The following is a 72089-nucleotide window of genomic DNA, read 5'->3' as shown; positions in this document are numbered from 1 at the left end:
TTCATCTAAAAATGAGGAAACCTACTAGGGTTGTTGTAAAAATCAAATGAGAAAGCTGTAAAACACCTTTGAACCTTAAAGGGTTATATAAGTGCCACCTATTATTAGCTATTATTTACTCTAAATGGTTACCTAACCAAAGCAGAGTACAGTGGAGCCATCACATTTCTTGATCCAGACAAGGATGCCTCTCTTGATGCAGCCTATCTTCTTGGCTTCCATATTACACTGTTGATTCATCAAATTTTCCATCCACTAAAACCCCTACGCCTTTTTCATGAGAACTATAATCTAATCATGGCCCCTTCACCCTATATTTGTGAAGCTGAATGAAGCCTCCTCCACCTACCCACCTTCAAAGCTTGAAAAACTATTCTTATACCAATAGAAGCTATGGCTTCTCAGATAAAGAAGTGTTTTCAGAGACAGAACAGTCTGGGTTCAAGTCTCACCTCTGACACATACTGTTTGTGTGAACTTGGACAAGTGTCTTAACCTTGAAGGGACTCCTTCTAGGACTATAAAATTCAGAAAAGTGTTTCATGGGTAGATTTTTTTATTGCAGAGTAAGTTGTTAAACAATTGCTATTATACTCTTATATCAGGATTCATTAGAAAAAATTTGGGAATGTTTTCAGGCAATGTTAGGGAGAAAATACAGGGACTCCCAAGACAGGCATAGGAATCATTGTAAAAGACAGAGCTGATGGCCAGTCTGAGCTAATAGGACAATTCTTATAGTCTTCCTTGATAGGTTCCTCCCTAAAGTAGAGGTAAAGAAATTATGACTAAGGCATCTGCCCTTTAAAAGGCCTAGGAACATGTTAGAACTTCCCTCCTCACTTCTTTAGGAATATCGTTCAGAAAAGATAATTCCAGGAAAATACAAAAAGCCCAGGAAAAACAAACATTCTCCACACAATAATATTTGCAAAAAACTTACCCCAATTACAGCAATATGTTTGTTTGATTCAGAGCCATAGACATCAGGAAGCGTGACATGAAATACAGAAGTATTTGTCCTTCCTCTGACAGAATCTCAAAGGGGCACACAGCCAGAAAGGAGCCTCACACATGCTGTCCCTAGGGAACCTCTGGCCTAATTGGTCTATTGATAGTTTCTGGCTGAATTAATCTCTATAGATTAGTCACTAAAGGACCCATTTATCTATTCGCTTCATGCTTCCTCCATCAATGACTCTGAGTCACCAAATAATCTATAAACTGCCTTAAGATTGCTGTTGTGACCAGCCTGGGGGATTCCAAGTCCTACCCCACATCAACAGACCTCACCAAACACAGAAGACACATGTGGAATCCTATAGAGAAAAGGGTACTTAGCAATCATGGCCTTTCTTTGGACACAGTGGTTTTCAGTCATAAGATCAGTCTCAACTAGGAAAGATGACAGCTGGCCTTCAAAGATAGCACTACCATAAGTCCTATAACTTCAACAGCCACCTGCATGACGTGCTAGAAAGAGAACCAGATATGGAATTAGAGGACTTGTGTTCAAATGCTAACACTCCACTTACTACTTGCCTGACTTTGAGCAAGTCCTGAGGCAGCTACATGTCACAGTGGATAGAACATTGGAATTGCGCTTAGGAAGACCTCAGTTCAAATCCAGCCTCAGACACGTATCAGTCATGTGACCCTGGGCAAATCATTTAACTTCCTCCTCTACACAATGGGAATTATAATAGTAGCTACCTCCCAAGGATTGCTGTGGGGATAAAATTAGATAACATTTGTAAGGTGCTTGGCAAATCTTAAAGTGCCATATAAATTCTAGTTATTATTATTATTATTAGACAATGTGTGGAAGTGGCAATGGCAATTAATAAGATGATATTGGGAAGAAGAATAGGTCAAATTAAATATAGATGGCAAAGTATCCATGACTGGAGGGAAAATACTTTTGAATGTACTCAGACCTCAATTTTCAAAATATCCCCAAAAGAAGATTGCAAAAGAAAGAAAATGAACAGAAAAATGCTATTGCCAAAATAGGGACCCAAGAATAGCATCGATTACACTAGTAATTGATATCTATATAGTGCTTTAAAGTTGGTAAAGCACTTCTTTTGAGCCTCACAATAACCCTGTGGGTAGGACTATGGGTATTATCATCCCCATTTTGTGGATAGAGAAACTAAGAGTCAGAGAGATTACGTAGCTATAAACAGTATTACTTCCCCAAAAGAGAAACTCAAGAAAACATAGTAACTATGTCCCCTGTGGCTACTAGGGCAGCTAGGTGGTGAAGTGGACAGTGCCAGGCCTCAAGTCAGGAAGGAAGACTCATCTTCCTGACTTCAAATCTGGCCTCAGACACATACTAGCTGGGTGATCCTGGGCAAATCACTTAACTCTGTTTGCCTGAGTTTCTTTATCTGTAAAATGAGCTGGAGAAGGAAATGGCAAACCACTCCAGTATCTTTGCCAAGAAAATCTCACATGGGGTCATGAAGGGTCAGACATGACTGAAAAGGACTGAACAACAACAAATGCCTACTTTCTCGATAAGATCGTTATTGTTGTTGGGTTGCGAGGAGCATAGATTTAGAGCTAGAAAGGACTTTAGAGGCCATGTAGTCCAACTCCCTCCTACTACAGATGAAGAGTCTGAGCCCCTGAGAGGTTGTTACTTCTCCAGGGCCATACAGCTAGTGAGTGTCTGAAGCAGGATTTGACCCTAGGCAAGTATTCCTGACTCCAAGTCCAGGGCTTTATCTCCTACACCATGCTGCTTCTTTTCAGTTCATTATTGGGTTTGTAATCTTATTAATATGAGTACTCCTTCAAATGGTACAGACCACAACCTATCCATTCCTTCTCATTCTGTGCAACTCTTGTCCATCTTCTCATCAATGCCCACAGGGGTCTATCCAAAGATCCAGGTTGTGTACATAGAAATGGAGCACGCAGACTAGTCACCAATTACACTTCACTCCTGCTGCATGGTGATGAAAGCACTTCTGTTTTCAGATGTGTATCTCTCTGATGATATTCTTTAAGCTACTTTTTCTGTGTGATTCTTCATCGGTAATATGTTGCAGATTATTTATACCTATGATACACCTCTCCATTTCCCTTTTGGTGATACACTAATCTGAACCTAGGGAAACTGCATATGACTTGTAGCCATGGAGCCTACCTGGAAGAACACTCAAACATTCAAATAATCAAATGGAACTATGATCTCACCGATGTGACTCCTCTCTAAGGATTTTTATTGACCTCTCCATGCTGCCCATCCAATGCAACTATTGTCTACATCCTTCCATATGTTTACATCAGAGAGTCTACCAAGTGTGCCACAGATTTGCCTCATTTTCATTTGACATCACAAAGATGCCAATAGAGCACATCGATATTTATCACTCTCCCTATGTCCAGCTCAAACTTCATTTTTGCTCATTTATTTCTCTGATGACATTCTTTGTACCACTTCAAAATTCTTTGTAGTGTTTGAAATGATAGTCCCCGTGAATGTATGTAGCATGCTCTACTGATACAATCACCATGTGGATTTCAGAACAGGTACAGGTATTTTTGTAACCTGCTGACCACATGAAGAAGAGACAACTTTCAATTGGTTTGCTAAACTGGATCTGAGAACACTTACAAGGAGGCACTAACTATGATTCAGCCTTCTCTGCTTCCTGGATGTGTTTGAGGACTGAAACAGGGAGTTCTATAAGAGTCTGGGTACAAAATGAGGCCACGGGCCTTTGTTCTATCACCTAGGCTGCCTCCATGTGGCGCTACTGTTGTTTCTATATTGTATCTATTCTTTCATGCTCTAGGGATAGTAGTGGTAGTAGTAGTACTAGTAGTAGTACTAGTAGTAGTAGTAGTAGTAAGTATAGTAGTAGTAGTGGTAGTAAGTAATAGTAAGTGTAGTAGTAAGTAGTAATAAGTATAGTAGTAGTAGTAGTAAGTATAGTAGTAGTAGTAAGTAGTGGTAGTAAGTAGTAGTAGTAAGTATAGTAGTAGTAGTAGTAGTAGTAAGTAGTGGTAGTAAGTAGTAGTAGTAAGTATAGTAGTAGTAGTAAGTAGTAGTAAATATACTAGTGGTAGTAGTAGTAGTAAGTAGTAGTAAGTATAGTAGTAGTAGTAAGTAGTAGTAAATATAGTAGTAGTAGTAAGTATAATAGTAGTAGTACTAGTAGTAGTACTAGTAGTAGTACTAGTAGTAGTAGTAAGTATAGTAGTAGTAGTAGTGGTAGTAATAGTAAGTGTAGTAGTAGTAGTAAGTAGTAATAAGTGTAGTAGTAGTAAGTAGTAGTAGGTAGTAGTAGTAGTAAGTAGTAAGTATAGTAGTAGTAAGTATAGTAGTAGTGGTAGTAAGTAGTGGTAGTAAGTAGTAGTAGTAGTAAGTATGGTAGTAGTAGTAGTAAGTAGTAGTAAATATAGTAGTGGTAGTAATAGTAGTAAGTAGTAGTAGTAAGTATAGTAGTAGTAGTAAGTAGTAGTAAATACAGTAGTAGTAAGTATAGTAGTAGTAGTAAGCAGTAGTAAGTATAGTAGTAGTAGTACTAGTAGTAAGTAGTAGTAGTAGTAGTAAGTATAGTAGTAGTAGTAAGTAGTAGTAAACATAGTAGTAGTAAGTATAGTAGTAGTAAGCAGTAGTAAGTATAGTAGTAGTAGTACTAGTAGTAAGTAGTAGTAGTAAGTATAGTAGTAGTAGTAAGTAGTAGTAAACATAGTAGTAGTAAGTATAGTAGTAGTAAGCAGTAGTAAGTATAGTAGTAGTAGTACTAGTAGTAAGTAGTAGTAGTAGTAAGTATAGTAGTAGTAGTAAGTAGTAGTAAATATAGTAGTAGTAGTAGTAGTAGTAAGTATAGTAGTAGTAGTCATAAGTAGGAGTAGTAGTAAGTAGAAGTATAGTAGTAGTAGTAAGTAGTCGTAAGTGTAGTAGTAGTAATGGCAGTAGTAGTATACTGTAAGCATCTATATGGCACTTTAAGGTTTACAAAGTGCTTTACCAATAGTATCTCATGTAATCCTCATAACAACTCTAAAAGGTAGATGCTATTATTTTCCCCATTTTACAGATGGAGAAACTGAGGCTGAGGTTGACTTGCCCATGACCACACAGCTGTTAAGTGTCTGAAGCAGGATTTGAACTCAGGTCTTCCTAACTGCAAGTCCATCCCTCTATCCACTGCACTACCTGGCTATCCAGCAAGAGATTTCCAACTAAATTTTGTGAGCATTAAAAGGTTGGGAGAACAAGCCTGTAGAAGTCTGAAAACTAGAATCCACCCTAGATCGTGAGGAGAGTTGAGCACAGTAAGGAGCAGAGTCCACAGCAACCAATCCACTTGATTGAGAATAGACATGGATTGAAGGAAAGGATGAAGAGAGGAGGGCCAAAAGTAACTCCTCCATCAGCCGTGACACATTCAGAAGTTTACAGGGAAAAAAAAATTGTAGCAGTTGCTTTCAAGTTGAGACCAATTCTCCTAGGGACAATGTTGCATAAAGGAGAATGTTCCCCAGGTGTGGGGGGAACTGGTTGTACTTGTGCTTTTGCTATATCTTTTTAGCAAATATTCCTGTGTAATAGCTATCTGATTTTAACTGGTTAAACGAAACTGGGGTGCTAATTATTGGAACTTAACATTAGAGGGGGAAATGCACTGGAAATGGGGAATGAGTTAATAATATTAGGAAAAGCAAATCTCCGATGACTCAGGGCCCCCCTAGAATCCTGAGGCAGAAATGTAGCTTTCCTCAGGGTCCCTACTTGGTATATGTGAGCCTGAGATACAGAATGAGAAACCTTAGTCTTTTTAAAGAGCTACATGTTGAAGGCATTTCACATCTACCATGTAACTATCCGTTTGCATTTGGTGATGCTCAATTTCAGTTATTCAAGTATTGCAGTGTTTCAGGATGCTCATTCCTATGACCAAGTGGGGAGAAAACTGGCAATAAAAAGATACATTGTTGTTTCAGGAAAAAACTTCGTCATTAAAAGAATTGCAGAGTTTTCCAAAGGCAATTCTTTTCATCATCTTCAATAATGAACCCAATACATTGTCTATCCACAGCGTTTGTCCAACTCATTTACACCAGTGAATCCCCATTATGGCTAGCCATCCAACTGCATATCATTTTGGAGACAATATAAATTCTTTACTCATTTTGCTTTCTCTGTGTGGATAATTAGGCCAAATTCTTTTGAATGATTGTAGCTCTATTTTTGAGACCTTAATCATAGATTCACCTGAGCTAGCTTACTCTGAAACCATCTAAGAATGAAACTAGAAAGATCACAAATAGAAAAAAAAATATGGAAAAATTTTTTCAAGATGTCTATGACTCTTTTACCATCAGTGACAGCATGTATTTATCAGAGGGAGGCTTCCAAGTCACTTTACCCTCACAAGCAGAAATAGCAGTAAACATCAGGTGCCCTACAGAGATGAAGCCCGGAGCTGCAAAAATCAGCAACCACAAGACCAGTGGAGAGATACAAGACCAACACAGTAAGCATATGAGAATAGTTAGAAGTAATTCCTAGCAAAGATAAATTTCATCCAAACTCAACTTCATACTATTTCCCACACACAATACTTCATCTTTGTGCCTTTGCACAGATCTCCTTATGCCTGGAATACACTTTCTACTCCCTTACAGATTTTTTTATTCCATCTCCCCTCCCTCCACCCAAAAGACGGCCACCATTATACTCCCTTATATCTTTTAGAAACCTTAGCTTCCTTCAATACTCAGATCAAGGGTCACTTTCTACATGGGGCCTTTCCTGAACCCCTCAGTTTCCATTGTCTCCTCCCTCCAAAAAAAACCCACTATTTTTGTGTTGGTTTTCTATATATTTTATAAGTACTAATATGAGTAAATGTTGTTTTCCTGATATAATATAAAGTCCTTGAGGGCAGGAATTGCTTCTTGTTTGCTCTATCCCCAGAGCTCGGCAAAGTGCCTGGTACAGAGTAAGATTTTAATGAATACTTGTTGATTGATTACCTTGTTTGAAACATGAGCATATTAATGACTGCTAGGAAATCATCCATACAAATGTATCATTTACTGGAGTGTACGTTGATATGTACTCACTGAAAGAAGTGTTGACTGTTCTAGTTTTTCCATACTATTTCTTTTTTTATCATTTTATAGCAGTCCATATCTTTCTAGTCTTTTTTTGCCTTTTCTAATGTTTTTTTCTTTTTTTAATTTATTTTTTATTTTTAGTTTACAACACTCAGCTCCACAAGTTTTTGAGTTCGAAATTGTCTCCCCCTCCTTCTTCTTCCCCCTCCTTCTTTTCCCCGATCCCTGCCCCAAACTATTTCTTAATATCACTTTGCCAGCCAGGTGGCACATCAGATAGAGCTCTGGGTTTAAAGTCAGGAAAACCTGAGTTCAAATCTGGTTTCAGACACTATCTATATGACACTAGGCAAGTCATTTAACCTTTGTCTCAACTTTCTCCATTGTAAAAATAAAGATGATAATAGGTTCTACCTATTATTACCTACCTATAGGATTCTATAAATACTTACTTGTACCCTTCCTCTCACCCACAGTGTTTGGCACCTGATATGGGCTTCAGTAAATCTGATTGACTTACTGACAAATTCTTGATAACTGGATTTTTTAAAATAAATTGATTGTTTGAGGAATTATATACACACATCCTACATGTTTAGCTTATGTCCTCAGTGATACAGTGAGGGCCAATGCAAATTTAACAGATGTAAAGTCTTTAGACTTGGGTTGACTTTTAAAGAAATTTTTATTGATGTCTTTTGTTTTTATGCTACTTACCTTTCTTTAAGCGAATTGTTAATTGTAAAATACATTTGCATGGTTGATATACCTTACCTGTGGCACTCCCAGTTTGTTCTGTAGGCTGTTGATGTTCATAAAAACAGACAACAGTGTTACCCCCAATTGCTTGGATATAACCAGTTCATAAACATTCAAGAACAATATTTTTAATAGATTAAGCCTTTACAAATACTTTTAATTTGAAAACTACATGGAATGAAAAACATTCAAAATATGGTCCTAGAAGAAGAAATCAAAACCAGGCAGGAACAAGGAAAACTTATCTCAATTGTCCAGATGGCTACCAGAGTTGTCCAGAAGATACTTTCATTGATCGTATAGAACATGAAATGACATCCCAATACCTTTATCAATTACAACAAAAACAATCTCTTTATCTATCTATAAAAAGTCCACAGAATATTAAACATAAAGGAATAATAGAATTGGGACTTTTCCTAAGTCTAGTTGTATTTGACCTCCATCAAGAAAGATGACAAGGAGAAAACAACAATATTGACAATAATAATAGCCAACATTTAGCTAATGCTTTAAAGGTTAGAAAAGACTTTACATGCATGGTCTCATTTAATCCCCACAAGACCCCTCTGTTAGGGGTTGTTGCGTGCTATTTTCAATCAATAAGCATTTATCAAGTGCCAACTATATGCCAGGGCAGTGCTAAGAGGTGAGGATATAAAACCAAAAATGAAATAGTCCCTGCCCTCCCGTTGATGGTGATACAGCAGACTGTTATTATCCCCACTTTAAAGGTCATAAAACTGAGATTCACAGAAGTTAAAGGACTTTCCAGGTTCACGTAAGTAGAAAGAGTGCAAGCAGGATTTGAACTCAAGTCTTTCTCTTAAAAGATAAAGAAATCATATGATTCACTTGATTTATATCATTTCTAAGACAAAACCATGTACTTAACTCTTAATGACCTCTTTGAAGGAGGAAAATAATTATGCAGAAACCATTCAAAAGAGAAGGTACCTTCCAGATCAGGAAATTTTATTCAAAGCTTGACTTCTTAGGGAAAAAGAAATCCTGCTGAAGAATGTGATCAAGGAGAACTCAGCCCAATGAGGATGAGAAAAACCACTTCTTGATCCCCATGAAAAAGTGAACCACAGCCTCTCTGATCTGCTTCGTCTTTACCCCATAAACGATTGGGTTGAGCATGGGAGGCACCACCACATAGAGGTTTGCCAATAGAATGTGTACATGGCGTGGGATGTTGCGCCCAAAGCGATGAGTCAATAAAGTGAAGAAGGATGGGACATAAAACATGAGGATGACACAAAGGTGGGAGCCACAGGTGCTGAGTGCTTTGTGGCGGGCATCCTGAGAGGGCATCCAAAAGATGGCCCGGAGGATCAGGGTATAGGACACTGCAATAAGCACCACATCGGTGATCACCATAACAATGGGGATGGAGAAACCATACCATATATTGACAGTAATGTCAGCACAGGCCAGTCGGGCCACCCCAATGTGCTCACAATATGAATGGGGGATCACATTGGTCCTACAGAAAGGAAGCCTCTTTAGCAGGAAGATGACAGGGAAGATGATGCAGAAGCTCCGTGTAACAATGGCTAAAGACATCCTCCCCACAACAGGTGATGTCAGAATCATTGCATATCTCAGTGGGTCACAAATGGCCACATAGCGATCAAATGCCATGGCCAGCAAGATGGCTGATTCTCCCACAAACATCACATGGACAAAGAAAACTTGGGTCACACAAGCATCAAAGGTGATGTCCCGTGCGTGGAACCAGAAGATGGCCAAGGCTTTGGGCACAGTGGTAGTGGAAAGTAGGATGTCAGTGCCAGCCAGCATGGAAAGAAATGTGTACATGGGCTCATGGAGGCTGTGCTCAGTAACAATGACCAGAATAAGAATACTGTTCCCCAGCACTGCAGTCGCATATATAAAGCATAAGGGGATGGAAAGCCAGATATGATATGTCTCTAAGCCTGGGATGCCAAGCAAGACAAACACAGCAGGGTGGAAGACAGTGTGATTGGTGTTCACCATGTTGGATTTTGGTTTCCCTCTGAAAAACAAGGCAAGATATAGAACCAGCTGAGCAGCTTGATCCTGACCAACATCCGTGAAGAAGCCTCCTTACCTGCATTAGGGAAAAAGAGTGCAAGAAATGAAATAGGTTACAATGACCTGATTTAACTTCTGCTACCTCAAAGTATAATTCAAAAATGAAAATTCAATAAATATTTACTACATATTTATTATTTGCAGGTCAATATGATAGATGTGAGAGACACAAAAGCACGTGTTTGGGGCAGAGGGGTACATGGCAGAACATATGTGCTCCCACAGAATTGTCATTTGGATGTAATTATAGAAAGAACCACCCTAACCTCATTCACACGAATTGTTCTTATGTCAGTCCCCTGTTCAGTAACCTACAATGGCTCCCTAATTTTAAACTTCTCTGTCTGACTTCCAAGGCCATCTGATATCTGGTCCCATACAGCCTAGCCAACTTCCTCTCCTACTGCTCCTCATTTCACAGCCTCCACTTCCAGATACATCGTGCTCATTCTTCCCTCAAGTCTTTATTTCTACTGTTCCCACCACTTAGAACTCCCTATTCTCTCCTCTTTGCCTATCCAAAGTTTTGTCATGCTTTATATAACAGCCTAATCCTACATCCTCTGTGAAGGCTGCCCTGGTAACTCCAGACTGATCTCTCCCCTTGTTGACTATGCATAGCACCTCTTACTTGCACATTCATGAAATTTAGTTATATCAAATGTATTGCTTCTTTGTGTACTGGTTTGTATTGTTCTCTGTTTCACATGGATGTACTATCTCCCCAACTAAATGGAGAGCACCATGGAAGCAGGGATTATGTCATATATTTCTCTCTATTCAGTCACCACCCCTCACCAGTATTTAACACAATTTGGATATGCAGAAGATGAGCAGTAAGCTGTTATTGAGTCCCACAAAAAGAATGTCATATAGAACCATGGCCCCATTTGTAAGAAAGTATGGATTTCATCTAGCTTAAAACCACCACTATCCAAAGATGAGGCCTTAGAGGAGACCAGGCAAGGTTTTCTCTCACCTGAGACCCAGAGACAAACCTTCCTCAAAATACAAAGGAAAATGGGGCAAGAGTTTCAGTACTATAAGAGCCCTTAAAATGTCATTTTATCCATCCCCCTGTCTTCAGGAAGCTCCTCACTCAGAGTGTTCCAGACAGATTTTACTTTACTCGGTTTGGAGATTTTTAAAGAAGGATATTTCCCATCCTCCCTTGGTCCCCCATCACTTGGGGAATTCTTATTCATAGAAGGCCCCTAGGATGACCAAGAATTACCTACATCCTGCCCCCTTTTGAGAACGATCACAGAGAAAATGTCGTGATGGTGTCTAAAACTCAACACCTAAGCATTCCTTAAGCTACCCTCCTCCAACTACATCCTTGCCTTCTCCTGCCCAAGAAAAATGTTATTGCTATAGAGGAAGGGCACAGTCTCTAGTTTTCTCCTGAGACTGTGACATTTTTCTGGGCCTGGAAGGTAGGAAAGCCAGAAAGGGGCAGGTAATGGGGTACTAAGAGAGGACAAGATGGGGCAGGTGAAGATGAACAGAAGAAATGGGAAACAGGATAAATGGGCTCGAAGTAAATAGTGAGTGATTGAGTCACCATGTTCCGAGAGAGGGAGAGAGAGAGAGAGAGAGAGAGAGAGAGAGAGACAGAGAGAGAGAGAGAGAGAGAGAGAGAGAGAGAGAGAGAGAGAGGGAGGGAGAGGGAGAGGGAGAGAGAGAGAGAGAGAGAGAGAGAAGGCTGTGCTAAGAAACAAAACAAATCAGCAAAAGTAAATAGTTTGATTTAGTCCACCAGCCTGCCCCTCAGCAGGTACACCTAAACCAGGGTCTTTGCGGTTTGCAAAGCACTTTACAAATAAATAAATATTATCTCATTTGATTCCACAGCAAACCTGAAGGAGATGGTGCTCTTATTATCCCCATTTTACAGATGAGGAAACCAAAGCAGACAGAATGCAAATGACTTGCCCATGGTCACACATTAAGTGTTCAACTGAGCTCCAACTCAGGTTGTCATGACTTCAAATCCTACACTCAATCTACTGTGCCATCTAGACAAAGATAGAAATTTGAGAATCATATGTTGGGAGGGCGTTCTTGAAACCACAGAAGTAAGTGAGTTTGCCAGGGGAAAGAGCGAATAGAAAGGGGGAAAAGAGAGCCAAGGATAAAATCTCCTTGAATGATTACATTTAGGGGAGTAAGAACAGTTTTGTACACACTTAGCACTTAACAAATGTTTGGTTAATTAATTATTAGGATCCAGTGAGGACAAGACAAGAAAAGGAATGGTCATAGAATCTAGAAGCAAATTCTTGGTAATTGAAAATATATATTATATATATATACATATATTTTAATGTAAGATCTAAGAGCTAAAAATACAGCTCAGAGACACTAGTGTCACAGAAACCAAAGGAAACAAAGTATCCAGAAGCATGAGGTGACATTGTTGGCCTAACAGTGTAAAATGATTGAAAAAGGTGAAGGAACAGTGAGGTCTGCCAAAGAAACATGATTTCATTAGGATTTATTTAATGGACATCTATTATTAGGAGGTCACTAATTCCCTTGAAAGAGTAGCTTCCATAGATTACTGACAGCAGCAACCATATTGCAAAGATTGCACTCCTCAAGGGTAAAGACAGTGCGGGGAAGGGAGGATGGCCTTTCTTCATATTTCCAATGTTTCAGACAGCGCCTGACACTTGTTAGGTATTTAATAAATGCTTGTTGATGATGATGATGCATGTGGTTGAGTCCTAACGATTAAAAAAGAAGTCCAAAATGTTGAGGGCTAGAAGAGACGTAAGCCAGCATGTAATCCAGCCTTGCCACTCTATATGTGAGGAAGTTGAGACCCAGAGAGGGGGATTGACTTGCTCAAAGTCACAGAGGTTTTCAGTATCGGAATAGTGTTCAGTCTAAGTCTCTTAGTTCCAAATGCTATGATCTTTCCATAAAATCAAGGAAGCAGAAAATATAGAATGTCCTTGCAAGAATTATGATGATGAAGAGAAAGAGAATGATTAGATAGGAAGTTGAGAAAATAATAGAATGGATGAAGACTCATTTGGGATTTTTTGGTAGGGCACAGGTAGTTTATAGGCATGAGGAAAAGAAATATTAGAGAAGGAGGGGCTTTAAACGCCTGAGGATAAAAAACATAACGGAAAGATATTAGTCAAGAAAAAAAGCAGAAGGGAATTGGATCAAGGGCACAGGTAGAAATATTAGCATCAAAAAAATTGAGGGTTAAACCTTCCTCAGAGACAGGAAAGGAGAATAAAGAGTATAAAGATACAGAGAAATGTTGATGTGGAAATAAGGGATGTGACATGAACTCCATTTCTCACTAAAGTAAGAGTCAGGGTCAAGTACTAAGAGTAAGGAGGTAGCGGTATAGAGATTGGAGCTTAAGAGTAAGAATTCTACAAGAGATGATTTAAAAAACCTTCTGCACCAGCACCAAGAGCTCAGTTGAATGAGACAACATCTCCATTCCCCTTCTTTTCTCCCTAAGTCTCTTCAAGGAAAATTCGCCTCCTCCAGCTATAGGACCCTTCTCATTCTCACATCTCCTGGCCCAGAATCCAAACCCAATATCCTTTCATACCTGCTTCCTAACAGGGGCTTTCTTCTTAGAGGTGGAATTGAAGGTGACAGGCAACAACGAGAAGCTAAATAATCTGATGGAAGAGAGGGAGGAGATCAGAAGGAGAATATGAAGGTTATGGAAGGGGGAGGGGGAGAACTCACATGTTTCTATGAGGGGAATTGCTAAGCCCTCTTGGGGTAAGACTTGGGAGACACTTTACGATCAGAGACTGGAAAAACTCAAGTCCCCTCCTTCCTCTTGGGGTTTCTACTTCTGAGTATAAGGTGAGAGAGAGAAGAGAGATAGGGAAACAGCCACATCCCGAGCTCTAGAGGCAGATTTCTGGACTAAATCACACATAGAGCCCAAAAAATCAACACCAGAGATTGTGGCCTGAGGAATATTAGACAAAAGGTACATACTATTAAATAAGGAATTTAGACATAAACTGAGACAGATGTAGTAGTGATAGAGGTGGCCATCTACTTTGTTCTGAATACCCCAGATATTCACCCTCTGCTTGGCTTAGGTCATTTGTACCAGAGCTCCCTATTGCTTGTCAGATAAAATACAAACTCTTCTGGCATTCAGAGCACTTCACACTATGACTCCAGCCTATCTTTCAAGAATGATTTCCCATTACTCCCCATTGCCTCTCTGTTCCAACAAAACTGGACTACTTGCTATTTCCCATGGAATACTTATATGTGTGTGTGTGTGTGTGTGTGTGTGTGTGTGTGTGTTACTTATTTATTTTCCCCTGCCTTCCTCACTTGGTATTTATTTTATAATATAAGATCTGAAGGCAGGGGTTATTTCATTTTGTCTTCCCATCCCCAGAACCTACCATAATGCCTTGCAGATAATAGATCTTTAATAAATTCCTTGTATATGTCTTCCCTGCCAGGATCTACTCTGACCAAAGCAAAGACTTTGAAAGTAAACTACTTAAGGAGGTACTGGCCTTGGCAAGCAGGAGCCAAGAAGGTCTTTAACCCCACCTCCAGGAGACCCATATCCTAAGCATCTAAACCACACACTGCAGAATTGTCTAGGGACCCTGAGACTTGAACAGAAAGCTCAATAAATGAGTGAGTGAGTGAGTGAATGAATGAATGAATGAAAAGACCATTTATTAAGAACTTCTTGTGTGGAGTCACCATACCCATGTCAGAGGTGGAATTCTAAGTAAGGAAGAGTAGGTTAGCATCACCAAGCAGATAGTGAGGTAGCCTGGGTAGGGGCATGAATGAATGAATGAACATTTGTTAATTGCTTCCCATGTGTGAAGCACTGTGTTAAGCATTGAAGATAAAAATAGAATGTCAAGACAGTCCTTGCTCTCAAGGAGCTGACAGTCTAATAGGTGGAGATAAACAATTTAAGAGATTTTAACGGTAAGACAAAGCATTACATAGGTTCATCCAACAGTACATTTTTGTTCTTGTTCAATTATTCAGTCACGTCCAACTCTTTGTGACCTCATGGACTATATAGCACACCAAGCCCTTCTATCCTCCACTATATCCTGAAGTCCATCCAAGCTCATGTTTGTCACTTTCACGACACTCTCTATCCATCCAACTCATCCTCTGCCATCCCCTTCTCCTTTGGCCTTCAATCTTTCCCAACATCAGAGTCTTTTCCAATAAGTTCTCTCTTCTCCCTATGTGGCCAGAGTATTTGAGCTTCAGCTTTAATATTTCATTTTCCAGTGAATATCCTAAATTAATTTCTTTAATTATTGACTGATTTGATCTCCTTGCTATCCAAGGTACTCTCAAAAGTCTTCTCCAGCACCAAAATTTAAAAGTGTCAATTCTCTGGCCCTTAGCTTTTCTTATAGTCCAGCTCTCACAGCCATACACTGCTACTGGTTGTTGTTGCCATGACTTGCAAGTGAATTGGATTTAAGTGAGAGAGGGATGTGCAAAGTCACCAGCCTCACTCTCTCCTCCAGGGCCATCTGGGTCCAGCGGCAAGATATAGATCAGGATGACTGGAAAATGAGGTTCCACATCCATCAACATCAAAGGCCTTCTGTAACCAGAATGGCCTTTGTTTTCTTTGAATGACTCAGCTTACCTCATTGAGCCTCTGGACACTGTGGCTTGCTCTTCCGGGGCAGGAAGCCCAAAGAGCATTCCAGGAAGCAGACAACTTCCTGTGTGATGAGTCATGGGGCTGGCTGAGGGGAGGTGTTAGCTCCAGAACCTGGTCTACGCTAGGGGGAGGGGCCAAGTCAAGAACCAATCGGCCCTGGTCATTCAGGCGGCGCTTGATGATGTCAAAAACCCTATAAGAGGGGAGAGGACAGCTTGAAGCTCTCTCTTTCCTTTTCCGGTTGGTGTGGGAGCAAGCGGGGAGCGTGATTCTGGGCCAGCCCTTGCTCTCGGGCCGAGCCCAGATGTTGGTAACTATGAATTGTATTGGGTCTGTCTGTTGATATTTGTAATTTGTTTGTATTTTGGTTTTGAGGTTCGGGATGCTGGTTTGTTTTTCCCCCGAACTAAATGAATGTTTTGAACCTCAGGGTACTGGTTTTTTCCCCTGAAGTAAGTCAATGAATCTGTATTTGGTCTGTCTCTTGATGCTTGCCTGTATGCTCCCCTGAACTAACTGAATGCTAACTGAATGCTGGCGTTTTCCCCTGAACTAAATGATGGTTGTCTGTATGCTAACTGAATGCTGGATTAAAGTAAGCTGATCAACCCCTTCACCATGCTTTCCTTGTTTAAGCAGATAAAAAGAACCTGTGCTTTCCCGGCAGCTTCCTGGGTCCCGGCAGCCTCCTGGGTCCCGGCAGCGGGGGAGGGATCTTACGCCCCGATGGAAGCTGCTAGCTGGGTTGTTAAAACACCAGGGCAGAAATTCTAGACCCTTCTATTTTATAACCAATAACAGATGTTTTTGATTACCAATGCTTTATAATATAATTTGAGCTCAGCAAGGGCTATTCCCCTTTCTTCCTATTTCTTCTCATAATTTCCCTCAATATTCTAAATCATTTATTTTTCCAAAGGAATTTTGTTATTATTTTGTTGAGTTCTGTAAAGGATGCCATAGATAATTTGATTGGTATAGCATTAAAATTGGGAGTTAGCTGGTACTATTGTCATACTTTCTTGGCACAATTTCCACTGTTTTCACTGTTTCATTAATCACTATTATTCCCTACTGATGTACCCATCTGAAGTCTTCTACTGTTCTATTGTAGTTTTCTTCTACTCCAGCAGATGGCAGTCATCCTACCACCAGCATTATCTATAGCAGTCACTGATTTATTATTTAAAAAAAAAAGTTTGTTCTATAACCTACCCAGCAAGACTGAGTATAATCCTTCAAGGGAAAATGGCTATTTAATGAAATAGAGTACTTTCAGTCATCCCTGATGAAAAAATTAGAGCTGGATAGAAAATTTGACATTCAAACACAAGACTCAAGAGAAGTATAAAAAGGTAAATATGAAAGAAAAATTATAGTGAACTCAATAAAGTTAAACTGTTTACATTCCTATGTGTGAATATGATAAATGCCATTCCCAAGAACTTTATCATTATTAAGGCAGTTAGAAAGAGTCTACATGGAGACAGGGCATGAGTGTGAGTCAATTATGTTGGGATGATCTCAAAAAAATGGATGGATGAGAAAGTGGAATGCACTGAGAGAAGGGGGAAGGGAGAGGAAGAATTGAGGGAGAGGAAGAATCTCACAAAAAAGAGGGAAGCAAAGAAGACCTTTTACAATAGAAGGGAAAAGGGGAGGGGAACAGTGGACAACATTTGAGCCTCACTCTCATCAGAACTGGTTCAAAGAGAGAATACATATACGTACTCAGTTGGGTATAAAAATCTATCTTGCCCAACAGGGAAGTAGGATGGGAAGGGAATAAAAGAAGGGGGGAATGGTAAAAGATGGCAGATTCAGGGAAGAAGTTGTCAGAAACAGAATCTTCAGTCCCTCTGAGAACTCTCCCTAACTGGAAAGGTAAGTGAAGGGTGACATTCTTCCCCAGGGTCAGAAATTTTGTAGTCCCTTGAACAAATCTTTGAAGGTATATTTGAAATGAGGGAATTTGGAAGTATCAAAAGAAACATCATCTTTAAATAAAAGGGATAATTACCCCTACTATCTCAAACAATTTCATAGTCCTATTCACAGCAAATACACAACAGTATATGCATATATAATAACTATAACAGTACAAAGCAGCACTTGAAATGCTACCTCAGCAACTAGATAATTAAATTACATACAGGATGGAGCAAATGGACAATCTAAGAGTATGTGCTATGGTACATAAAGCAAATAATAAGAAATAACAAATAAATCAAAACAAAACCAACAGTAATATATCAATAGAGCTATAAAAATAGCATGCATAAGTATTAGTTTGTACACAACTAACAAGCAGCAATAGTGTACATAGTTAAATAGCAGATGTAATACTACATATGCGTAACAGTACTACAGAAGCAACTAAGCAAAAGAACAAACTAATAAAACAGAATCATAATTCAAGTCATGTAGTAATTGGCATGTAGATCAACAAATACATGCAATTATAGACAAGGAATGCTTTGTGTAAGCTACAGTATTGTCATATGGCAATATGGATTATTATTATCATTTATTATATTGTTCAGAAAACTTGTTAATTATTATACTGTTTAAATCTAACTAGAGGCTGTTTGAGTCCAGAATGTTTCCCTGACCTCAATAACTCCCTAGCAATATTGAAGATGGCTACAAGGAATTTTGAGTTCCCCTAGGTCCTAGATATACCCAAAACATTCTTGTTTTAAAAGGTAAAATCTGGGGGCGGAGCCAAGATGGTGGCTGGAAAGCAGGGACTAGCGTGAGCTCCCCAAAGAGCCACTCCAAAAACCTATAAAAAATGGCTCTGAACCAATTCTAGAACTGCAGAACCCAGAAAATAGCAGAGGGAAGCAGGGCTCCAGCCCAGGACAGCCTGGATGGTCTCCGGGTGAGGTCTATCCTGCACGGAGCTGGGAACGGAGCAGAGAGGAACGGAGCAGAGCCCAGCGTGGGCCGCGTGGACCAACCAGACCAGGAGCCAGCAGGAGCAGGCCCTAGCGCCCTGAATCATTGAGCTGCAGCAGTTACCAGACTTCTCAACCCACAAACACCAAAGACGACAGAGACGGTTAGTAGGAAAAGCTGCTGGGGACAGAGTTATAAAGGAGTTCATGGTTCGGCCACCGCCCCGGGGGCAGATGAGGTGGGGCAGCTACAGAACTACAGCTGCAGTTGCTTCCGGCCCCAGGCCCACCTGGTGGGAGGAATTAAGTGGCGGATCAGAGCAGGAGTGAAGAGCCTGCTGAAGATCTAAGTCCAGCCCGGGTTGGGGGTTCTTGGGAAAGGAGGAGTGCTGGGGTGGCAGAGCTGGCGCATCCCCCCAGGCTTGGAACATAATTCTCTTAACTCTACAAGCAGTCGTACCCCACTGAAAAACTCAAGGGTCAAGTTAGTTGGCTGAGAACATGGCCAGGCAGCAAAAATGCACCCAGATTCAATCTCAGACTCTGGAATCTTTCTTTGGTGACAAAGAAGACCAAAACATACAGCCAGAAGAAGTCAACAAAGTCAAAGAGCCTACAACAAAAGCCTCCAAGAAAAACATGAACTGGTCTCAGGCCATGGAAGAGCTCAAAAAGGATTTGGAAAAGCAAGTTAGAGAAGTAGAGGAAAAACTGGGAAGAGAAATGAGAAGGATATGAGAAAACCAACAAAAACAAGTCAATGGCTTGCTAAAGGAGACCCAAAAAAATACTGAAAAATGTACTGAAGAAAACAACACCTTAAAAAATAGACTAACTCAAATGGTAAAAGAGCTCCAAAAAGCCAATGAGGAGAAGAATGCCTTGAAAGGCAGAATTAGCCAAATGGAAAAGGAGGTCCAAAAGACTACTGAAGAAAATACTACCTTAAAAATTAGACTGGAGCAAGTGGAAGCTAGTGATTTGATGAGAAATCAAGATATTAGAAAACAGAACCAAAGGAATGAAAAAATGGAAAACAATGTGAAATATCTCATTAGAAAAACCACTGACCTGGAAAATAGATCCAGGAGAAATAATTTAAAAATCATTGGACTACCTGAAAGCCATGATCAAAAAAAGAGCCTAGATATCATCTTTCAAGAAATTATCAAGGAGAATTGCCCTGATATTCTAGAGCCAGAGGGTGAAATAGAAATTGAAAGAATCCACCGATCACCTCCTCAAATAGATCCCAAAAAGAAATCTCCTAGGAATATTGTTGCCAAATTCTAGAGCTCCCAGATCAAGGAGAAAATACTGCAAGCAGCCAGAAAGAAACAATTTGAGTATTGTGGAAACACAATCAGAATAACCCAAGATCTAGCAGCTTGTACATTAAGAGATCGAAGGGCTTGGAATACGATATTCCGGAGGTCAATGGAGCTAGGATTAAAACCAAGAATCACCTACCCAGCAAAACTGAGTATTATGCTCCAAGACAAAATATGGATTTTTAATAAAATAGAGGACTTTCAAGCTTTCTCAGTGAAAAGACCAGAGCGGAATAGAAAATTTGACTTTCAAACACAAGAATCGAGAGAAGCATGAAAAGGTAATCAAGAAAAAGAACAAGAAAAAGAAATTACAAGGGACTTACTAAAGTTGAACTGTTTTGTTTACATTCCTACATGGAAAGATGATGTGTATGATTCATGAGACCTCAGTATTAGGGTAGCTGAAGGGAATATGCATATACACATATATATCTTTGTATATATATGTATATGTGAGTGTGTATGTATGTATATATGTATGTGTATATACATATATAGAGAGAGCAGGCACAGGGTGAGTTGAAGATGAAGGGAAGATATCTAAAAGAAATAAAATCAAATTAAGGGATGAGAGAGGAATATATTGAGAGAGGGACAAAGGGAGAGATAGAATGGGGTAAGTTATCTCACATAAAAGAGGCAAGAAAAAGCGGTTCTGTAGGAAGAGAGGAGGGAGCAGGTGAGGGGAAATTAGTGAATCTTGCTTTCATCGGACTTGACCTGAGGAGGGAATAACACACACTCAAATGGGCATGTTACCCCACAGGAAAGAAGGAGGAAGGAGATAAAAAGGGATGATAGAAGGGAGGGCAGATAGGGGGAGGAGGTAATCAAAAACAAGCACTTTCAAAAAGTGACAGGGTCAAGGGAGAAAATTGAATAAAGGGGGATAGTATAGGAAGGAGCAAAATATAGTTAGTCTTTCACTACATGAGTATTGTAGAAGGGTTTTACATAATGATACACATGTGGCCTATGTTGAATTGCTTGCCTTCTTAGGGAGGGTAGGTGGGGAGGGAAGAGGGGAGAGAATTTGGAACTCAGTTTTAAAAACAGATGTTCAAAAAAAAAGTTTTTCCATGCAACTACGAAATAAGATATACAGGCAATGGGGCATATAAATTTATCTTGCCCTAGGAGAAAGTAAGGGAAAAGGGGATGGGGGGGGAGTGGGGTGACAGAAGGGAGGGCTGATTGGGGAATGGGGCAACCAGAATATATGCCATCTTGGAGTGGGGGAGGGTGGGTAGAAATGAGGAGAAAATTTGTAATTCAAACTCTTGTGAAAATCAATGCTGAAAACTAAAAATACTAAATAAATAAAATTAAATTTAAAAAAAAAGATAAAATCCACAGGGACATTATGAAAAGGTATGTTTTAAAAGGTATATCCACACCCAGGTATTGTTTGGGGTCTACCCAAGCCTGTGTTTTGAGTTCCCCTTGTGTTTTGGCTTCACCCAAATTTTATTGAATGCTTACATTTGCTCATATCTATCTCAATCTACATTGCTTTCAAGTTGTCCTCTCAAAAAAATTACTTCCTTGTTTATTTGTGGTTCATATGTGGGGACTCTTGTCTAAATCCTGTATAACATAAACCTTCCAGGGCCTGGACTAGAGAGAACCATATCTCCTTTCCAATTCACTCTCCTCTATCAAACAACCTAATAAATTTCTTTCTAAAACAAACAAAAAAATGCTTATTCTATCAGTTATCCTCCATTGTTCAATAGTGCTGATTTTCTCCGGAAAATGGTATTTGTCATCCATCTAACTTCTGCTGCTCTGCCTTCACCATGCTTACCATTCCACACTGGTTAGCTCTACTGCAGGAGACATCACTTATATCCCTCCTCCCAGATGATGGGTCCTCTAATCTAGAACACTTAAGGAGAAAACGAGCCTATAAAGAGTATGAGCTAGCTAAAGGTGGATCTTGGTTCAGACTGAATTTTGGACATTATCTGAAGGATATCAGTAGAAAAAAACTAAAGTAGAAGAAAAACACACAAAATACAATAGAATTTTTATTGTGATCTATTTTTTTTTTTACAATATTAGGACCTGACTGATCTACAATGTATAGAAATGGGAACTAAACTTAAGAACATGAAGTCAAAGAAAGCAGCAGGGGAGGCTAATTAAATATATATGGAGGGAATTCCATAATGGAGGTAAATCACTTTTAAAAATACTCAGATCTCAAGTATTAAAATATTTCAAGAAGAAGAAGATTCCAAAAGAATTTAAAAGATTCAGAATAGTAGTACTGTCCAAATAGGAACTCAGGGATGGCAATGATAATACTAATAACTTATATTTATACAGTACTTTTAAAGTCAGTAAAGTACTTTACATAGCCTCTCTTGAGTTCAAAACAACCCTGAGGGTAAGTACTTCAGGTATTTTTATCCTCATTTTGCAGATGAGGTAACTGAGATTCAGAGAAGCTGAGTAACTGCAAACAGAACCATTTCCCCAAAGGGAGACCCAAGGAAAGAAAAGGAACTATGACCCAATATACCTACTTTCTCAAAAAGATCACAGGATCAGAGATTTTAAAATGGAATGGACCTTAGAGACCATCAAGACCAACCCCTCACTTTTACAGGTGAAGAAACTAAAACCCAAAGAGGTTAAGTGGCTCATCCAGAATGATGTAGCTAATAAGTTTTTGGGGAAAGATTTGAACCCAGGCATATCATCCTGATTTCAAGTCCAGTACTCTATTTGATATATCATGCTACCCCTTTTTCTATTTTTGCTCTTTTATATTTGTTTGCGGTATCTCTATGGCCTAATATATGATCAATTTTTATTCAAAAAATTCCATGTGGCATAGAGAAGTGTGTATATTTGGGGGGTGGGGTTTAGGGCAGGACTAGCACTTCTGGGGTGAGGGCTTGCTGAACCTTTTTCAGGGCTGTTAATCCACTTTTGGTGTCCACCTGTCACCCAACTCTCACCTGTGGCTCCAAGAATCTGTATCATGTGCAATGGCCACACCTTGGTAAACAATCTCAACAGATAGGCTAAACTAGGTTGTGGATATTGGACAGGCCACAAACCCACCAGTGAGTTAGGGGAGTGTCTACCCCAAGCATGTGAAGACTTCTATAGCAGCAAGCACGCTAACATATCCAGGATGGCCTGCTAGCACGGATTCTTTGATCTGCTTTTAAAGGAAACCAATTTTGGAGGGGTCAACAATCTTCTTTAATTACATTCACCAGTTCAGGGGAAAAGTCAGCACCCTGGACATCAGAGAAAATACTAGCAGAGAAAATAAAAACAGAGAAAATACTATACACTTTGCATACACCACTGGATCACGAGAGCCTTTACATCTGAGCAGTCATGGGGTCAGAAAATATGGCTACTCAGAGTGACCAGGGAATCAAATGATCCTTCTCATAAGCAAACCCCCAAAGCAAAATACCAACTAAGAGTATATATACACTTCTCAGAGCCATAAGGCATCACAACTCTTGTGAATCAGTGCCTAATAACTTAGTACCAAAAGGTGTGAAAGCCTTCCTACAAGCAAACTTCCCTTAATGGGCTCCACGTGAGGCCTATTAATGGACAAGGAAGATCTTCATATCCTGTTAACATTAGAACTTCCCATGGTAAGATGGACAGATGAGAATAATTTGTTTCAACAGCCATGAAGGCAGTCAAAGCAAATGCTATGGACAGCTGAGAGGTTGGTCAGACATCAAAGATGCCAAGGTTATCCACTACATCTTGGGCCATCATCAATCATCTTGACTTTCATCTCACCACTGGACTTTGATGACTTTGGAAGAGTCAAAGGCTGACAACTTTGTGCAATTCTGCCTTACTTAAATCCAATTCACCTACGAGTTAAGACATCATATTGTGATGTCATTAGTCCCCTTGGAAAGTAAAGGACGAACAACAACAATATTCTTTGGCAGTTCCATTTAGTTACCCTAAGTCTTTTGACTCTGGTTTCTTCAGCAATCTATCCAGTTCTGTATTTTCCCTTTTTGTTTGTCTTTCTATTAGACTTATCCAAGACTGAGAGAGAGATATTGAAATCTCCTGTCACTGTAGTGTTACTGTTTATATCCTCTTGTACACCAGTTAAATTTTCTTTTATGTATGTTGATATTGAGACATTTGGAGCATATAAGTTAATATTGATATTGATTTGGTATCTATGGTTTCTTTTAAAAATGTAGCTTTATTTATCCTTTTTTAGGTATTAAATGCTTGCTCTGCCTTGTCTGATAGCACTATTGCAATTCCTGCTTTTTTGGATTAACTTGCTGCATAGTCAATTTTTCCAGCGGCTCAAATTTTATTCTGTATTTGTTTTTTTTTCTGAAATATGTGTCTTATAGGCAACATATTCTTGTATATAAGATATATAATGGTTTTGTTTTCTTATCCAATATCACTCCTATTCATTTCATTGGATTATTTAATTCATTTACATTTAAAGTTATGATAGTTGGGTTTATATTTTTCTCTATTTGTATCTAATGTTGTTTTTCCAAATTATGATTCTTCTTCTTCCTTTATAAGTGGAGCACTTTGTCTTCTTCAGCTGTTTTAGCTTAATTTATTTTTTTTATTTTTAGTTTATAACACTCAGTTTCACAAGTTTTTGAGTTCCAAATTTTCTTTCCCTCCCTCCCTTCCCCCCAAGATGACATGGAATCTGCTGTATGTTCTGCATATACCTTTTCATTAAACATACTTACACAATAGTCAAGTTGTAAAGAAGAACCATGATCAATGGAGTGAGTCATGAGAAAGAAGAAACAAAACCAAAAAAAAAAGATATAGAAAAAAAAGAGAGAGAGCAGATAGTTTCCTTCAGTCTGCATTCATACTCCATAGTTCTTTATCTGGATGTAGATAGCTCTTTCCATCATGAGACCTTTGGGGCTGTCTTCGAACCTTGTATTGCTGAGAAGAGCCAAATCTATTAAAGTCACAGAATCAGTATGTCTGTGGTTGTGTACAACGTTCTCCTGGTTCTGCTCCTCTCACTCAGCATCATATCATGTAATTCTTTCCAGGTTATTATGAATTCCATATCTTCCCCATTTCTTACAGCACAATAATATTCCATTACATTCATATACCACAACTTGTTTAGCCATTCCCCAATTGATGGGAATCCCTTTGGTTTCCAATTCTTTGCTACCACAAAAAGAGCCGCTATAAATATTTTTGTGCATATGAGTCCCTTTCCCCCTTGTGTGATCTCTTTAGGATACAGCCCTAGAAGTGGTATTGCTGGGTCAAAAGCCATGCACATTTTTATAGCCCTTCAGGCATAGTTCCAAATTGCTCTCCAAAATGGCTGGATCTGTTCACAACTCCACCAACAATATAACAATGTTCCAATTTTCCCACATCCTCTCCAGCATTTATCATTTTCCTGTTTTGTCATGTTGGCCAATCTGACAGGAGAAATGTGGTACCTAGAATTGTTTCGATTTGCATTTCTCTGATCAATAGTGATTTAGAGCATTTTTTCATATGCCTATAGATATCTTTAATTTCTTCCTCTGAAAACTGCCTGTCCATATCCTTTGACCATTTCTCAATTGGGGAGTGACTTGTATTCCTATAAATTTGGCTCAGTTCCCTGTATGTTTTAGATATGAGGCCTTTATCAGAGACATTACTTGTAAAGATTTTCTCCCAATTTTCCGCTTCCTGCCTAGTCTTTGTTGCATTGGCTTTGTTTATATAAAACTTTTCAGTTTAACAATCAAAATTATCCATTTTGCATTTTGTAATGCTCTCTATCTCCTGTTGTGTCATGAATTCTTCCCTTTCCCATAAATCTGATAGGTAAACTATTCCTTGCTCTCCCAAATTGTTTATAGAATCAGCCTTTATTCCTAAATCATGAACCCATTTTGACTTTATTTTGGTATATGGTGTAAGATATTGGTCTACGCCCAGTTTCTGCCATGCCATTTTCCAATTTTCCCAGCAATTTTTGTGAAATGGTGAATTCTTAGCCAAAAAGCTGGATAATTTTGGGTTTTTCAAAGATTAGATTGCTATAGTCATTGACTACTGCAACTTGTATACCTAACCTATTCCACTGATCTACCACTCTGTTCCTTAGCCAGTACCAGGTAGTTTTGATGACTGCTGCTTTTATAGTACAGTTTAATATCTGGTTTGGCTAGGCCACCTTCCCTAGCATTTCTTTTCACTAATTCCCTTGATATTCTGGACCTTCTGTTCTTCCAGATGAATTTTGTATTTTATCCAACTCTGTAAAATAATTTTTGGTAGTTCAATTGGTATGGCACTGAATAAGTAAATTAATTTAGGTAAAATTGTCATTTTTATTATATTAGCTCGGCCTAACCACGAGCAGCTGATGTTTTTCCATTTGTTTAGATCTGACTTTATTTGTGTGAAAAGTGTTTCATAATTGTATTCATATAGGCCCTGGGTTTGTCTTGGCAGATAGACTCCCAAATATTTTATAGTGTTTACAGTAACTTTAAATGGAATTTCTTTCTATCTCTTGCTGTTGGGCTTTGTTAGTAATATATAGGAATGCTGAGGATTTACGTGGGCTTATTTTATATCCTGCTAGCTTAATTTATTTTAAGGTGTCTCTATTCCCACTAGCTTTTTTCTTCTCACTCTTAAGCCCCACACCTTCCTGTTTATTACCACTTTCCCTAGTTTGGAAGTTTTGCTTATTAGTTCTTTTTTCTTTTATGCTATAGTCTAGTTATTTAATTCTTCCTCTCCTTTTTCCTCTCAATTAATGAAGTAAAATACTCTTTTCATTTCTCCCCTTCAACTTACTTTGTTATTTTTTAAATTTCATTTTTTGTGCCTTTTTCTAGAAAGGATTTCTTTCCTTCATTCTCTTCATTATTTATTTTTAATTTCTTTCTATTCCAGTCTTTTACTTTTGGATTTATGACCCTTATGCTTACTTATTCTTTCTTTACCCATAAAGTCTATCAAGAAGAATACTCGGGGCAGCTAGGTGGTGCAGTGAGTAGAACACTGGCCCTGGAGTCAGGAGGACTTGAGTTCAAATCTGGCCTCAGACATTTGACACACTTACTAATTGTGTGACCTTGGGCAAGTCACTTAACCGCAATTGCCCTGCCTTACCCCCTCAAAAAAAAGAATATTCATATTCAAATAATCAAAGGGATCTATGATGTAATTTGGTGTGTCTGTTCCAAATATTGCACATTAGCTGTCTGTCAATAACCATCGTTCTTCACATGTCCAGCTCATTCTTCATTTTTACTCATATATTTCTTTGATGACATCTTTTGTACCACTTCATAATTCATTGTAATATATTAGAAATGAGAAATGTCCAATGAAACCCTAGTCCTTATGAGCATGTGCAAAGGTTATGGACTACATTTCCAAAAAATAGGACAAGAAGTATTAGAACAGAAGTTTTCATGATCTAATCAATCACTCTAGTTCATAACTATTGCCATATTATAAATGTGTTCTTGCCTCTATTTGCTTCTAACAAAAGAAAATAAATATTAATGTTTGTATGCATAGTATACTTTACACAAATCCTTTAAGTGAAGTTCCAAGAAATAAGAAGTTTTGGAAGGAAAATAAGTTCTTAAAAGGGCAATTTCAACAAGTGATTCTGTGTAATGCTGTTAATTTTTCTAGGAAATCTAAATATGTTATTCACATGCTACCCAATATCGTTCACCGGTATTTTCCAGTGTTTAAATTATTCATATTAGTCAAGAGTTCTTTATAAAGACAGCTAAACTTAGTATCTCTTATATATTGAACTAATTTTATTAGATATCCACAATAATGAGTTTTGAGCCTAAAGAATATTGGAAACATTTTTAGGAAAGATTAAGGAAATCAGTCAGTTCTTTGCCACATATGTTTTAACCACTGTCACAATATAGTAATTCATATTATTGACAATAATAACATTTTTACAAAAATCTCTGAAACATTTAGTATCTCATAAAAATGATTTAGTTTATTGTTGTTGTCATTCATAATTTTTAAATGCACAAATAAAATATTATCAAAATATAGAACAATATGATTTTAGAGCTTCTGAAATCCTCAGGAATCCAAATTTCTCATTCCATAATAACAAAGATTAATATCAATCAAGAATTTTAAAACACCAAAAAAGTTATCTTTATCTCAACTTTATACATAAGGAAGCTCAAAGAATTTAAAAGATTTGACCAGGGGCATTCAAGTTGAAATCATCAAAGTCAGGATTTGAACCCAGAGTTTAGTCTTAGAAGGTAAGGAACTCTTGAATCACTTGTTATTTGTAATTTCTAAGGCAAACCTACGTGCATAACATGATACTTAATGATCTCTTTGAAAGAAGAAAAGGATTACAAACATAATGTCCAAAAAGGTAGGTATCTCCAGATCAGGGAATTTTATTCTATGCTTAAGTTCTTAGGAAAAAAAAATCCTGATGAAGAATGTTATCAAGGAGATCTTAGCCCAGTGAGGATGAGGAAAACCACTTCTTGCTCTCTATGAAAAAATGAGCTATAGCCTCTCTTATCTGTTTCATCTTCACCCCATAAACAATGGGGTTGAGCATGGGAGGCACCACCACATAGAGATTGGCCAGTAGGATATGTACATGGCGTGGGAAGTTGCGCCAAAAACGATGAGTCAATACAGTGAAAAAGGATGGAAAATAAAATATGAGAATTACACAAAGATGAGAGCCACAAGTGTTGAGTGCCTTGTGGCGGGCATCCTGAGAGGGCATCCAAAAGATGGCCCGGAGGATCAGGGTATAGGACACTGCAATGAGCACCACATCAGTGAGCACTGTTAGAATGGGGAGAGAGAAGCCATACCATATATTGACAGTGATATCAGCACAGGCCAGTTTGGCCACTCCAATGTGTTCACAGTATGAATGAGGGATTACATTGGTTCTACAGAAGGGTAGCCTCTTTAGCAGGAAGATGACAGGGAAGATGATGCAGAAGCTTCGGAGGAAAATGGCTAACGCTAGCCTCCATACCACAGGTATTGTCAGTATCGTTGAATATCTCAACGGGGCACAAATGGCTACATAGCGATCAAATGCCATGACCATCAAGATGGCTGATTCTCCCACAAATGTAATGTGGACAAAGAAGACTTGGGTCATACAAGCATCAAAGGTGATGTCCCGTGCATGAAACCAGAAAATGGTCAAGGCTTTGGGTGCAATGGTAGAGGAAAGTAGGATGTCAGTGCCAGCCAACATGGAGAGAAACATGTACATGGGTTCATGGAGGCTGTGTTCCATGACAATGACCAGAATCAGAACACTGTTCCCCAGCACTGCAGTTGCATATAAAAAGAATAAGGGGATGGAAAGCCAGATATGGTATCTTTCTAATCCTGGTATGCCGAGCAGAATAAACACAGCAGGGTGGAAGACAGTGTGATTGGTGTTCACCATGTTGGATTTGGTTTCTCCCTATGAACACTAAAGCAGAATGTAAGCTAAGCAGAGAAACATTATTTTGTCCCTGATCTGTGAAGAAAAGCCCTCCACAAATGCAGTAGGGAAAAGACAAGTTCAAGAAATTAATGGACTATTTCCCAATTGTCTTTCTTTTACCTCAAGTGATAATTTGAAAATCAAAATTCACTAACCACTTAAATATATATGTAGAACACTAGATGAGGTGTGAGAGAAACAAAGGCACTTGTTTGGGGCAAAGGGGTACATAGTGAAATGTGTGTGCTCCTACAGAATTCTCGTTGTGATGCAATTAAAGAAATGCTAAAAAAGAAAAAAAACCTTATCTCATTGCCATGAATTGTTCCTATGTCAATCCTATGCTCAAGAACATACAATGGCTCACCAATCTTAAACTCCTCTTCCTTATTTTCAAGGCCCTCTGAAATCTGGTTCCACCCAGACCATCCAACTTTATCTCCTACTGCTCCTCACTCTACACCCTCCACTCCCACACACATTATACTCATTCACCCCTTCAAATCTTTACTTCTTCTCTTCCCCCGACTTAGAAGTCTGAACCCTCCCCTCTTTGCCTATCCAAAGCTCTCTTACTTCAAAGAATAGCCCAGTCCTATTTCCTCTATGAAGCCTGCCCTGGTAACTCGAGACTGATCTCTCCCCTTTTTGACTATTCATAGCACCTCTTACCTGCACATTCATGAAGTTTAGTTATGTCAAATGCATTGCTTCTTTGTGTACTGGTTTGTATTGTTCTCTGTTTCACACAGATGTACTATTTCCCCAACTAGATTGAGAGCACCATGAAGACAGTGATTATGTCATATATTTCTCTGTATCCAACCACTACCTCTCACCAGTATTTAACACAACTTGGGTATGTAGAAGATGAAAGTAAACTGTTATGTAGCATATTCCTCTCTGAATCCCCCAAAGCAATGTTATATATAGAACTGCGGCCCCGTGTATAAGGAAGCATGGCTTTCCTCTGGCTTAAAATCACCACCGTCCAAAGATGAGGCCCTGGAGGAGGCCAAGCAAGATTTTTCTCTCACCTGAGAACTCCAGCTAGATGTCCCATAGGAAACTCAAAATCATCATGTCCAAAATAGAAATCGTGATATTTCAGCTAAGCAAAAGGTTCTTAGTTTGTGAGTGTGTTTGGTGTGGTGTGTGGGGGTGTGTGTGTGTGTGTGTGTGTTGGACCCCTTTAGCAGTCTGGTGAAAGCACTTCTCAGAATTACGTTTTTAAGTAATTGAAGCAAACTATCAAATTAAGTTAGAGGTTGGTGGAAATAAAGAAAGCAAAACTAGAAGCAAAGGAGGGAAGTTGATGCTGTTAAAAAAAAAAAGATGAACTTCACCCAAAAAAATTAGCAAAGACGCCAGAAGATGAGAATATTCAAGGTTGTAGAGGCTGTGGAAGGATAGGCACTGACGGTAGATCTATAAATGAATTTATGTAGATTATGTAAAGCGACTAGAATGATCATACCCTTTTACCTAGAGATTCCACTATTAGGTATATACCCTAAGGAGTTCATTGAAAAAAAGAAAGACTTTGTATATACCAAAGTATTTATAGTAGCACTTTTTGTGATAGCAAAGAATTGTAAACAAAATAGATAGTTAAAGAAGAGCTAAACAAATTTTGGTACCGTAATATAATGGAATAACACTGCCTTGTAAGAAATTAGGAAGATGATGAATTCAAAGGATCACATCAATTGATACAAAGCTACATAAGCAGAGACAGAAAAATAAAATACACTGAATTGTAGCAAGTTCATGGGAAAAGCAACCACAGAAAGTGCTGCAAAAAGTAGAAGAAACAAGATGGTTCCCAAAGAAGATCTTTGAGAAGACACATCACTGCTCCATTACAGAGGCTGAGTTACACAGGCATAAGACACTGTATTTGAGATCATATTGTTTTTACATTTAATTGGTTTTATTTTGGTTTTCTTTGAAGAAAAAAAAAGCCCTGCTGTAAGTGAAAGGTCTCTGGGCTAGGACAGAGGTAGGGAGGCAAGGGAAAATGTAAAAAATAAAAGATATCAATGAAATATCTTTTTAAATATAAAAATATGAGACTTGGGCAAATGAACAGATTTTTAAGGAAAATGATGAATTCATTTTGGTACATGATGAGTTTGAAGTGTTCTCAGGACACCTAAGTGCATATCTTTTAGAAAGTTGAATATGTAGACCTGTAGCATGTGAGAATGAATGATAATAATAATAGCATTATTATAGCACTTTAAGGTATATTTCATTTCATCCTCTAGGTATTATTATCATTGCTATTTTACAGATGAGAAAACTGAGACAGACAGGTGAATTGACTTGCCCAGAATCACACAGCCATTATGCATCTTAATCAAGATTCAAAGTCAAGCCTTCCTGATTTTAGGTCTCCCTCTTTATCCACTGCATCATCTAGCTGAAGGTATAAATTTGAGTGTCATCTGCCCAGGGGTAAAACCTGAATTCATGAAAATGGATGTTTTCCAAGGAAGAGAGACAGGAGAGAGAAAAAGAAGAGATCCAAGGATAGAAACTAGTGGAATGCTTACATTTAGAGAGCAGAAGCAATCTTGCACATACTTAGTACTCAACAAATTTTGATTAATTATTTAATTATGAGGAGTTGGTGAGAACACAGAAGGAACAGTCAAAGAAGAGGCAAATTCTTGTTTATTTTTTTAAATTTAAGTAATAGTTTAGAGCTAAAAAGAGAACTGGAAGAAAGCAGCATCACAGAAGTTAAAGGAGGACAGAGTATCCAAAAGTATGGGATGACACTGTTGATCCATCATATTAAATGTTTCAAAAATGTCAGGGAGAATGAGGACTAATAAGTACAGATTATTTTATTAGGATTTATTTAAAATGTCTATTATTAGGAAGTCATTAATCTCTTTCAAAAAGTAGTTTCAATAGAGCAGTGAGGGTGAAAACCATATTGTAAGGGTTAAGCTCTGTAAGAGTAGAGACAGTGGAGGGAGTAGAAAATTGCCTTTCCTCATTATCCCCAGCATTTAGCACAATGTCTGGCATTTGGTAGGCACTTAACAAATGCTTGTTGATGGTGAAAATGGTTGATGGGCAGAGAGGAGGTTGATAGTATTTAAAGTGTGCAAAGCTAAAAGAGAGCTAAAAAGAGATTGAAGCTATCATGTAATCCAGCCTTGTCATCTTACAAATGAGGAAGCTGAGACCCAGAGAGGGGAATTGACTTGCTCAAAGTCAGAAAGGTTTTTGGTGTCAGAACAGTGTCCAGTCTTGAGTTTTCTCATCCAAATTCTACGGTCTTTCCGTGAAACCATGGATGCAGCAAATATAGAATGCTCTTGCAAGATTATGATGGTGAAAGAAAAGAAAAAGATGAGATAGGAAATCGAAGGGTCAACAGAATGGATGAAGAGTTGTTTAGGATATTTTTGTACGATATGGGAGACTTATGCTGGCTTATGAGAATAACAAAAGGGATAATAGAGAAAAAAAGATTACAAATACTTAAGGATAAAAAGATAATGGAAAGATTTTGGTCCAAGAAGAAACATGAGGGAATTGGATCAAGGGCATAAGTAGAAAGATTAGCATGGGAAAGGAGGAAGTCTAATTCTTCCTCAGAGACAGGAGAGGAGAATAAGGAAAGTAAAAATACAAAGAAATGTCAACATAGAGAGAAGAGACATGACATAAACTCCATCTCTAATATAAGTGTCACAATCAAGTTCTAAGAATAAAGTAATATAGGAATAGAAATCAAAACTAAAATAGCAAGAATTCAAAGAGATGATTTTTAAAAACCTCTTTGTACCAACACTAAAAGCTTAACTGGATTAGATGGCATCTGTATTCCTCTTTCTTCTAAGTCTCCTCAAGGCCCTCTTCCTCTTCCCCAGCCATCTGGCCCCTCTCCCTATTCTCAAATCTCCTGGACCAGAATATGAACCCAATATCCTTTCATACCTGTTTCCTAACAGGAACTTGGTTCTTAGAGGTTGAGCTGAAGGTGACAGAAGCAGCAAGGAGAGGCTAAATAAACTGATGGCAAAGGGGAAGAGTAGGAGGAGAATACAAAAGTGAGGAAGAGGGAGGGGAAAGATGAGGCACTAACATATCACTAAAGGGAAATTTCTATCCTCTCTTGGGGTGCTACTTATTCTCAATGACTAGAAAGCCTCAAGACCCTTCCATCCACTTGGGGTTGCTACTTCTGGAAACACTTCTGGGCATAAGATGAAGGAGACAACAGAGAAAGGGAAGCAGCTTGTTCCCAAGTGCTAGAGATAGATTTCTAGGAGAATAAATCACTTGCTGAGATAGAAAACCCAACATCAGAGAATCTGAGCTTGGAAGTACTAGACTAAAGTCATATGCAATTAAATGAGGAATTCAGACATAAACAAAGACTGAGACATAGAAATGATGGACATCTACTTTGTTCTGAATACCCCAGATATTCACACCCAGAATTCACCCTCTCCTTGGCTTAGGTCATTTCTATCAAAGCTTTCTATTGTTTCTCAGATAACGTACAAACTCCTCTGGCATTCAGAGAACTACATAGGATGACTCCAGCCTATCTTTCAAGAATGGTTTTCCATTACTCCCTTGTCACTCTTCTGCTACAGCAAAACTGGACCACTTGCTATTCCTCATGGATGAGATTTCATCCTGATATTCAATTCCCTCCCCCTGCCCCCCACGTGACATTGCATAGGATGAACTCCAACAGCTCTTCCACTTTACCACCTACTGAAATACCATGCATCCTTCAAGGATCAGCTCAAGTACCACCTTGCTCATGAGATCTTCCCTTACCTACCCACCCCACTCATACACATTATATAGTTAATTTGTCTCTGCCTTCAAGTAAGTCGGAATTTTTTATAATATAAGCTCCTGAAGCATGGACTATTTCATTTTTGTCCTTATATACCCAGAACCTACCATAATGCCTTGCACAAAGTAGATACTTAATAAATGCTTTGTATATGGTTTCCCTCCCAGGTACCACTCTGACCAAAGTAAAGTCTTTGAAAGCAAACTACTTGAGGAGATATTGGCCTTGGCAAGAAGAAATAAAGGTCTTTCACCACCCTCCAGGAGACCCATAATCTGAGCATTTCAACTGCACACTACAAAAAAGGCTGAGGACCCTGGGACCTGAAGAGAAAGCTCAGTGAATGTACAAATGATCTGCCTCTTCTCCCTTCTTCCTCATCTCCTATCACTCGGATTCCTTCTACAACTATCTCCTCCTTCACCCTTATATCACATGATGAAGCAGGCTTGCTCCTTACTGAGACTAACCCCTCTACTTGTTCAACTGATCCCATTCCATCCCATTCCCTCCAATAGACTGTCCCCTCTGTCATCCTGACTCTCACTCATTTTCAGTATCTTCTTGTCTACTGGCTCATTTCCTACAGCCTACAAACATGCCTATGTCTCTCCTATTCTGAAAAAAATCCTCCTTTGATCCTTCCTTCCCCACGATTATCCTATATCTCTTCTGCCTTGGTAGTTAAACTCAAAAAGGCCATCTACAATATGTATGTCCTCTTTCCTATCACTCTCTTCTTACAATTCACCCTATTATTCTACCAAAACAGCTCTCTCCAAAGTTAAGAATGATTTCTTAGTTGAGTGGCTTTTTCTCAATCCTCATTCTCCTTGAGCTCTTTGTAGCCTTTGATACTGTTGATCACTTTCTTGAAACTTGAAACTCTTCTTTCTAGGTTTTTGGGACAACACTTTCCTGGTTCTTCCCCTACGTATCTGACCACTCCTTCTCTATCTCCTTTACTGGATCCTCTTCCAGCACATATCCTCCATCAGTAGATGACCCTCAGGGTTCTGTCCTTGGCCCTTTTCTCCCTCTGTACTAATTCATTTGGTGATTTCATCACTCATAGATTTAATTACCAGCTCTATGCTGATGATACTTAAATTTGCTTTTTTCTGTCCCAGTCTTTCTGCTGACCTCCAATCTTGGATACATCTTATGCATGTAAAATTATTCTATACCTCCTTTCAGACATCTCAAACTGGATTCCAATAGATATCTTAAACTCAATAAGCCCAAAAGAGAACTCATTGTCTTTCCTCCTAAACCCTCCCCCTCTCCTATCTTTCCTATTATTGCATAATAGAATATATTATATATAATAATATATAATGCATTATTATATAAAGAGGGCAACAACATCCTCCCAAGTTCCTTAGACTCACAACCCAGGAGTCAGACTGGACTCCGCAATCTGTTGACAAGGCTGGTCATTTCTCAACATTGCTGACGTATTCTCTCCTTCTCTTCTCTGACACAGCCATAATTCTAGTGATAAGGCCTTCATCACATCGTACCTGGAATATTGCAATAGCCTGGAAGTGGATCTGCCTGCCTCGACTCTCTATCCACTTTAATCCATTCTCCATTCAGCCACTAAAATTATTCTTCTAAAGCGTAGATCTGATCATGTCATCTCTCTGCTCAATAAACTCAATTAACTTCCATTACCTCCAGGAGCAAATAGGAAGTACTGTTTAGCTTTCCTTTTTTATTTTATTTTTAATTTATGAAATAAAATAAGCATTTTCATAACAGTACAAGTAAAAATATGATTGCACATGAAACTGCAAATCTACTATGCACAACTTGCTGTTCCTTTCAAATATACAACAAAATTATTATGTAAATTTCTTTTTTTCTTCCTTCCCTCCCTCCCTCCGCCACCCTCGAGATAGCTACCATTAGACACAAATAGGTAAATACATGTATATACATGTATGTATGTATGTAAAATTATTCTAAACATATTTCTATTTATCAATTCTTTCTCTGGATACAGGTAGCAGCTTTCTTCGTATGTCCTTTATAGTTAATTTAAGCATTTATAATAGTCAAAATAACTTACTTGCTCAAAGACATTCTTAAAACATTATTGCTCTTACCACATACAATGTTCTCTTGGTTCTACTCATTTCACTCTTCATTATTTCATGCAAGTTTTTCATGTTTTTTTCTAAAATCATTGAGCTCATCATTTCTTATAGCACAGTGATATGCCATCACAATCACATACCACAACTTGTTCATCCATCCCCTAATTAATGAGTATCTCTGCATTTTCCAGTTCTTTGACACCACAAAGGAAGCTGCTATAAACACTTTAGGACATATAGGTTCTCTTCCCTTTTCCTCAACCATCTTCAGAAATAGACCAAGCAATGGTATTGCTGGGTCAAAGGGTATAGATAACTTAATAACTCTTTGGGCATAGTTCTAGACCACTCTCCAAAATGGTTGGATAAACTCACAGTTCCACCAACAATGAATTAGTGTCCCAATCACTCCACATCCCTTCCAACACTTGTCACTCTCCCCTTTTATCATTTTTGCCAATCTGGTAGGTGTAAAATGATATTTCACCCACATGTACAAAAATATTTATAGCGGCTCTTTTTGTAGTAGCAAAGAATTGGAAATCAAGGGGATGCCCATCAATTGGGGAATGGCTGAACAACTTGTGGTATATGAATGTAATGGAATACTACTGTGCTATAAGAAATGGGGACAATACAGACTTCATAATAACCTGGAAAAACCTACATGATATAATGCTGAGTGAGCGGAGCGGAGCCAGGAGAACATTATACACAATCACAGATATATGGATTCTGTGATGATTGACTATGGTAGACTTGGCTCTTCTCAGCAATACAATGGTCAAAGACAGTTCCAAAGGACTCATGATGGAGAGAGCTATCTACATCCAGAGAAAGAACTATGGAGTCTGAATGCAGATTGAGGCAAACTATTTGCTCTCCTTTTTTTTCTTTTGTTTTTTTCTCTGTTTTGTTTTTGTTTTGTTTTTTGGTTTTTTTGGTTTTGTTTCTTCTTTCTCATGATTCATTCCATTGGTCATAATTCTTCTTTACAACTTGACTATTGTGTAAATAAGTTTAATGCGAAGTTATATGTAGAAGATATATTGGATTCCATGCCGTCTTGGGAAGGGAGTGGGACGGGGGGGAAGAAAATCTGGAACTCATTATCATGTGGAACTGAGTGTTGTAAACTAAAAATAAAAAATTTTAATTAGAAAAATAAAATAAAATGATATTTCAAGGTTGTTTTAATTTGTGTTTCTCTAATCAATAATGCTTTAGAGCATTTTCCATATAACCATAAATTGCTTTGATTTCTTCATCAGAAAACTACCTGTTTGTATCTTTTGACCATTTATCAATTGGGGAATGACTCGTATTCGTATAGATTTGACACAGTTCTTTACATATTGTGATATAAGACTTTTTATCTGATAAACTGTCTATAAAAATTTTTTCCCAATTTTCTGCTTTCCTTCTGATTTCAGCTATATTTATTTTATTTATACAAAAACTTTTTAACTTAATGTAATTGGGGCAACTAGATGGCACAGTGAGCAGAGCACTGGCCGTGGAGTCAGGAGGACCTGAGTTCAAATCCAGCCTCAGGCACTTGACACACTTAGTAGCTGTGTGACTTTGAGCAAGTCACCCCAATTACCCTGCCTTCCCACTCCAAAAAAAGAAGAATTATTTAATGTAATCAAAATAATCCATTTTATACTTAACTCTGTTCTCTACCTCTTGATTATTCATAAATTATTTACCTATCTATAAGTCCAATAAGTAATACGTTCCATCTTCTAATTTCCTTGCAAAATCTCTCTTTATATCTAGGTCATGTATCCATTTTGACCTTATCTTGCTAAATGTTGTAAGATATTGGTCTATGCCCAGTTTCTACCACACTGCTTTCCAGTTTTCCCAACAATTTTACCAAATAATGAATTCTTAACCCAAAATTGTAAGTCTTTACATTTCTCAAATACAAGGTTATTATGTTTATTTGCTGCTGTAAATTATAGGTCTACTCTATTCCATTGCTCTACCATTCTATTTCTTAGCCAGCAGCAGATTAGTTTTGACAATTACTACCTTATTATATAGTTTAATACCTGTTAATACTAAACCCCCTTCATTTACATTTTTTATTATTTTCTTTGATATTCTTGACTTTTTATTTTTCCAAATGAATTTTGTTCTTGCTTTTTCTAATTCAGTAAAAAAAAAAATGGTAATTTCATTGGGATAGTATTGAAATACATAAATTAGGGTGAAATTTAGTTAGCTTTCAAAGCCTTTCATAATCTGCCCCCTCCTACCTTACCAGACTCTTACACCTTAGTCTCCAACACATACTCTAGGATCCATGGACACTGGACCATTGGCTTTTACACATACAAGGCACCCTATCTCTCAGCTCCAAGCATTTTCTCTGGCTGTGCCCCATGCCTGGAATGCTCTCCCTCCTCTGCTCTGACTACTGATCTCCCTAGCTTCCTTTAAGTCCCAACTAAAATCCCATCTTCTACAGGAAGCTTTTCTGATCCCTCTTTATTTTAGTGCCATCCTTCTGTTAATTATTTCCTATTTATTTTGTGTATAGCTTACTTTGTACGTATTTGTTTGCATTTTCTCTACCCCATTAGATTGTAAGCTCCTTGAATGTAGGGGCTATCTTTTGCTTCTTTTTATCCCCCTGTTGTAACAATTCAGCTAGCAGTTGCTGTGGGGGTGTAAAACCAACAACAACCAGCTCACAGAATGATGCAAGCCCAGGTCCTTTTGATCTGCTTTACTAAGGAAAGCAGCGTTAAGGGGTTAACAATCTTACTTTAATCCAGCATACAAATATCATTCACTTGGTTCAGGGGAAAAAGCCAGCACCCTGAGCTTCAGAGCAAATACAAACAAATTACAAACATCAACAGACAGACCTTGTCTGATTCAAATCTCAATTCATAGTTACCAGTGTTTATCAAAGTCCGAACATCTGGGTTTACAAGCTGGAGGGCTCTTAACTACAGCTGCCCGGAGTTTCCACATCATCACACCACCAAGAGTGAGAGCCTTAAGCAAATAGCTCTGTCTTCCTTTTTTATTCACTCTTCAGCCTTCATCAAACTGTCATCTGAGTGAAGAGAACTTAAGCTCTTACTATTGACTCTGGTCTTAGCACCTCCCCCTAGGACCCTGAGGGCTTCACGCCCACATTGGTTTAGCACCTAATAGCTAGGGGTTTGGGGCCTACTTGGGAGCGAAGATATAATCAGACCCCCCTTCATGGGCCCCACCTGGAGCCCCACCTTAGTTACCTAACTTAATTAAGGAAATAAAGGCCAAACTCTTCAACAGCACTTGGTTGAATAAGTGCTAAGAGCCCATCTTGATCGCCAATACACTCTCCACCCCCCAGCACTTAGCACAGTACCTGGCACAGAGGGAGTGCTTAATAAATGTTTATTTGTACATTGGTTAATGAATGAATTAAAAAATCATTTTGCTTTCATCAGTCTCTTTTGCCACAAAAAAACACTCTTTGGTGTGCTCCATATATCATACATATAGTACAGCATTTAAATTCTATTAAATATGAGTGACCAACTCTTTTAGTCTGTCCTCTCAAGACAATTCCTGGTTACCTAGCAACCTATGATTCCTGAGGCTGCGCTGCCCCCACATGGTTGACCAGGAGATGTGTGCCCATCAGATCCACAATGCCATCTTCCTCTCGCTAACTAATGTGATAGAGTAAAATAAGACTGAATTTATAGTCAGAAAACCTCAGCCTAAGCCCTAGCTCTACTACACCCACACAAACAAACATACACACTCTTTTACTTGCCATCAGTTTGTTTCGTCTTTCTTGGCCATGCCTGTTCCTCTTCCCCTGGATACTACAGGGTGTACCTAAAGTCTGAAAACATAGGAAATCTCATTAACATCTCACTAACCGTTTCACCAAAGACTCTGTATTGTTCAGCGACTTCTTTTTCTGCTAAACATTATGCTAAAGGAGAAGGTGTACTCAATGAAAATCACAGATGCAACACACTTAATTGAACGCATAAAGAGTGAACGTGCTAAAATTGACAGCAATGTGGTTATTGCATCGAGATCACGTGAATCTTGCAAAGCGCATCAACCTTTGCATCACAGATAATGGAAATCATATCTAAGATGTTATTTGTTAATATTCCAATTAAATAAAATGTGGTTGAAAATTACATTCATTTCGTTTCTTGAAAATATGTGTTTTGCCTATGACTTTAGGAACACCCTGTAGAGTCCAAAGTTTCTCTTCTGCTATGTAAGACCTGCCTATTTTGAAGTGTATGGCATAATGGAAAAGCTGAGGATCTGTCTAGCCCTGGCTCTATGAGCAGCTCTATAACCCTGAGCAAGCCACTTCGCTGTCTAAGCCTCAGCTTCCTCTTCTATAAAATGGGGAAAATGAATCCTCAGAGGCTATTCCAGGAGAGTGCAAATTCTATCTAGTTCCACCATGAAGTCTAGTCTGTGCTAGGCACTGTGCTAAGGACAGGGAAGACAAGGAGAAGCACAAAGAAAGACAATCTCTGCCTTCAAGGAGCTTACTTTCTAATGGGAAGAGACAATACCAAAAAAGAAGCTGAGAAGGCAGTGGCAGAAGGGAGCGTGGTAGAAAAATCCAAAGAGTTAGAATCAGAGACTGGAGAGAAATGAAGACATGATTGACAGGGGCATTTTCCATAGAGAATCTGGGAGGAACAAGCCAATCAGAGGAAGGAGTCACAAGGCCTGAGTGTGGGAAGTATTCCCAATGGGATTAGTTCAGTGCTAGAATGAACTTTGGGGGTGAGGAAGCTTCTGTGACACGATAGTCTGGAGGGGAGCCTAGAGAGGCATAGGTGACATACTATGTACGTCCGCTTTCTCAGGGTGAATCTAGCTAAATGCAGAGAGACTCTTCACCAGCTAGCTGGCCACATGGTGATGCATTCTTTGACTATGGCCTTCCATGAAATTAAACATCATTATCCTACAAAGGCAAGAGTTATTACTAGTGATATGGTAGAGAGAATTCATGCCTCAAGTGGGGCTGCGATTGATAACCTCTGAGCTCTTTCACAGTTCAGAGATTTTGATTCAATAATTCTAATATTCACTTTGCTTAATTAGTGGAGTTTTATGAGTGTCAAATGAAACATTATGTTGGAAGGTATTTTAGAAACTGCAAAATGCAATATGACTTAAAACCACTAGGTGGCGCAGTGCATGGTATAGAACTTGGAGCCAGAATGACCTAACTTCAAATTTTGTCTCAGATACTTGATGTTGTATGATACAGGGTAAGCAACTCCACTTCTATCTGCCTCAGTTTACTCATCTGTAAATGGGGACACAGAGTTGTGAAGATGAAATGAGATGTGTGTAAAGTGTTTTGCAAACCTTGAAACCACTGTATAAATGCCACCTATTATTATTTGCAATAATTATTATTAAAATATATTTAGTTAAGAACAATAATCATATGATTGATTTATATTATAATAATTATGGTTATGCATAATTAATTGACATTATTATAATGATTAATATAATAATTGCAGTATTATTTCCCTATTTTTTCCAGCTTCCAAGGACTAAGGACCTACATACATACATACAGAAGTAGTCAGGGAAAGATTACCTAGGGAACCCTACCTGGGAAAAAGAGAGACCTCAGGGGACAGAACAGCTTAATAACCACTGGCCCTAAAGACTCCTGGCTTCTTTTTCCTGGAACCCAGCCTCTGTCTCTGGACCTCTTGCTAACATGTAACCTCCATAGCCCTGTGACCAACCTCTACTTTAGTGTAACCTCCCCACTTTTATACTTGTCCTCTGTCCCATTTCTACCATTGTACCTCTACTCTCTACCTGTCCCCTGCTCCTGTCCCAACTCCCCTTCCCAAACCATTCTTGCCTCAGAAATACTTCTGTCACTGATTCTGCCACTGCTGCTTTGGGGTAAGTTCTTAATTCTCCTATTCCCTCTCTCCCTTCCTTCCTCCCTCATTCCCCTGCATGAAGTCCCTCTCCAGGCTCCTTCCCTCTCCCTTTTCTCTTCCTCTTCTTTAGTTCCCTGTCCCCAGTCCTTTCTGATATAATTCTCAAGGAGATAGAGTGGTGGACCTGGAACCAAGAAGACCTGAGTTCAAATCCAGCCTCAGGGACTTACTAGCTGTGCAACCTTGGGCAAGTCACTTAACCTCTGCCTCAGTTTCCTCATCTGCAAAATAAGGATAATAACAGCACCTACATCCCAGGTTGTTGTGAGGATCAAATGAGATAATATTTGTAAAGCACCTCACAAATCTTAAAGTGCTATATAAGTGCTAAGTATTAGCAATTATTCAGTGGGATGCCTTGAAAAGGAACAGTAGAGGGGAAGGAAGATAAAAGATGAGGAAAGGGAAAGAAAGAGAAGCTATAGTTCTGCCAGTGTCTCCTGATTTTTCCCCACCTGGCCCAGGTCCAGATCATAAAAGTATTTTGTTGAAAGGGATATTTAGACTAGAGATAAGAAAATTCTTAGAGGGATATGATCACTGTATACGAGTGAAGAGCTATCATGTTGGAAGAAGGTTTCAATTTGGTCTTCCTGGCTTCAAAGACCAGAACAAGGAGTAAAGGAAGTTGCAATGACAGATTTGGGGTCTAAGTAAGGAAAAACTTCCTAACCATCATAGCTGCCCAAAAGTAGAATAGGGTTCCTCACTATTGGAGGCCTTCACAGGAATATTAGATGATCATTTATGAGGAATCACAGTGTCACAGAACCCTAAAGTTGGAAGGGATGTCAGGCTATGGTCATCCAGCCTTTGCTTGATGACCTCAATTGTCTAGAGATCCACTACCTCCCAAGGCAGTCAATTCTACTTTTAGATAACGCTAATTTTTAGAAGGGCAGCTAGGTGGCCCAACGGATAGAATGACCAGCCTGGAGTCAAGAGGGCTTGATTTCAAATCGGACTCCCAATACCCTGGGCAAGTCACTTAACCCTGTTTGCCTTAATTTCCTCATCTACAAAATGAGCTAGAGTAGAAAATGGCAAACCACTCCAGTATGTTTGCCAAGAAAACTCAAAATAGGGTCATGAGGAATCAGACACAACTAAACAACAGAATTTTTAGAAAGATTTTCCCAGCAACCACCCTAACCATATCTCTTTGCAACTTCCATCTACCGTTTCTAGTTCTGCCTTCAGGTACTAATTCTAACTAACAAGTCAGCTTGAATGTTGTAGAGGAGATATAATAGAAAGAGCTCTGGCTCTGGAATGATGCCCATCACCTGAGTGACCATGAGCAAGTCACCTAACCTCCCTGGGCCTCAGTTTCCTCATTTATAAAATGTTAAATTAGATGACCTCCAAAGTATCTTCTAGGTCTGTGTTTCCATGACCTCTGGCTGTCTTCCAACTTCTGTGGATTCCAATTCGTTCTATGAATCAGGATCATTCTGGCTTTTATCTAGGTCATGTCTGAGTTAAGGCAAACAAGGGTCATTTCAGCCTTCAATCCTAGCTGACACTAACCCCATCACCTAAGCAGGATTACTTCCCTGGTTTGTCCTCAGGCTCATAGCTTCTTAACCTTCCCATCTGTCCCTTGTTCTCTCATTCTTCCCCTCCTTCCTCTCTCACCAAGTCATTCTATTTCTTCCCTCTTGTAGCTCATTGGTCCAATCTCCTCTCCCTGTACACCTTTGCTCTCTTCTGTAACAATCAGAACTAGATATTTGGGAGAAACAGCTTTGAACATCATCAACACAATCCTTAAGCCTGGCTTGGCAACCAGCTGGGTGATTTTGAGCAAATACTTTATTTCTAAAAACCTCTGGTTCCTTATCTGTAAAATAATGAGGCTAGACTGGATTAATGATGAGATCCCTGGTAGGTCCCTAATTTCATGATTAACTAGACCTAGATTGTGGGATCTGGGAGACAACAGAAGTCATTTTAATCCAATCTGCTCTTTTTTACAAATAAGGAAATTGGACTCCAGAGAAGAGAGGAGGCTTATCTAAACTTTAAAAGATAGCAAATGGTAGAGCCAAAAATGGTGACTAAATCATCTGGCATGAACTAGGAAAAGTAGCATGGTACAGTCAGAACAAGAGCAGCTAGGTGAGGCAATAGATAGAGCACCAGGCTTGGAGTTAGGAGTGCCTGGGTTCAAATCCAGTCTCAGATACTTAGTAGCTGTGTAACCCTGTCTGCCTCAGTTCTTCATCTGTAAAATGAGCTGGAGAAGGAAGTGGCAAACCACTCCAGTGCCTTTGCCAAGTAAACGCCAAATGGGGTCACAAAGAGTCAGACACAACTGAAAACAGTCAGAAGAAGCACAAATTTGGAGTGGGGGAGCCTTGGTTTGAATCTTGACTCTGACACTTACTACCAGTGACCTTGTGCAAGTCACTTCACCTTTTTTGGCCTTAGCATCCTCATTTATAAAATGAAGGAATTGGAATGAATAATTGCTGAGGTACCTTTCAATTCTAAATCCCCTGAATCCTATTAATTAGAGAGGCATGTGGTAAATCTGAAAGGCAGAGAGGAGATAGTTCATTGTGCATGTCAAATGTCAGTGCTGCATAATTTGGACTTTATTTTGACATCATTGGAGGGGGAAGGGTTGGATTGGAGAGTTTTTGAGCAAGGAGAGACATGATCAGACCCATACCTGAAAGATTAATCTATCGGCATATACAAGACAGAAGAAAAGGAAAAGCGTGAAAGAAGTGGGAATAATGTGAAAAGAGTTGTCTTCAAGATATGAAATGGAAAGCTTTATTTCAATTCTCAAACAACAAAATTCTAGAATGTACTATGAAAGTGATGGTTTATGAGCACTTAAAATGGGAAGCAATGGTCCCTAAGAGACATGCCTTCAACAAAAAGAGATCTTAGCCACACTAACTGCATTTCCTTTTTTGAGGAGGATTACTAGACTGGTAGAATGAGGAATGCCATTGACCTAGTGTACCACCAAGGTGTTATGTATACTAGCAAGGTATTTTATAAGATCTCTTACAATATCATTTTGAACATGATGGAAGGATATTAGTTAATTGATAGATGTAACAGTCACATGACTTTGAGAACTTGTTGAATGATTATAACGAAAAAGAAGTGAATAATGGATATATCCAACTCAAAGAAAATTCACTAATTGAGTGCCCCAGGGATTTATCCTTAGCCTTATATTGTTAAATATTTTTGTCATTGACTTGGTTGGAGACATACATAGTATGATTATAAAATCTGAAGATGGTTCAAAACTGAGGAGAGCATAAATCTAAAAAGATCTCAATGGGCCATAACTATGGGCTGAATCTAATAATGTAGAGTTAGATGGGGAGAAATGCAAATTACTACACTTGGGTTCGAAAAACTAACTATACAGATGCTCATTGGGGGTTTGGTATCATGGCTATATAATAATTCATGTGCAGAAAATCTGGGTGCTTTGATAAAAACCTGCAAGCTCAAAATGAGTAAGTAGCATAATACCATAAACAAAAATGCTAAGGTGATCTTAGGCTACATTAAAAGAGCCATGGCAGCCAGAATGAGGAAAGTGATAGTGGCAGTGAAATGTGCCCAGGTCAACCAGGTTTGGTTAAACTTGCTCTGCTTGGTCCCAGAGGACAGGACCAGGATAAATGGGTGGAAGTTGCGAAGTAGATTTAGGCTTGATGGAAGGAAAAGTTCCTAAGAATTGGAGATATGCAAAAGTGGAATAGACCTCACGGAAGATCTTCAGCCTAAGGAATGATGCACCACTGGTCTGGATGTTATAGAAGGTATTCAGGAATGAATTAGACTAAATGGTACCTGAAATCCCTTCCAACTCTGCTATTCTATTCATCTGTCTTAAACTGAATTCATGTTCTTTTCCTCCACCCAAAAACCTGCTCCTGCTTCTCCTCACTTTCATAAATGTTTTTAACCTAGTTTTCATCCTAGTCAACCAGGTTTGAAACCTTAGAGTTACCTACCCTTTACTCTTCTCTCCTCCTGCATCATCAATATCTCTCTATTCCTCCCTCTCCATATACATATGCCAGCACCTTGGTTTTAGCCCTCATAGACCATCACCTGGAGGATTATTGTAGCTTCCATGTCTCTTATCTCTCCTCTCTTCAGTCCATCCTTCACACGATTACCAAAATAATCTTCATAATCCATAAGTCTGGCCGTGTCACACCCCTGCTCAAAAGTCTTCAAAGGCTACCCATTAGCTAGGAGCTAAAATTTAAAGTCCTTAGCCTAGTATTTAGAGCTTTTCTCATCCAGCTCCACAATTCCTTTCCAGTGAAAAAAGATTAAATTTTCAGGAATAAATACAGAGTATCCTAGTACAGTTTTAAGCTACCAAAGCTTACAACTGAACTATTATTTTTGGCCCGGTATAAAATCCCTACCTTTAGGTTCATAAAAACAACTACAAATACAGAATTTAGGTAGGAGGTTGGTCGTGGAAAGGCAATGATTCATGTGGAAAAAAAGGTTTAGGAATTTTGTTAGACTGAAAGTACAATATGGGTCGTGGCACAATGCTCGGTGCTTTCAAAACAGTTGTAATGTCCACAACAGGGGAGGTAATAATCTAGCATATACTGTATCCTGATCAGACACATCTAGAGTATTATTTTCAGTTCTGGACATGAGATTTTTGAAACAAAATAGGTCTCATCCAAAAGACATAAGGATGATGAAAAGGATAGGAGACAAGACTCCTTACAAGGACCTGTTGAAGGAACTGGGGATGTTCAGCCCAGAGAAAAGAAGACTCAAGGCAAAATGGTTATTAGATTCAAGTATTTGAAGGGTTGTCCCATAGACTTGTTCTACTAAGAGAATAAGTTGGGCAGTAGAGGCTTGGAGAGAGTTCTAGAACAACTAATTAATTTAGATCCTAAAGAACACAGGAAAATATAGGCTTGGAGGCATAGATGAAGAAATTCACCTTGACAAGGCTAAGAAGGCTACCTTATTCTCTGAGACCGGAAGGAAGAAGGAAAGTAATAGTAGCAAACAGAAGAGTTTTGAGGTATGAAGGGAGGAGAAAGAATATTTGAGGAAATTTGTCTCTAACAGCCTTTTTCTTCTCAGTAGTCAGTCATGCTAAGAGTGAGGGGCCAAGAGCAGAATGAAATTCTTTAAGGAAAATGGAGGTTAGGAACAACCTTGGTGGGGAATCTGAGTAGAATGTGACAAAAAGGATTGCCAAGCAGCAGCAAGGACCCAGATAAGATTAAAAGGTGTGAACTTATTATGGTAACAATCAGTCTAATTTCATAACTTTCTTCAATTACAATCAGTAATTCAAGGGCAAGAATGGAGAAAGAGAACAATAGTGGTTTCCCAGAACTGGACGTTGATCACTGGGCCCTGCTGTCTGTTCCCATACCCATCTGCCCTGGAGCAGCCCTTAACTTAGCCAAATAGCATGAACCCCTAGAGGTCTTAGGTATTAGAGTTCTCTAAAACTGGGAAGAAACCACTCATCTCACCTTTTTTCCATTCTCACATTATTTGTCTCCCCACAGAAACAGGACATCTCAGAGCCCAGGCAGCCCCACAGCCCAAGGTCATGGGCTCTCCAGAACTGAGACTTAACCCCCATCCCAGCCTGGAGTCCCAATCCTGTGTCTCTCCTGTAGTCTTTCCTTTCATTCACATAATTTCAGCTTCCAGCCACAATCGGGGATGACAGAGCAGTCCCTACTGTTAAATACCACCTTCCCCTGCCCAGCTTCCTTCCTGCTAACAGGCATACCAGGGCTGGGTACCATGCATGCCTGGCTCTCCTTGCCCTTTGGCTCCATGTACCTGCTGACTCTGCTTGGCAATGCAGCTCTGCTGGCTGTGGTGAAGACAGATACTACACTGCATCAGCCCATGTTTCTACTCTTGGCCACCCTGGCTGCCACTGACCTCGGCCTGGCATCCTCTGTGGCCCCCGGGCTGCTGGCCATCCTGTGGCTTGGGCCTCGGCCCATCCCCTATGCCGCCTGCCTGGCCCAAATGTTCTTTGTCCATGCCCTGACTGCCATGGAATCAGGAGTCCTCCTAGCCATGGCCTGTGACCGTGCAGTGGCCGTGGGGAACCCACTACGCTATCCAACCCTGGTTACAGGTGCCCGTGTGGGTTGGGTAGTTGTGGCACTGGGGTTGCGGGCTGTGGCTATCGTAGTGCCCTTTCCATTGCTGGTGGCCCGATTCAAGCATTTCTGGATGAGGGCCGTGGCCCATGCTTATTGTGAACACATGGCAGTGGTGGAACTGGTAGCTGGCAACACAAGGGCCAACAACCTCTATGGGCTGGCACTATCTCTGGCAGTGTCAGGGGTGGACGTGATGGGCATTGCAGGCTCTTATGCTCTCATTGCTCGCACTGTGCTAAGGCTGCCCACCCATGAGGCCCGGGCCAAGGCTTTTGGTACCTGCAGTTCTCACATCTGTGTCATCCTGGCCTTCTACGTGCCTGGCCTCTTCTCCTACCTCACACACAGATTCGGTCGCAGAACTGTCCCCCGCCCAGTGCACATTCTGCTCTCAAACATCTACCTGCTGCTGCCCCCATCCCTCAACCCACTCATCTACGGAGCTCGCACCAAACAGATCCGGGATAGGCTCTTCTCATTCTTCACACCCTGGAAGGGTCAGCTTTGGTAGGATGCCAGGAGGCCCTGGAAGCAGAGAGGCTTGAGGTGTCTGCTTGTTGGCCCCTATCTACATCAACCATCTAATCAATAAGCATTGACTGCTCACCTATGACCTGCAGGGCTGTGTGACTCACCCACAGACAAAGTCGGAGCTTTTGCCCAGTCCTAACGAGACTACCCTTCCTGCCTTCTCTCTTCCAAGCCCCATTCCTCGCATCTTTTGAAAACTCTCTGAACTCACTTGCCCCAGGAAACCTTCCTGCTTATTCATCAATCCCCATCCCCAGGCATTATGGGCTCTCCTGTACCCTGCAGGTCCTTAGACTGTGCTTAGAGCATCCTCTGCCTGTTCACATCATTTGTGACCTTTTTTGCGTTTCCATGTGCTTTGTGTCCCTTCTCCCCAGCCAGAGTGCCTCAACAGCAGAGATTGCAATGTGCAAAAGTTGTGTGGTCTAGTAGAAAGACCCCTGGACTGGGAGTCAGAAAACCTGGGTTCAAGTCTTTATCCCAACATTTATTAGCTTTGTGACCTTGGACAAAAAAAAAAATTTACTTCTTCAGGGGTCAGTTTTCTCATCTTTAAAATGGAAATAATCACCCCTACTTAGCCTTCCTCAAAGAACGATATGAGATAATGGATGTGAAAGGACTTTTAAAACTTTGAGCATTACTAGAAATGTTAGGGTTATTGTTGGAATCCTATTTCAATGAATTTGTCAAGCAGCTAGCGCCATCATAGTAGCACAATTGTGTCAATGGGAACCCAGTGGGTTACACAGAACAGGAAATCGTGTACAACTTCTAAGACAGGAAAACCAGGGCTAGCAACCTGCCTCCAATGTACACTAGCTGTGTGGCCATGGACAAGTAATTTTAACCTCTCTGAGCCTCAGTCTCTTTATCTGTAAAATGAGGAAGATAATATCCACAGTATCCAGTATCTATTTCATAGAGTTGCTATGAGCCTTACCTGAGTTAATCCATGTAAATCAATTTTCAAACTGTTAAGCCCTTTGTAAATTTCAATTATTATTTTTAATTATCATCTTGCTTTCATTAGTCTCTTTTGCCACAAAAAAAAAAACCAACCACTTTTTGGTGTGCTCCATATATTATAGGTATTGTACAGGATTCAAGTCCTAATAAACATGAATGTACTTCCCCCGATGTCAAAATGGTGATTTGAAGAAAAGGTGGGGAAGACATAAATTGTATTTTTCCCCTTCCTCAGTAAAAGTGATTCCAAGATATGGGAAGATCATCTCCCTTAGTAATAGTGGTGGGTCATTAATTATTGTGCAAAGGGCTTAGAGTCAGTGGAAGGACCACAAGTATACAAGGATTTATTCCCTTTGTCGCCCCGGGCAAGTTACATGACCTCACAGACTCTCGGTTTCCTTATCTGTAAAATGGGAGTAATAATTATTTCACTATCTACCTCATGGGGTGGTTTGGGAAGAATGCTTTACAAACCTTAAAGTTCTATGTAAATATGAGTTATGATTATTAATAGATTAAATATTATAGATTAAATCATGATTAATAAATTGATATTTACAGATGTCATTATTAACAGGCTGTCCCCTGATTCTCTTGACCTTAGACTCTCACAAGGAATCTGGCGAGCTGAGTGAGGAACAAGGTCAGATGCCCTGTGACCCTCTCTGATGCTCTTTTCTCATTGCAGGGATCAGCTCCAAATGTCTTACAGTCCCCTCAAGCATCTAGCAACCAGGAATATCTAGAGTTTGTTTCTTTTCCTAGTATGGACTACATTTCCAGAGATGCAATCCCTAAATTCATTCCTCACTGGTTGGTAGGCAAGACTTCTAGGATTGTAGATAGAGTGACAGTCACAGACCTCCCTGCCCTATGAAGGGGGCCAGTTCAGTCAGAGTCACAACACGCCAGCCTGATTGGAAGCAATGAGAACTAATAGCACTGTCAAGGCCCAATCAAACAAGTTTTCATTAAGTTTTTATTACCAAGTGCCAGGTTCTCTGTTAAGCCTATATGAGCTAAGTGAAAATCCTTTTCTGCTGAATTTCCCACCCCACACAGAAATATCACCCAAAGAACTCCTCCTAGGGTAGAGGTAAACATTTAGGTAAAAATTTTAATCCCTTCAGCACATATTAACCACTGTGTCCCTCTCAAAGAAGCTATCTTAATTTTTTCTTTATTTTTAGTACGAATTTAATAATAATCAAACATGACCATTTCAACATTCAAAGAATAAAAATGAAGACTGTGTATGAAATCATGAACTTTTGTTATGTACTGAGTTTTTTAAATATATGTGTATATATATGTGTGTATATACATATATGGGGAGGTTGCCTAGGTGGTTTATGCATGTCACATGGATCTGTCTACATGTGATTTACAGGGAGATAAATCTTTCCAAGGGAGACTTTGATTCTTGCCAAGAAAGGAAGCAGGAGGTTGGGGCCAGAAGCTGGCCACTCAGCTACCCTCAGGGGAAAAAGGTACCAGTTTAGAATTATATCTGTCTGCTCCCTTAAATTTTATTAGTCTAGTGGAAGTAATTTTTAGGTTCAAACTGCATTCCTGATTGGCGTCCCTTAATGGAGGAGGGCCCCAAGATATATATCCAACCAAGGCTTGACTCCCTTCCAACCAAATGCTAGTTCTACAATGAACACATATAGCAAATAGCAAATAAGCCCATTTATCCACAGCAAAAACAGAAATCAGAGAAAGTATTCATCTGAGACTATGTAGCAGACAGCACACAGAGTGAATAAATTCTCCCTTTGGGAGTAAGATAACTCAGCTCAACCAAGAGTCCCAGATCTCACCCAAGGAGAAATTCTCTGATGTCTCTAGTATAAGAAGCAGGGAATATGGACATGGTAGAGACTGCCAGCTCTTCTAAAAACTACTCATTCCCAGTGACTCTCTCCTTCAGGGACCTGAAGAGAGGTTGGAACAACATGCCTTCTTTCTCAAAGCTGGAAACCAGGAAACATCAGATCTCTCTTCTCTCCTGCTCTCACCAACTCCACCCCTCACGAAGGCACAGGGCATTTACATAATCAGTCTTCACCAATGAGGAAAGAATCCCATCCAACTGGCCCTTTGAGCCAAGGGTTACATTCCTCCCTTGAACTGAAACTCTTTGCACTCCCTTACAAACATCAGCCTGGACAAGCTTGACATCTGTAACTATATCATATTAACATAATCATCAGCACTCTAAAACAAAAAGAGTAATTTTCTAGGTGTCCCATGTAACCAACCTATGGGATATTGAAAGTAAAATAAAATAAATGTGCATTAACAGTTCGTGAAACAGAACACCTCAGAGACTACTACGGTGACAACATGATTAATTACAGGTAGGATATAACATGCGGACATTTCAAAAATATATGCGTATCCAGAGTATACAATCAGTCAAAAGCAATAATAATGGCTAATTAAAAAATAAAATTGTCCGGCTACAACAATAACTATCAATAGGCTTATATATAAAATATAGCTAATCTATATGCATTAGCAAAAATATATATTAACAGATGTTGCCATAGCATAAACATAACACAGTCAAATGAATATAATAGCAAAATAAGAAATAAGCATACTCAAACATTCAGTAATTCACATGCACAATTTTAATATGCAATTACATTCAAGACATTTCATATTGACATTGAGATACATGTGTAGCTATATCTTCAGGTTTACCTGTACCATCATAACTCAGCCTAGTGAATAGTCTGATAGGTTTGGTTCTCTTGTCACAAAGTGATCTCTCTGCTCCTATACCAGAGCTAATAGTTGGTATGGGCTGACCATCAGGATCACCACTACACCCGGACTGGCGTGTCACTTGATTACTAGTATATTCCCATTCTGTGGGTTGAATCTGTACCCTAGGAGTCTCTGTAGCAATTTGGGGCAGGATAAGAGTTGCCTCTAAGTTCAATTCTCCTGCCCTGTAATAATACAAAGAATCAGCACCGGCCCTAGAGTCAGGAGGATCTGAGTTCAAATTCGCCCTCAGACACTTGACACACTTACTAGCTGTGTGACCTTGGGCAACTCACTTAACCTCAACTGCCCTGCCATCCCCCCTCCAAAAAAAAATACACACAATCTTTACTGGATGTATCACTTTCAGTTCCCACAGCTGGATCAGAAAGTACAGCTGCTACACAGTCTCTTCTTCTCAGCCTTTGCCTGGATGGGTATTCTTCAGTTCTCTCCACCTGCTCATTAGAGAGTCCAACCAGCTCTCCTATGGACAGTAGACGGTTGTGATAAATAGTCCTGAGAGAAACCTCTACATAGTAATAGCTAACATTTATATAGTGCCTACATTGAGAGAGGCAATTGACCCAATTTATTGGTTACTGCTAGCCTAACTAATAAATTGACCATGCTCAGACCATTGTCTCTCAGTTTACCTTAATATTCAAATGTAACAAGATGTACTAGTGCCCTTGTCAAGAACTAGACTATTCCATAACAGAAAAGAGAGAGAGACAGAGAGTGAGAGAGAGAGAGAGAGAGAGAGAGAGAGAGACTAGAATTATAGGGATTCAAAGCACAGTCTATTACCATTAACATTGAACTCCCTTTTGGCACTGACATTCTGAAATGATAAGAGTGATGGTGATAATGACCATGATGATGGTGGTGATGGTGATGCTGGTGATGATGATGATGACACCTGGCAATTATACAGTGCTTTTAAGGTGTACAAAGTATTTTACCCATGTTAACTTACTGATTCTTAGAACAACCTTGTGAAGTAGTCCTATCCTTGTCCCTATTTTACTGATGGGGAAACTTGAGACCAAAGAAGATTAAGGGGCTTGTTCAGAGTTATACAGTTAGTATGTGTATTAGGCAGGATTAGAACTCAGGTCTTTCTGACTTCAAATGAAATCTATCCACTAGCCGCCCCTATCAATGTTGTAGATACATGTTCTAAAATCCCGTCCCACTGATATGATAGGCACCTTGTTCTAACTTGGATGAATCCACCTCCAATAGTTTATGTTCTGTTTTAAAATTCAGTCCTATTCCAATATTCTATATTTTGGGATCCCTACCAGCTCTGAAAGGTTGTGTGCTAAAATCCCTTCTAGGACAGCTAGGTAGCACAGTGGATAGAGTACTGGGCATGGAATCAGGCTCCCGAGTTCAAATCTGGCCTCAGACACTTACTAGCTATGTGACCCTGGACAAGTCACTTAACCCTATTTGCCTTAGTTTTGTCATCTGTAAAAAGAGGTAGAGAAGGAAATGGCAAACCACTCCAGTATCTTTGCCAAGAAAACCCCGAAAAAGGAGTCACAAAGAGTCAAATGTGACTAAAAACAACTGAACTGAACTCTGTGCTAGTCACTAAGCTTTACAAATATATTATTTAATCTTCAAAACAATTCTGAAACATAGATGCTATTATTATCCCCATTTTGCAGATGGTCCCACTGTTAGCATCTGAGTCTGTATTTGAACTAAGAAAGATCAGTCTTCCTAACTCCAGGTCCAAGATTTTACCCACTGCACTAACTAGCTGCCTATATTCTCTCTCAATAACTTCATAAAGCTTTCCATCAGTCAGTCAACTTGTAAGTCCCTTGAATGCCAATGTTTCTCAAAAGAACCCTGTCTTCTTGGTTCTTACAGTATCTTACTAGAATTTTGAAAGGACTAGAATTATTTCCAATTGATGCTAACACTTCAGTAAGTGTTGGAGGGTCTGAACATACCAGCCCCACAATATCTACTTTTCTGTTGACACCAACAATTTCCTCGGGAAATTAAAAGCTCACCTGGAAGTATTGTAGGCTATAACTAGTCTTTATCACTCAAATCACCAAGTCCAAGCCCTGTCAAGGCTTTAAAGGTATTTTGCCCAAATATCTGTCATAGAAATTTTGGAAAATGATGAGAACTTAAAATCCACTGTCCAGGACAGCACTACAATCCACAATCTCAATTTTTGTCATCACCTTTTCATGAGGTTCTGAGTCCAGAGGAAATTGACCCATAAGGAATTGATAATGAAATCAATATGATGTCCTTAAAGCTCAGTATTACCCCCTTCCCTGGCCCCACTCCAGTTTCCTGAAGTTTGGTCAGAAGATTTTTACTTCTTCATGACCAAAGTTGCATTACCTTTCCTAGTACTTCCAACATAAGTAAGGCCATCTAATCCACAATTCCAATAAAATGTAGATCTGTTACTCTGATGATTACTTGACGAAGGTGATCTTATGCCAGGCTTTCACACCTTCCATTCCCTTGGTCCTCTTCATGGAGAATAGGATTGTGCACTACTCCATCTCTTCACCTAATCATCTTAAATTCTACGCCTGCAGCTCAGCACTGATGATACTGTCGTCTTCATTTGCTTCTGTAGTCCAAACTTGATAAGGCCCAGAGCCTGCTGAGGCTGAGCTCTGTGAATTATATTGATCCTTGAAGTTCAAGAGTATTTGTCTCACCTCAGACTTTGTTGGAAATAGTTTCTGTGTCTGCACAAATCTGATGACGTCAGATACAAGGGTTCATGTACTAAGCCCTAGGATAATCTCTGAAGGATCTTCAATGACTACCTGTATCAGTCTCTAGACACATTGCTCCACCCAGAGGAAGAGCTCAAGAAGTTTTTCTCCTCTTCGCTGGTATTAGAGACAAAATTAGCTTTGTTATTGTTGTTCATCCTTTCCAAGAGGACCAAGGACATCACAGGGTGATGTATTGACTTGCGTTGGAATTAAATTTTAGTGAGGCAGAGTTGCACAAAGTCGTCAGCCTCACTCTCTCTTCCAGAGTCATAGAAGTGAAGTGGCAAGCCAAAAGTCAGGATGACTGGTGATAGTCCGGGATGCAGTGGATGACCTTGGCATCTTTTTATTTTGGAGGGGGAAAGGCAGGGCAATTGGGGTTAAGTGACTTTCACATAGTTAGTAACTGTGTCAAGTGTCTGAGGTCGGATTTGAAACTCAGGTCCTTCTGACTCCAGGGCCGGTGCTCTACACCCTGTGCCACCTAGCTGCCCCTGACCTTGGCCCCTTTGCTGTCTAACCAAGCTCTAGGCTCTCTACAGCACCTACGTCAGCCACCTTCAGGACTGTTGAAACAAAATGTTCTCATCCACTCATTCTGCCATTCTTCCACCTCCCCCCACCACCGCCAAACAACTCAGTCAAAGTTTGTATACATTCATGCCAGGTAACATCTGACCTTGTCTCCATGAGGTTATTCACTGACGCTGTGTCTCTTAACACTGTTTGCCTCAGTTTCCTCATCTATAAAATGAACTGAAAAGAGAAATGGCAAATCACTCCAGTATCTTTGCCAAGAACACCCCAAATGGGGTCACAAGGAGTCGGACACAACTGAAACAACTGAACGACAAAAATTGCTATCCTTCTTAGGCTCTCTATCAACTCATTACATTATCTGGTAGGAACCTTCCAGTGTCCCAGGCTCACTCTTGCCTGTCCAACCCTTGTCTCCCAGTATTGTTCTCCTACAGATGTGATTCAGTCCAGAGAAAATGCCAATTTTAGTCCTAAGGTATCTGTCTACCACAACCTTACTCAAAGATGCAGTGAAATTCCTGGTGAAATTAATTGTGACATTCGGTCCCTCTGTAGGACTGCCTCCTTTTATTAGAAGAGTTCCCATCTCTTTAAGCAATTCTTCCTCCTCAGACGGTGAAGTAATGTGGAATTCCCAGGAAGAGCTCAATTCCTTAGGCATATATCCATGGTCAAAGTTCTCAGGCAGCACTAGAAAAACTTGCTGAGTTGTCTCATCTGCCTTACCACCTACAACTTTCCCTTTTCTGCCCAATATGCTTAAAATGTCCTCATTATTAAGGCCTCCTCTACTCCTAGTAGTAGGAGACCCTGACGCTTTTAGACTGCAAAAACAAGAAAGTGCCGCCAATTACATTAGTTCCTACCTTTTGTGTAGATCAGACCTGCACAACTTGGCAGCAGATAGGGGCCAAAATTAGAATAGGCTAACCTTCTTCCTGCCACAGATAGGTTTTTATCGACTCACTTTCCAAGTAAAGGTATAAGGATGGTTGGTTGCTGTGGGTCACGTGACAAACAGGAGAGAGTGCGCAGTGGCAATCCATCCTCTCCATTTTTCACGGGTAACCCGAAATCCTTTAGTGGGCCACAAGTGGCCTGCAGGCCGTATTTTGTTCAGGTCTGCTATAGATTGTTCCACAGGTACCCACTTTAATATACAAATATCAGTGCAATTAAGAAGTATACAGTCTTGTGGCAACAGTTGTCAATTGCATTATAATCATTGGATTAATAATAAACAATCAATGTTACTTGATATGGTAGAAAAAAATTTTTCCCTTGCCTTTTTGTGTTCCCATCCGAACAACTTTTTGTTTTCTTCTAGGTTTTCTGTAATTTTTTTTATTTTTCTTTCTTCCTCCTTCCTTCTTTCTTTTTTTCTTCCTTCTTTATGCCTTTCTTCTTCCTTCCTTTTTTCTTTCCCTTCCCTTCTTTCTTTATTCCTTCCTTTTTTCTTCATTCCTTCTGTCTTTCTTTTTTCCTTCCCTTCCTTCTTCTTCCTTCCTTCTTACAGTTCTGTAAAGCTCAGGAGAGGACACTCATCTCATCCCTCTCCATTCTTACCTTCCTCATCTCCCCATACGAACAAGATACCTCAAGACACAGGCAGCTCCCACAGCCCAAAGTCATGGGTTCTCCAGGGCTGAGACTAATCTCTCAACCCAGCCTGGAGTCACAATCCAGTGTTTCTCCTCTAGTTCTCCCTTCATTTCTTCTAACCTCAGCCTCTAGCCACAATCAGGGATGATAGAGCAGCCCCTGCTGTCCAACACTACCTTCGCCTACCCAGCTTCCTTCCTGCTGATGGGCATCCTAGGGCTGGGCACCATGAAAAACTAGTGTGTTCTCCCTCTTAGATTTACTTTGTATTATTTTGGTGATATCTTTTGTGGCTCAGCCCTCTTTTCCTTAAGCAGAAGAGAAGCAACATGTCACTATATTAATTAGCAAGGAAAGTTCAAGTTCAGTGCAATATCTGAATCAACCAACAGATGGCACTCTACTTGAGCTATCCTAGCCTCCTCGATCATTCTGGTACATTCACAAGGGAAAGCCACTTTCTAATAGGCTGCAGTATATACGTTGATTGCAAGAGGGCACTCAATCCTGCAATCCTGAGCTGCTCTTCCACCATTCTCATCGTGGTACGTGGCTCCTTCATCAGTTGGCTCAAAAGTGACTTTTCTGTTAACCCCTCACTGGTTCAGATCCATTGAATCTACTAGAATTAAGAGAATATTGATCAAAACATAAAAATATGAAACCTACTACCTATATTTGTCCCAGAGACCCCACTCCACAAACAGCTTCTATTATCTAAGATCACTTCCTACTAAATTCATAGGTTCAGACATTTAAGCATGTTTTTAAATGCAAAAGAGATGTATAGACCCTCTCAACCAAACCCACAATGTCCTCACAGATCATCCTTGCAGAGGAGAAAAAACTAAAGTAACCTGAAGCTTGTGAAGAAAAATAATGGTAGAAGGGTCATTGACTCTGCCTTTGGTAGCATGGATTTGGGACAAGCAGCTTTCCCCAGTTCATTGCCCTGAAGGCAAACAGGAGTCACTGTTGGCTGCCAGACCTCAGTTGGTAGTGCTCAGTGTTGACTGTGGCTCTACTCCTCAAGGTCAGGGTCGGCCCAACTCTTCCTACAGCCTACTCATGACACTCCAGCCACTGCACCGCAGCTTCTAGTGCTGTCAACTCAAAAGTTATAGTCCCAAGGCTACGGGGTGAGAGAGAGCACAAACAATGCAAAGAGCATTCTTTTATCCTCTGAAATGGTGTCTACTCCTTGGCCCACAAAAATCAAGTCAGCTAGCATTTATTAAGCGTCTCTTACGTGCCAGGCACCGAGCTGAGTCTTGGCTCTCAAAGAGCTCCTAGTCTAATGGAGGGAAGACAATTTGCAAACAACTATGTACAAGATATATAGATAGATACGTGTGTGTGTCTATAGGTACATATATGTGTGTATCTGTATGTATATTATATCATATATTTTATATATGATGTTTTTTATATTATATACAGTATATAAACATTATATATGATATCCAACCTATATTATATGTACATATACGTATGTATATGTGTGTATGTACATATATGTATACATATACATATATATATGTTCATATATGGGATAAGTTGGAGATCACCAATAGAGGAAAGGCACTAAGATCACAATGAATCAGGAAAGACTTCCTATTGAAGGTGGGATTTTAGCTGAGACTTTGAAGGAAATCAGGGAAGTCAGAAGGCCAGTGGGAGGAGGGAAAGTTTTTCAGGCCCAGGGCGTAGCTAGGGAAAATGCCCAGAGTCTGGAGATGGAATGTCTAGCGTGAGGAGAAGAAAGGAAGACTGTGTCACTAGGTTGTAGAGTACAGGGAAGGGATGAAGGTGTAAGAAAATTCAAAAAATAGAAGGGAACCAGGTTATGAAGATCTTTGAAAGCCAACAGAGGGCTTTAGAGTTGATCCTGGAGGTAAGAAGGAGCCTCTGGAGTTCATTAAATTAGAGATGGGGGTGATATGGTCAAACCTGGAATTTAGGAAGATGAACTTGATAGCTGAGTGGAGGATGAAATGAAGTGAGGGGACTGGAGGCAGGGAGACCAACAAAGGTGAGGTGACCATGACCTGAACCAGAGTGGTTGCAGCTTCAAAAGAAAGTAGAGGAGAGATACAGAGACAGAAAGAGAGACAGACACAGAGAGAGAAACAGAGAGAGACAGACAGAGACACAGAGACAGAGACAGACAGACAGAGAGACACAGAGAGACAGAGATGATGATGTTACAGAGGTAAAATTGTCAGGACTTGGCAACAAATTGTATGTGGAAGATAAGACATAGAGAGGATTTGAGAGCTAATGAGATCACTGGGTGAAATAGTACAGAAGGATAAGAGAAGACAGTCCAAGGCACAATCTTTGAGGAGTCCTGTGGTTAATGAATGTAATGTGGATGAAAATGTAGCAAGAGAGACAAAGGAGTGGTCAGACAGGTAAGAGGAAAAACAGGGCAGGACCTGAAAACCTAGAGAGGAGAAAAAATCAAAGAGAAGAGGGCAACTGACAGCATCAAAGTCTGCAGAGAGATCAGGAAGATGAGGATGGGAAAAAGATCAGGTGAGGGATGAAACAATCATTTTCCAATCTGGGATTGTCAGAAATTCTTCTTTCTCTCTCTCTCTTTCTCCCTCTCTCCCTCTCTTTCTCTGTCCCCTCTCTCTCTCTGTCCTCTCTCCCTCTCTCCCTTTCTCTCCCGCCCTCTCTTTCTCTCTCTCCCTCTCTCCCCCCCCTCTCTCTCTCTCTCTTTCTCTCTCTCATTTCCTAGGCTCTAGAATAGACATAGAGATTTTTTAAAAGAAACGAAAAATAGCAGAGGCACCGGGCTGCACTGGGTATTCACTGGGTGAATCTACTTGTTTCCATACATGTTAAATCCTCACCCTTGGATCATGTCAGCTCCTTGAGGTTCATTTTCATCTTTATATTTCCAGCGCCTAGCAGAGCGCCTTACAAATGTAATCCTGTCTCACAGCTCATCTGCACAGGACTCTCCTGATTGCTGTTGAAGTTCAGTCATTTTTCAGTCATGACTCCATTTGGGGTTTTCTTGGCAAAGATACTGAAGTGGTTTCCATTTCCTTCTCCAACTCATTTTACAGATGAGGAAACTGAGGCAAACAAGGTTAAGTGACTTGCCCAGGGTCACACAGCTAGTAAGTGTCTAAGGCCAGATTTGAACTCAGGAAGATGTGTCTTCTTGACTCCAGGCCTAGCAGTCTATCCAATGCACCACCTAGCTGACCCTCCTGATTGTAACAGATTGATTATTCAATTCACCATGCCTGTGTAAGGGATAGATTTGGTGATAGCTCATGGAAACAGAGAAACGCTGGTCTCCCAGCATCCAGATTCAAGAAAGAAGACACAAGACTGGCATATACTTAAATTTTGGTCCATTGTGGGCCCTGACGTTGGACTCTCTCAGTCTGAACCTGGTGTGTAGAAGGCTGTTTAACCCCTTGCTTCCCAATTCACAGTAATTCACAATTCAACAACCACTTGCTGCGCGCCTACTATGTGCAAGGTACTTTGCATGGCCATTGGAACCCAAAGAAACAACTGAATAGCCCCTGCCTTTATTTACTCTTTAATGGAAATTTAAAGGGGGGTGGGGGTGGGGAACAGCCCCTGACAACTGATGTGATTTCATGTATACTATCTCATTTGAGCCTCTTAACTTGCTGAGGGATAAGTACTGCAGGCATTATTCCTATTTACAAATGAGGAAACTGAGGAACAGAGAAGTTAAATCACTTGCCAGAAATCATGCTGTTGTCTGTTTGTTTGTTTGTTGCAGGATTTGAACCTACATCTAATCTGACTCCAGATCCAGGGCACTGCCCACTATACTATGCTGCCTCTCACAACTTCTCCCAATGATAACTTAGTGAGAACTTATGTTTACATAAAGCACTTAACAGTTTATAAAACTCTTTCCTCACAAAAAACCCTTTCATATAGATATAATCTTAGGGATCACTAAGTTAGGCTCATGGTCTGATGAGGCAGATTCAAAAGGTGCAAAATTTGGAGTGATTTTCTTCTTGAAACTGTGGTTCTGAAACATATGAATGGCTTGTGAGGATGCCCCCAGTTAGAGAAAGAAAACTTCTTAACAATGGGGCAGGGGGGCAAACACAGAGACATAAAGAGAAACAGACAGACAGAGACAGAGAGAGACAAAGACAGAGAGAGACACAGACAGAGAGGGAGAGACCAACAGAGAGAGACAGATGGACAGAGACAGACAGAGAGGCAAACAGACAGACAGAGACAGAGAGAGACGCAGCAGAGAGGGAGAGACCAACAGAGAGAGACAGATGGACAGAGACAGACAGAGAGGCAAACAGACAGACAGAAAGAGACAGACAGAGAGAGACAGAGAGTCAGAGAAAAGAGCCCAGGCCTCAACTAGGAAAGATCACACTCCCCTGTGTGACTCACAGAGTTGTTCCATGCCCTCCTGCCTCAAACAAAGGGACACAAGTTAATTCAAGGACAAGATCAATCACACGGTTTTATGAGAAATAAGATTAGATCAGTCAGACACAGTCTTTAACAAAATAAAATCCCATACTTAGAAAGGGAGCTGCAGTGACAATGCCTCTCTGTGTGTAAAGGCAGAGTCCACCATTTCCTTCTCTTCTGCATTTTTCTCTCCTCTCTCTCAGAAGATCCTTAAAACTCACATTGTAGGAGGGAGGCCTCATCCTGAAATCCTGCTCTTGCTAGCTTCCTCCTTTCTGGTACTGGGAAGAAATACAGCTCTCCAGGTTTTTAGTCATTTGAGTCCCCTTCAAGGCAGACAGAGCAGGCCTTGCCAGGACTGTTAGATGGATGTAACAAGTATTAACTCTATTTTACATTGTCGTAAACTGAGGTGTAAAACAATGAAGTGAGCTACAAAACAGACATAGCAAGTCTGAGAAATGATTCAGACCCAAATCTCCCAACTTCAAGTGCTGTACTCTTTCATCATTCTAGATCACACTGCTTCATTCAATATTCACTCAACAACTTTTTATTACGTGACAACTAATGGAACATGATAGCTATCTTCAAGCTTTCAAAAGTATGCCATGATGCAAGAAGAATAAAACTAGGTCTGCTTAACCCCACAGGGCAGAGCTAAAGGCAGAGGTTCCAGGTGTGGGAAACCTGCAGCCTCGAGGCCACATGTGGCCCTCTAGGTCCTCAAGTGCTGCCCTTTGACTGAATCCAAACTTCACAGAACAAGTCCCCTCAATAAAAGGATATGTTCTGCAAAACCTGGACTCAGTCAAAAGGCTGCACCTAAGGACCTAGAAGGCCATATGTGGCCTCGAGGCTGCAGGTTCCCCAGCCCTGCTAGTAGTCAAACCCTCAAGTCCAGAGAAATAATATCCAACATAACTGGAAAAAAAATGGCAGACAGAGGTCATTACTAAGTTGCTTTCAGTGATCTCCTTAAGATTATGCAAAATGGGAAAGGAGCATTAGCAACTTTAAAGGAATTGGGCCTTCAAGCTGGGAGGGGAAGGGAGGGGAGGGGAAGGGAGGGGAAGGGAGGGGAAGGAAGGGGAGGGGAGAGGGGAAAGGAGGGGATGGGTGAGGAGAACAGAGGTGGGAGGGAAGAGGAGGGGAAAGGGGGGGAGGGGAGGGAGGAGAAGGGAGGGGAGGAGTGGAGAAGAGGGGAAGGGAGGAGAGGGGAGGGGAGGCGAATGAAAGGGAGGGGAGGCTTATGTTTATGGAGCATGGGGCCTCAAGGTTCATCTGGTTCAACAAGCCCCTAATTTTATGGATGATACTCAAACAGAATTATGATGACCACTTTTTAGAGATATTATAGAGGGCAAAGCAAGGCAAGCAAGGAATTCTAAATTCTAAAATCTGTCATTAAAGAGATGGGCAGTAAAGAGAAGTGATGATCCCCAAAAGGCAGACTGGCTTCAAGAGCAGGTCTTGCCAGACTAACTGTTTCCTCTCCATTCCAGTGCATGAAGCACTGGACCTGAAGTCAGGAGGACCAGAGTTCAGTTCTGGCCTCATATATTTACTAGCTGAGAAACCCTGGACAAATCACTTTATCTTTGTCTGCCTCAGCTTCCTCATCTGTAAAAGGGGAATAATAATAGCATCTACCTCCCAGAGAGGCTATAATGAAATAATATTGATAAAGTGCTTTGCAACCTTTAAAAAGCTGTATAGGAGGAGCTAGATAGAGCAGTGGTTAGAGCGCTGGCCCTGGAGTCAGGAGAACCAGAGTTCAAATCTGGCCTCAGACACAACACTTGCTAGATGTGTGACCCTGGGCAAGTCACTTAACCCCAATTTCCTAACCAAAAAATAAATAAATGAAAAGCTATATAAATGCTGTATGAAAGCAATTTCAATAAACATTTATTAATAGCTTACTATGTATAAAGCACTGTCCTTTATTTTAAACAGGGTAACTAGACTAATAGATAATGAGAAGGCTATGGACATAATTAACAAATTTTAGCAAACCATTTGACAAAGTATCTAATGGCTTTGTCTCTAATAATCTTGAGACAGTGATGCAATAGAGAATATAGTATAGGTTAGATAGATTCATAACAGGTTGAATGGTAGAAATGACATAAGAATAATCATTATAGAAGCAATATGGAAGGAGGTCTCTTGTGGAATACCACAGGGATTTGTCTTCCCTTATGTTGTTTAGCCTTTTAATCAATATGATATCAATAAAAATGATAATACCTTGTATAGCACTTTAAAATTTGGAAAGTAGAATTATCTCATTTTATCCTTATAACAACCTTGGGAGGGTGTAATGATAATGTAAATTTGAAGATCTTCCCCACCTATTAATAAGCCCATGTGACCTACTTATGTCACAGGAAGCCTAAGTCACATGTGGTGAGAGGAGCTTGCTGAACAAGTGGAACTGGAAGGGTGGAGCAGGAAATACTTAGAGGGAGTTAGAGCCATGGGAGGAGAAGGACATAGGCAAGGAGTGATCTAGGATTTGTGAGTGTTTGCCGGAAGGCCCCAGCAGGGGGGAAGGCTAATGGGATATTATGCTGTGATATTGTGTCTTAAGTTCCTTGCTGTTATGATTAAGTGGACTTACCAGTTTGGGGATTTGGTCCTCTGGTGTCTGAATAAATGTTTTACTTCTACCTTCTATATGGAGAGTCTCTTATATTTTGCGATACAGAACTACACAGGCATATTTACAATTATCATCGATGTTGTGATTATTGCCTTGCTGATACAAAGAGGGGTGCTATTATTATCTCTATTTTACAGATAAGGAAACTGAGGCAAACAGTTGTATAGCTAGTAAGTGTCTGAAGTCAGATTTGAACTCAGGTTTTCCTGAGTTCATTGATTTGGATAAAAGGCATAGATGGCATGATAATGTATTTTCAGATAACACAAAACTAAGAACAGCTAATATGCTAGATGACAAATTCAGGATCCAAAAAGTTTCCAGCAGGCTAAATTTGGACCAAATTTGATAAGCTTAAATTTGATATGGACTAATGTTAAGTCTTTCAGACTATTCACTGGAAGGCTGAATACTAAAGCTGAAGACTAAATACTTTGGTCACATGCTGAGAAGCCAGGACTGATTGGAAAAGACCCAGATGTGGGGAAAGATTGAAGGCCAAAGGAGAAGTGGATGACACACGATGAGATGGATAGATAGTGTCATGGAAGGAACACACATGATCTTGGACAGACTCTGGGAGATATTGGAAGTGGCTGGTGGGCTAGAGTCCATGGTGTCACAAAGAGTTGGACATGACCAAACAACAAATGTCAAGTCTTATACTTGATTCAAAAGTTCACCTTAACAAGTACATGATGGGGGAGGCTCAGCTAGATGGTGGTTCAGCTGAAAAATATAAGCTATTTTAAAGGACTGCAAATTCAACACAAATGCTGTTAAAAAAAAAAAAAGGCCACCAGAATAGCTAATGTGATCTTAGGCTGCATTAAGAGAGGCAGAGACTCCAGGAAGAGGGTGGAGATAGGCCCACTGTCCTTTGCCCTGGTCAGACTACATCTGGAGTACTATGTGTTACCTCCTTCCTTGTTTCACTCTAGGAAGTACAATGATAAATCTGCACAGCATGCCTAGGATAAATCAGGCTGAAGAATGGTGTGAAATTTATGCCATGAAGAGCCACTAGGTGGCACAGTCCACAAAAGTGCCAGACTTGGAATCATGAAGGACTAAGTGCATCTTGCCTCAGATACTTACTAGCTGGGTGACCCTGGGCAAGTCATTTAACCTCTATGAGCCTATGTTTCCCCATCTGTAAAGTGGGGATTAATAATAGCACCTACTTTTCAGGACTGTTGTTGAATAGAATAACATACATAAAATGTTTTGCAAACCTTGCTACCCTTTAGCTCTTAAGATCAGTTGAAGAAACTGAGACTGTTTAGTCTGGAGAAGGGAAGATTTAAGAGGAACACAATAGCTGTCTTCAAGTATTCAAAGGCTAGAGTGTGGAAGAGAGATTAGTTAGACATATTCTGCTTGGATCCAGAAAGGAACACTAGAAACAATGGGTGGAAAGTACAGACATACAGATTTGGATCAATGCAAGGGGAAAGCACCAACAAGTAGGGCTACCCAAAAGTGCAATGGGCTACCTCAAGAGGGAGCAGATTCCCCCATCTAGAGGTCTTCAAGCACAGGCAGGAAGGCTGCTTCTTAAGTATTTTGTAAGGGGATTTCTTGTTCAGATACAAGTAGGACTATAAGGTCTTCAAGACCCTTTCCAATTCTAAAGTTCTATAAATCCATGATACTATGGGAAACACCCTGCACTAGCCACTGGGGTTCAAGGGGATGGGGAAATAATTAAGACATGGCCCTAACCCTTGAGGAACTTAGAACTCCATCTAATTAAATAAGAATCATTAAGCACTTACTGTGTGAAATGCACTGGGCTGGACACGAAGGAGGATACAAAGACGAAATAAGTCCATTGCTATTGTCACGGAATTTACAGGCTAAAAGGGAGATGTGAAACATACACAAACGTAATACAAAAGCACTCATGGTATGTGATTTAGAGAGGTGCAAACTTCGTGTTTCTTGAATCCAAGGATAGAAAGGTCTTGACTAGGACAATCAGGAAAGGCTTCATGGTGATAATTATGCCTCACTTTAACAAAGGGGTTGGGGGGGAGGGGAGTGCAGAGAGAGAAGCCTAAGAGTAAAGTACAGTGTGCGAATGACTAACTTTGATAGACTTAGATCTTCTGAGCAATGCAAGGATCCAAGAAAACTCCAAAGGACTCATGATAGAAAATGCTGTCCACATTCAGAAAAAGAAACATATTATTTGCTTTCTCTCTCTCTTTTTTTTTCTTTTTTTGTTTGTTTCTTCTTTCTTGTGGCTTCTCCCCTTAGTTCTAATTCTTTACAACATGACTAATGTGAAAATAGGTTCAATATGAATGTATATGTAGAGTCTATATCAAATTACACATCGTCTTGGGGTGAAGGGGAGGGGAGAGATGGGGAGAAAATTTGGAACTCAAAATCTTATGGAAGTGAATGTTGAAAACCAAAAATAAATAAATATTTTTTAAAAACCTTGAAAAGTATAGGTATAAATGGCTTTTTCCTTAAATCAATAAAAAGTATTTACCTAACACCATCAGCAAATACTGTTCGTAATGAGGATAAGCTAGAAGCATTCCCAGTAAGAGCAGGTGTGAAACAAGGATGCCCACTGTCACCAATATTATTCAGTACTGTACTGGAACAGAGCTGAATACCATAGTTCCTCTCAGACATGGTCTCTGGCGATCCCAGTCCCCTTAGGTGTTAATGCTTACTCTCTTCCCCTCTTACCTGTTTACATGTGCTATCTCTTCTCCTCAGTAGAATTTGATGACTTTAAGAACAAAAATTATTGTTTTGTCTTTATATTACTAACAGTACCTTGTATACAATAGGAAATTAATAAATGCTTTACTGGATTATAAAAAAAATAATATGAGTAAGGCATTGTTGTGAGAGAGTGAGAGACACATACAGTGACAGCAAGCAGTCCAGTTTGGTTAGAACATAAGAGGCACTAGTGTAAATCTAGAAAGTTAAATGGCACTAGATTTTGAAGAGCTTTGAGTGCCAGACTAAGGATACAAAATTTTATATGCAAAAGGAAGAAATCTAGCTAGTGTGTGGAGTGAAGAGGAGAGAGGGTGGAGGTGAGAAGATACTATTGCAATACTCTAGGCAGGTGGGAGTAAACATTTGAAACAGAGCAGAGACATCAAGAGGAGGACAGAAACAAGAAAATCCCACGTGGGTTTGGGTTTTGTAATTTGTAATTTGAGTTTTGATTCAATATGAGAAGAAAAAAGGGGTCAAAGTTAACACCGGTGTTTCAAAAATAGGAGACTGGATTAATCAGTGATGAGCCATACAGAATAATGACATCAGATGGCTGTGGGGAGGGGAGAAAATAAGCAAAACATTGATTTACTTTGGCATCACCAGACCAGTGTTTTATCTATGAATAGCATTTGCCCATTATCTCAAGGCAGTTACTCAGGGTGCTATACACAAGTATGCCACCAGGTGGTGATCTAGGCAAAAATTGCCCTAACACTCATTAGACATGCCTGAACAAAGTTGTTATCTAGTAGGTTACCCAGTAAGATTAAAGCCCTTATAACCATGTGTGGTTCCCAAATCTTGAGTTACACAACCTCATACCTGGACCTCATGGGAAAACATCAGATTTCTAAAGGTATGAATAGATCCTGAACAATAAATCATCACTTATTAAATGTCTCAGCCCTAATCTTATTGAGATACTAATCTTCCCAACCTTCCATGACTCAAAAGGATTAACAATCATTGATGTGTGGACTAAGCAGACACTTTGCTAGGCAGAAAACAAAATTAATAATGTTGGCTTTAAAACTCCCGAGCAGCCAGCAGCCTTGGGTTCTTAGTGAAACTGAAATCTCCGCTTGCCCAACTCAGTCGTCTGTGCCTGGGTAGAGATAACCAGGGACTGAATTAATAGGGACTTGCGCCTCAAGCATTTTGATCTCAGAGATAAAGGGTATAATGCACTCTCTGTCTTGACTCACTACATTTGCTTCCCAAAATCTGTCTTGACTTATAGCAACTGTATCTTGAAGTCTTTCATGAGCTCAATCTTTCATGACTGCTCTGCTAGGTCCTGACTCCATAGCTTCATCATGCCCCTCCCCATACCATAAACTCAACCCCAGGAAACTCATCTTCACGATACTTCAGCTTTGTTACTAGCTGCTCTACATCCTTTGCCCTCCCCTATCATCATTATACCCCTCCCCTCCCATTGGGTACTTTCTGACCCCCATCACCCTTCTATTCCCCCACTTTTCAGCTTTCAACCCCCTTTTGTGTATTGTCTTCTCATATTAGATTGTAAGCTCCTTGAAGGCAAGAGAGTCTTTCTTTTTCTTATTTGGATCCCCAGTGCTTAGCGCAAGACCTAGCACATAGTAGTAGGCGCTTAATAAATATTTATTGTATTTGTACAGCTAAGTAAAATCCTGCAGGATATGACCTAGGCTAGTCAACAAAGAATAGGAATCCAAAATGTTTCTTGTTCATTCTCCTCTGGTGCCTTCTGGCATTTTGATTCTAAAGCATGGACATAGTCTGTTTTCAAATGCCCCCACTGCAATGGAAGAATAGCAGACTTTAAACAACTGATTTCTAATTAAATCAACAGGATAATCAAATACTCTTCCACAGGTGTAAATATATTTGTATTGTAAATATTTGACAGCTTAACCCCCCCCCACCCGAAAAATGGCACATACACATTTTAAAGTTTAATCTACACTGTTGACATTTTACCCATCACTTAACTTTAAATAATAAATTTTAATAATAAAATTTTAAAATCAAGCCCTGCTTTGTAGTATTTCTAAAGTATAAATGGTCACAATGAACATTTAACAATTAATTGAAATAAGCCAGTGTAAGCTGACTCCAGCACGATCCTATGGCTTCCCATTTTTCTTTGGTACCTAAAGACGGCTGAAAGAATGCGGGGGGAAGCCAAGTTGGGGTTACATTCCCTCGCTAGATTTTGGACATTTTGAGATGGGGATGTGATAGTAGAAGTTAGTTTGAGTTGATTTGCAAAATCAACATTACAAAACCTTTAGTTGCCAGCAAGAGGCTATAGATATGCACCTGAAGGTGTGAGGGCCTACAGCTGTGCTCAGCTGCTGATTATACCTCATTTAAGAAATGTCAGAAAATGTTCTCTTCTTGAGTACTTTGAAGAGGAAAGGTGTTGGCAAGAGAAACTCAGTCTCTGGGTGTGATGAAGGAAAGAGCATGGACTGAAAGGCAACATTGTAGTGAGTAATTGAGTAGGTGCACTGAACACTAGCTTGAAGTTTAGAATGTGTAATGAGTGTCAAATGGTCTGAGCTCAGTGGTTTAATGGAGTAGGAACAATGAGTCTGCAACCAGATGAGGGAGGGAATGGCTATGCTGAATACACACTGAGATCATATGAGAGAAAGTGAATGCACTGAAAATGTGGATGAAGACTTAGAAACTGAAAAAAAGTCTTATGATACTTTATGCATTGAAATGAATTCATTTAAATGTAAGTGGTTGAGCAAGGACAGCTGTTTGTATTGATGTTTAAGTGTTAAATGTCTAATGGAACATCTACTTTTTTTTACTCTGGGTTTTTCAGGCCAAGGAATTCAATGTGAGTGGGAGTTTTATGGCAGCAGATTGTTCTGCATTGTGAACCCTAATGAATGCCCTTAGAAGGCAGGGTGGAGGAGGGGAAAGAGATTTATTAGATGTGTGACCCTGGGCAAGTCACTTAACCCCTGGATGCCTCAGTTTTCTCATCTGTAAACTGGCAATAATAATAGGACTTAACTCCCAGGATTGTTGGGAAGATCAAATTCAATGATATTTGTTATGAATTTACCAGGGGCAGCTAGGTGGCACAGTGAGTAGAGCACCAGCTCTGGAGTCAGGAGGACCCGAGTTCAAATCCAGCCTCAGGCACTTGACACACTTACTAGCTGCATGATCTTGGGCAAGTCACTTAACCCCAATTGCCTTCCCTTGTCCCCTCCAAAAACAAAACAAAAGATTTTAACAAATTTTGGATATTAGAGGGCTATGATGAGGAAGTTCAGCCAGATTCTCTATTTGAAGAGCAAGCTTCTGGGTTCCCTAAAGCCTCCACCTAGGAAGAACAAGTGTCTATGGTCCGGGACACAGAAGGACAAATATGGAAGCAAAGTGGCCTGGTGGGAAAATCACTGGCTCTGGAGTCAGAGGACCTACCTCTGGTGCTTACTATCTGCGTAACCTAGGATAAGTCATTTCTGTCTCCTCATCTGTAAAATGGGGGAGGGGACAGCTGGATTAGATGACCTCAAAGGTCCCTTCCAGGTCAAGATGTATAATCTTATGGCCTAGTAAGAGTTGGAATGTACTGAGACAATCAATCCATCATCCCCACCCCACCTAACCCAGATACCTTGAATTGGTAAAAACCTGTCTTTGTTTAATACTCTCTGATATAGGCTGTCAGGACTAAGTAGGAGTGGGGTGATGGATTGATTGGCTCAACCGTTCTCTACTCTTACGCTAGGAACTTTGCTTTTCATAAACCATACTGTTAACAATACGTTCTAGAATTTTTCCAGGAATCTAAAGTAAGCTCACTGAAGACTCCATCTTCTTCTTCATTTTGAAAATTGGGACATAATTTGCAACACCTAGCAAGACACTTAATGAATGTCTGTTGAATTATATTTTATTTGCCCACCTCTACTCGTGTAGCAAATCATCTGTTCTCCAAAATTTTTCAATAATTTGGTAGTTAGGAACATCATGGAGATGGGTCATAGGTGACTATGACAACAAACATTCTCACCACCTTCACCATCACTTTAACAATAATAATAAGACTGAAACACTCAAATAGATCTGCAATCTCATCCATTTGAACGTGTCCTCCAACAATGTAGAACACACTCTATCCATGCCTACCCAGCCCTTCTTGCCCATGTCTTTCTAATGGGGTGCTTGGGTGCTTGTGTGCTTGTGCTTGGACCCCAATTCCAAGATCACATTTCTCCCTAGCTTCAGAACACTGTCCCTGACAGTTTTCTCCCCAGCCCAAGGACACTATGCCTAGCAATAACTCATGAGTGGGCCCCAGTAAGACAAACTACCTTTCCCCACAATTACTCATGAGTGGGCCCCAGTAAAACAATCTTTCCCCATTACAAGAACAAACTGACTTCTGAAGAAATTCTCTTGTAAAAACAGGACTACCTTGTAACCACAGAATTATCATGTATTAATTTCCAAAGTTATCATATTCAATCCAGAGATCAAGCTATACTCATCAGCTCTCAAAGCTATCTTGCTACATATGTAACAGACCAAAAATACACCCCTGAGAAACCCCTTCCCCTGATTTCCAGTAGTGAATGAC

The 72089-nt window shown here is 39.9% G+C and overlaps 3 protein-coding genes across 3 annotated transcripts; 1 reads left to right on the top strand and 2 right to left on the bottom strand.

Moving 5' to 3' along the window:
* Window positions 1–8886: 8886 nt before the first annotated feature.
* On the bottom strand, window positions 8887–9914 carry LOC118838611 (olfactory receptor 52B2-like). Its single transcript, XM_036745953.1, has one exon. The coding sequence runs from the start codon at window positions 9853–9855 to the stop codon at window positions 8887–8889; it is 969 nt and encodes a 322-aa protein (XP_036601848.1). The 5' UTR covers window positions 9856–9914.
* Window positions 9915–28329: 18415 nt separating this feature from the next.
* LOC118839140 (olfactory receptor 52B2-like) lies at window positions 28330–29304 on the bottom strand. Its single transcript, XM_036746582.1, has one exon. The coding sequence runs from the start codon at window positions 29296–29298 to the stop codon at window positions 28330–28332; it is 969 nt and encodes a 322-aa protein (XP_036602477.1). The 5' UTR covers window positions 29299–29304.
* Window positions 29305–47966: 18662 nt separating this feature from the next.
* Window positions 47967–48935, top strand: LOC118836505 (olfactory receptor 52W1). Its single transcript, XM_036743775.1, has one exon. It carries the CDS (start codon window positions 47967–47969, stop codon window positions 48933–48935), a length of 969 nt encoding a protein of 322 aa, XP_036599670.1.
* The last annotated feature ends 23154 nt before the right edge of the window (window positions 48936–72089 follow it).

The sequence above is a fragment of the Trichosurus vulpecula genome, chromosome 2, assembly GCF_011100635.1.
Source record: "Trichosurus vulpecula isolate mTriVul1 chromosome 2, mTriVul1.pri, whole genome shotgun sequence".
Taxonomy (NCBI): Eukaryota; Metazoa; Chordata; class Mammalia; order Diprotodontia; family Phalangeridae; genus Trichosurus; species Trichosurus vulpecula.
This window is presented reverse-complemented; position numbering and strand designations above follow the sequence as displayed.

Coding starts and splice junctions, on each gene's coding strand:
- LOC118838611 (XM_036745953.1), bottom strand. CDS start 9,855: ATGGTGAACACCAATCACACTGTCTTCCACCCTGCTGTGTTTGTCTTG.
- LOC118839140 (XM_036746582.1), bottom strand. CDS start 29,298: ATGGTGAACACCAATCACACTGTCTTCCACCCTGCTGTGTTTATTCTG.
- LOC118836505 (XM_036743775.1), top strand. CDS start 47,967: ATGACAGAGCAGTCCCTACTGTTAAATACCACCTTCCCCTGCCCAGCT.